This window comes from Poecilia formosa, unplaced genomic scaffold, assembly GCF_000485575.1.
Source record: "Poecilia formosa unplaced genomic scaffold, Poecilia_formosa-5.1.2 Scaffold87, whole genome shotgun sequence".
NCBI classification, from domain to species: domain Eukaryota; kingdom Metazoa; phylum Chordata; class Actinopteri; order Cyprinodontiformes; family Poeciliidae; genus Poecilia; species Poecilia formosa.
Window position 1 is genome coordinate 60,522 of NW_006800026.1, and position 67,591 is coordinate 128,112.

At 38.6% G+C, this 67,591-nt stretch overlaps 6 protein-coding genes across 7 annotated transcripts; 1 reads left to right on the forward strand and 5 right to left on the reverse strand.

Moving 5' to 3' along the window:
• Positions 1-9,315: 9,315 nt before the first annotated feature.
• LOC103141583 (trypsinogen-like protein 3) lies at positions 9,316-12,679 on the reverse strand. The gene is made up of 5 exons (XM_007557284.2): positions 12,079-12,679; positions 11,851-11,992; positions 11,357-11,610; positions 9,672-9,805; positions 9,316-9,540 (listed from the first exon to the last, which is right to left on the reverse strand). Exons 1-5 carry the CDS (start codon positions 12,116-12,118, stop codon positions 9,355-9,357), a joined length of 756 nt encoding a protein of 251 aa, XP_007557346.1. The 5' UTR covers positions 12,119-12,679; the 3' UTR covers positions 9,316-9,354.
• A 2,515-nt stretch (positions 12,680-15,194) lies between these two features.
• Positions 15,195-17,049, reverse strand: apoc2 (apolipoprotein C-II). The gene is made up of 4 exons (XM_007557286.2): positions 16,942-17,049; positions 16,606-16,666; positions 15,780-15,939; positions 15,195-15,686 (listed from the first exon to the last, which is right to left on the reverse strand). The coding sequence occupies exons 2-4, from the start codon at positions 16,652-16,654 to the stop codon at positions 15,602-15,604; spliced, it is 294 nt and encodes a 97-aa protein (XP_007557348.1). The 5' UTR covers positions 16,655-16,666; positions 16,942-17,049; the 3' UTR covers positions 15,195-15,601.
• A 17,882-nt stretch (positions 17,050-34,931) lies between these two features.
• On the reverse strand, positions 34,932-36,063 carry apoc1 (apolipoprotein C-I). The gene is made up of 4 exons (XM_007557289.2): positions 35,892-36,063; positions 35,553-35,621; positions 35,315-35,450; positions 34,932-35,235 (listed from the first exon to the last, which is right to left on the reverse strand). Exons 1-4 carry the CDS (start codon positions 36,046-36,048, stop codon positions 35,172-35,174), a joined length of 426 nt encoding a protein of 141 aa, XP_007557351.2. The 5' UTR covers positions 36,049-36,063; the 3' UTR covers positions 34,932-35,171.
• A 5,671-nt stretch (positions 36,064-41,734) lies between these two features.
• Positions 41,735-43,655, reverse strand: apoeb (apolipoprotein Eb). Its single transcript, XM_007557290.2, has 5 exons — positions 43,566-43,655; positions 43,347-43,412; positions 43,105-43,258; positions 42,738-43,025; positions 41,735-42,651 (listed from the first exon to the last, which is right to left on the reverse strand). The coding sequence occupies exons 2-5, from the start codon at positions 43,387-43,389 to the stop codon at positions 42,339-42,341; spliced, it is 798 nt and encodes a 265-aa protein (XP_007557352.1). The 5' UTR covers positions 43,390-43,412; positions 43,566-43,655; the 3' UTR covers positions 41,735-42,338.
• Positions 43,656-48,672: 5,017 nt separating this feature from the next.
• LOC103141588 (apolipoprotein A-I-like) lies at positions 48,673-50,073 on the reverse strand. The gene is made up of 4 exons (XM_007557292.2): positions 49,974-50,073; positions 49,831-49,882; positions 49,570-49,720; positions 48,673-49,484 (listed from the first exon to the last, which is right to left on the reverse strand). The coding sequence occupies exons 2-4, from the start codon at positions 49,868-49,870 to the stop codon at positions 48,908-48,910; spliced, it is 768 nt and encodes a 255-aa protein (XP_007557354.1). The 5' UTR covers positions 49,871-49,882; positions 49,974-50,073; the 3' UTR covers positions 48,673-48,907.
• A 2,240-nt stretch (positions 50,074-52,313) lies between these two features.
• Positions 52,314-53,689, forward strand: LOC103141589 (apolipoprotein A-I-like). 2 transcript variants are annotated; one of them, XM_007557293.2, is made up of 4 exons: positions 52,314-52,406; positions 52,512-52,563; positions 52,689-52,839; positions 52,945-53,689. In XM_007557293.2, the coding sequence occupies exons 2-4, from the start codon at positions 52,524-52,526 to the stop codon at positions 53,519-53,521; spliced, it is 768 nt and encodes a 255-aa protein (XP_007557355.1). In that variant the 5' UTR covers positions 52,314-52,406; positions 52,512-52,523; the 3' UTR covers positions 53,522-53,689. The 2 variants fall into 2 exon arrangements, with proteins under 2 accessions (XP_007557355.1, XP_007557356.1); XM_007557294.2 differs by having other exon boundaries at positions 52,340-52,406; positions 52,515-52,563.
• The last annotated feature ends 13,902 nt before the right edge of the window (positions 53,690-67,591 follow it).

Below are 67,591 nucleotides of genomic sequence, written 5' to 3' on the forward strand. Positions count from 1 at the left end.
AAACTTGACTGATTGAATATTTGTTTTAACAATATTTATGTCTGAATACAGACGTTCATGGTCGAAAGCTGTAGCGGATATATTCCCTGAATGTGGGCAAAAATGTCTCGCATTTAATCAGGACAGATGAGGTCGATTTAGGACTCACACACACTACGATGCATATCTAATAGTGGCTGCTGATTTGGTGTTCTTCCAAAAGTGATTTGGATTTCAGGAGAAAGAGACTTTTTCACATCTGTGTGTCACTCCAACAAGAAGGCGCCGTCTGTGGGATTTCCTGACCAACGACTCTCAGTTCATGGTTTGGGGAAACACTATATGTGTTAATTAGTTCTGTCTACTCTTCATTCCCTGCCCTCCTGAAGAAAGGGCCTTTCTGTTTTTGCCAAAAAATCCTCTCCTGTTGTTGATAGCCACAACTCACCAAGTGTGGCCTACAGCTAAAAACACTTGTGCTGAGAGAGCATTATTAACCAGACTCTAGACATGGTGGTGAGATTAGGAAGAAGAGAGACTGAAGCCTCCTGCCACTGACCACAGTTCGATTCAAAGTCACAGAAACTACTGGGATGGACTGTAGTTTCTCTTTTTGATATCAGAAAAGCCAAGGATATCTCTCAGATAGGGTTGAAGAAAAGTCTGAAAGGTCTCATAGAGTTTTAATTGGTTAGCTGATAAGTTATCAAAGGTCTTCTCATTGTTTTCGCCAAAGCCCTTCAAATTCTGGTCAGCAGAATTAGATTGTGCTTTTCGTTTTTCATTGTTTGCCTTTGTTTTTATTTCTGTTTGTTAAGTTTCTTGTCAGAAAATATTTCTCTATATAGACACATCATAAAGTTACATTTTGATTCAAGCCATAACTCCAAAGGTTTTTTTTTTCCCGTCCTCTGGCTGACACGGCCTTATCTCTGATCGAAACAAGCTGTAGTGGAAGAAACAGATTAAGTCCTGGTCATTTTAAATGGGTAATAATCGATCATTTAATGAGAACAGAAAGAAGTAAGATCATTAAAATGAATCAACAATTTAAGTAATTATATTGTATAGTCGTGTAATTTAATCTACACTGCATTTCAGTGTTCATTTCTATTTTAATTTGCAGATAATTTCTAAAACCCTGTTTCTTTTTCCCTCCACCTTACCTATGCGATGCTTTGTGACTTCAGACAGAAGCTCCACTCAATTTATTAAAGTTTCTGTTGTAATGTAACGTATTCAGCTCTGAACTGTAAAATGAAATGTCATTTTTAAAACTGAGAGAATTGAGAAGTCGGAGAGGGGAGCAAACATTCCTGACTAATTGTATGTGCCCTACATCCCACTCTTCTCCCAGCGTGTGCTTGTATGTATGCGTCATTGTGTTGAATAGTTTGGAAAACTGCCACCAAGACATGCATATGGGAAGTTGACCTTTGCCATGCAGGGGTCAGAGCCGGGGTCATGCATTATGTTACAAAGTTTAGCTGTTAAGCTGCATCTGCAGTCTCTCTGGATTTATATACAGCCAATACTGCAAATAATGAAGCTCAATATTGATTTAATCAATTTTCACATTATGACAGATTTTGATTTTGTTTCCAAGCCTGCGGGAAATGAAGTCTCGAAGAGAAGACGTCTTGCACAGAAAACGATCCATACCATGATTGGAGCAGCAGCACCAGACGCTAAACTGATATGACTTAGTTCAGAAACACAAGAGATGTCAGAGAAAAAGTAATCCATGAATGCAAATATGATAAATATGCTTCGTGTGAATAGCATAATAACATACATCAGAATAGTTTACAGCTGAGTGTGAGATAGCCAGGCATGATTAAGCTCCTCCAACTCTGAAACCATAGCTCTCGACCTCTGAAAGGTATATTTCTCCCTCCAGGTCAGAGGTGTGTCTTTGCTTCAAGCCAAGGAGTTCAAGTATAAGTTTCTTGTTCAGAAGTGATGGCTTAATGGAGCAGGAGACCAATTGGGTCTCATCTGCAGTAATGGTGGTGCTGCTAAAAGTCATATGGCTGAAGAGAGAGTGTAGGATGAGGAGCTACATAAGAGACTTTTAAGGTTTTTCCACCTTGTTTCAGATTCTAGAGTCAGTTCTCCAGTTCTGTCTTCTGAGTTTGTGAGGAGAGTTGCAGTGAAATCAGAGTATTTATTGCACATTCCCTACAATAAAATGTCCTACTATGTCTGGGTAAAGGTTTATTTATTAAGTGTGTTTCAAACAAGTGTTTGTGAATGCCTCACAACCCTGGCATGATCAGCAGTACTGCAACTGCAACGTCTACAGCAGGATTTACCACAACCTGGCAACGTCTTTATGAACTGCGGTGGATTTTTTTTTTTTTTATGGATTCAGTTTAAAATATAATCTGTAAAAGTAGTTTATGCAGCCCATAGAACAAATCAAACTCCGTGACGGGTGATATTGAAATAAAGAGCGAGGAGAAGCAGAGAGCCTAGATTATTCCACTGCTTATTGATTTTTTTTTATTTTTATTTTTAGTGCCGCTGAGGTGTGATGTTTTTAGATGTTTTTCTCACCTTAAATTTGGAAGATGAAAGACTAAAATAACTCAACTTTAATCATGACCGTCAAAATATTTTGATGGGTCGTTGGCCTCCTTTCACCAAGAGCCTTCAGCAGCTCTTTCCTCTGGCCCATTTCCAGTTGGAGCCAGGGTAGCACCAGTTCATCTGAGGAACAGCCTGCGATTGCAGGAAAAGAACCAGAATAAACTGGTAATAAATAAGCACTTGCACCAGTTTAATACTGGGACCAGTTTGAGGGAAAGCCAAGAAACACCTTGAGATCTTTCAGAAAGCGTAGGATAGAAGGATAACAATAATTTACAGAAAAACAATTATTTTTTAAAGATTTGTTCCCCCATTCAGACTGGATGGTTTTTCTGATGTTACAGTGGAAATGGTGGCGCCTGCTGTTCAACATTCTTAGATGTTTCATAGCTGCTCACTTTGTTATCGTGGTTGTAATTCATTTGCCTCCTAACTGTCAGATTACAGTCGTATCCCACAGGTTTCCGTTTATCCTCCCTGCTTTCCCATCCAAATTTTTTAGGATTAAGCTAAAAATGCTATAAAATGAAGGCGGCAGCATCACCATAAAGGTGGACATGATTTTGGAGGCTTTTTCAGTAAATCAGCTGCTCCCTGCACAAACTGGATCAATTATTTTTAAGCCTTTTATTTTATTTATTTATTTTTTTTGTTATTTTCTGAGGAATACGATCCAAAGTAATTCAATATTTATGCATCTGTGTCAAATCCTTTTTTTTTTTTTTTTTTACAGCAGAACCGCTGAGATTAAATAAGCATTGACTGACTAAACATTCAACCAGAGCTGCTTTGGTTAGCTCTCAGATAAGTAAAACTGTTTGTGGTGTCATTTTCAATCTTTTGTGGACGACTTTTCCCTGCAGGTGGGGACTTTTCAGGTTTGCTGTGATATACGAGTCGACTGCTGTGTGACAGACCTATCAGTGAGTCGCAGCTTAGCTTGGGGGGCAGTTTGTCAGGCTCGCCTGGTGTTAGCTGTGGGACATCTCACTCTGAAACGAGCCGGAGACGTTTTTTGTGAAAGACGTGCATCCGACTCTGTCTGATCACCGCGGTTAGCAACAGCGCTCCAGTGTGTTTAGACAGCATCATTGACTGTTGTCTTCTCTGTCTCTGTGGTGCGAAGAATCCCCTCAAGGTAATGTTTTTACATCGCATTCTTCTTTGCTCAAACTCATACATTTCAAAGTTGCACAACACATTCTTTTGTACAAGAAACAACCTGTTGCAGCGTGCAGAATGTTTGCTATCAAACTTTCCAGAGCAACATATCTGAACGGAAAGAATTTAAGCATAAAGCTGGTGAGTTCATTCTCAAGCAGGCACAGCAGTGGCATCTGTCAATAAAAGCTGTGGTAGAGACTGTAAAGGAAACCAAACTGAATCCTGCTGGGGTCACAACTTTGATGCCGTTTCTGCGTAGCAGCATTGCAATGAATAGTACTTCTCAGGGTACATTGTCATTTCACTTGATTCGCCTGAAATAGTCAGATGGATCTATTCCAATTATTGCCCATACGTTTCAACTTGCAAGTTTCAAACTGCCTGCTTTGGGATTTATTGGAAAAACATTCTGTTTAGAAACAGTTTCTTATTGATTGAAAAGATAAGTAACAGGTTATGAAACTAAAGTCCCACGTGTGCGGTCATCCTTGGAAAACAGATCCCACAGATTGCCTTCACAATGATTCTCAATGGAAACAAATGGCTTCCAATTATACACCTTTATCATTTGAAATCAGTTTGTGATCTTGACTGCAGATTATAGGTTGGTTTTGTAACCATTTTATTCTTCTTCTCAGTTTATTTGCACATCTTTGCATCTCTCTGGGATCCTTTTTATCCATTTAGATGATGATTCTTTGTTGCCTCTGGCTCTCATAGTTTTGGGGCCTTTATCATTATTTCCATTTTCTGAAACTCTTTTTATTGCTATTTTTCCTCTCTTGTTGATACAGAAATGAAGATTGTTAAAGACTCTGCTAGACTAAGAAAACAAAATATGCTCGCTCATTGATCTTCGGCTACCTATCAGGCAGAAGGTTGACTGTTTTTGTCTCTTTTCTGTGTGTTTTTTTATATTCTCTCCTGCCTTAGTACAATCTGGGAACTTGCTAGTTCATTATTAAGAGAAAATTTCTCTCTTCTGTAAATGCTCAGAAATAAATAAGAATATTTTATTTGGATATTTTGCAACAGACCAACACAATGTAATAGTTGTGTACTGAACTCCTCCATCTGTGTGTAGACATTTGTTAGAGAATACTGAACAGAAAGTATAATGAAGAACAATAAAACCAACGTTATAAAACATTATTGCAAGCTGGAAATGGTGAGAGCATGGAACAACAGCGAATGCGGTGAGAAAGAGGAAAGCCAAGTGGCTCTTTGGAGGAGCTGCAGAGATCATTTCTCTAAGTTCATTTTACCTAATTTTTCATAGGAAGGTCTGTCTTACTGTTGCAGTCTTTGAGGGGATTATTTTTGTTCAGAATGAAGGTTATGGAGCTTTCTGTTTCTTCAAGCTACAGTCTTGATGCGAGATGAATGTTTATTGTAAATCCAGCCTGAATCCCTACTTAACAGGATACATTAGAGGAGATATTTAGTGACTCTACACTGATATTAGACTTGTTTGAAACATCTCCAAAATCACTCTGCTTATTTATTTATAAATAGCATTTTTAATTCAGAACATTCGATTTTATTTGGAAGGTTTCACTAGAATATGAGATAATTATAAATTTACAGTCTGAACGATTTTGTTTTTCTTTTTTCATTATTTTTGTTGAATAAATTATAGTACCAAATGGGAAACATTTTACCATTCATTGGATTCCACTTTGTTAAATTTGAATTTTGGGAAAACATCTTAAAAATGATGAGAGAATACATTAATGCCACTATTTTTTTGTTTCCAGACTCAGAAACCAAAATATGAGCCAAGGCACTGCAGTGTGCTTTGTAACACTATTTACTAAACTGCTTGTCTCTAGCAAAGTGCACATGCTCATTTATATTTGCAACAATTTACAATATGCATAGATCATCCAATCCCCTGAACCTCAATATTTCTCTGTCTCTCCCACTTGCTATGTTTCTTCGGTTTGTGTCAAGGTTGCTCTGTGCAGGAGGCATCAACAAACGAAGAGCTCCCCGCTAACAAGGAGCCAGGGAGCAGCGAGGCTCTTCTGAGTGTTTCTGCAAATGTGTGGGTTGGAGCTTGATAGCCCCAGCGTTCATTATCTCATCAGTTTGAATATTATCGCCCTCTGAATGCATGCACACAAACACACATAAACGCATGTATTTACAAGCCGGGATTTTAATCACTTATTCGCTTACTCACCACCTTTCAGAGACGCGTCCCACATCTGCGCTCTCTGTGCATCTCACATGGCGGTGCGCACAAACACACACACACACACACACACACACACACACACACCGCTGCCTCTCAGTGTACTCTCGTAGCTATTAGGCAAGTATCATTAAAGCTCTTCAGACTAATTATCTCCCCTGATGAGCCGCAGGTCTCAATGGGACAACAGGGAGAGATCCAGCATGATTGACTTGGCCTGTGCTATCCTCAGTGAGCCTAATGCAGTGAAACACACACTTACACAAATGCATCAGCTTGAGCTAATGCACTGGAAGCCAGCTCAGCCTATTAATTTTCATCTGTGTGAGAAAGACCTGTCAGTTTTTTGGGGAAGTGAAAACACTTGGTGGAGGGATGTTGGTGAAAAAGTCTATCTGCTTTTGTGCACTTTTGCCTGGTTTGTGCACTTGTGTGCCACTTGTGAGCCAGGTGCCATGGGAATGCTGGGAATGTAAGCCGTCAGTGAGTGATGGTGACAGTTTGCCAAAGAAATGGAGCGATGAAGGGAAATGGAAGAATGGAGGAAGACGCCCTGCGTTTGCTTTGCAGAAATTGTACCCATGCACCACTGATAAGCTCTGTCACAACCTAAGAAAAATATTTCCTCCTTTGGGTCATCATTCACTTTAATTCTCTCATTCATCAGTTTTTTTTTTCTCTCTACCAAGGAGGTTTGGACAAATGAGGGTGATATTTGTTTTCGCTGTAAGCCAGGCTTTTACGCCTGAGTTATGGCTGCCAAAGGACAGAGGAGGAGGTTGGGAAGACCTTTAGAAACTTAGCTACAATTTATAATTTGTTTCTTTAAAGGGAGTGTAAAGGGAACGAAAAGAGCAAAAGTTAACCATTAGTAGAGGTCAACATGTTAAGTCTAACAAGACTGAGAGATATTAGTGGAAGATTTGTCACCCAGAAACACCATTATGTGTGCAGACCTTGATTGTATTGAAGGGACTTTTAAATTAAAGTTTTAAAATGCAGAAGAATCATCCATGTGTTGTTTACATGACATCAGTATTGATGCTTTTGGTTAGGGGCCACCAACTGAAAACAGGAATCTCATTTTGGAAGTCAGTGACATTTTGACACCAGTAAGGCATTTGAACCACACTGAGCAAGGTTCATGAAGATGATAAGTGTTGGCCCACATTTAGACTCGCTACAGAGGTCAATGTCGACTCCTGAATGGATTAATTGAATGAATGAATGAATGAATGAATGAATGAATGGGACTTTCATGATTCCTGCAGGCTCCATTTCAATGTTTAACTTTTAGTGACTTTTTATCTAGCATCTCCATGAGTAAATTTTTAGTTGAGCAGAATGTTCTCTTCTCAGCAAAGAATGTACAGCCTGTCAGGCACTGCAGCCCTCACTAGCCTGAGCTAGTCACAACCCTGTTCTGGAAACGCAACCGAAAGGTCAGAGATAAAGTTTATCAAGGATTATTACAGTTATTAGTTAAAAAGTCCTTTCAGATTTCCGACCAGCTCTTTTTGGTTTATTGTATAAAGCTATCAATTAATAATATATTAGCAATAGCATTCAGTTGTGTATTTTAATTATGAAATGTGATGTTTCAAATTGATGGAAAAAAGAGAGAAACACACCAATTAATACCACACTGATTTCTGAAGTGACATCCTGCCTGCTCCTCAGTTTGCTTTCTTTCTCCCACTGAGGTGCAGAAACAGGAAGAGAGGGGGTGCGGATCAGGAGAGAAATGCTGGAAGCAGATGGCAGAGTTGTCCCTCTGTTTTGGGTGATTATGGACACAGCTGTCATTCACTTTGCATCTATGTGTCTATTGGTGTGTTTGCATGTGAAACTCTGACTTACCCCATGTGTTCCTCCGGTTCCCTTGTTTCTCGGTAATCTTATATCACAACCATGTGTTTATGGCTGTTACATTCTTTTGCAAATGGCTGGGCGTGTTTGCAGAGTTCACAGAAAAACCTTACAAATGTAGAATTTCCATCACCTGTTCACTCTTTCTCTCAGCTCGCCGTGCCTGAATCTTTAGGCGCTACCGCCCTCTAGTTGTACCTTTTATTATTGCAAGATTTCCAAGCCTTGGCAGAAAGATTTGCAGACGCAATCCATTGAGAAAGACAAAAATGACATTTGAGACACCTTATCAGATACAACAACATCCAGCAATCTATTACAAAGCCCTGTAATATCTCCTGCATAGTCGTCTTTTATTTTATCCCTTTCAGTCACTGGAAGGATAGGCTTTAAACAACTGGAGCGACTGTGGCTCAATGTGCAGAGTGGTTTTCTTGAAATTGGAATGTTGCAGGTTTTATTCCAGCTTCTTCTTATCACATGTGTTTGTGCCCATGGCCAAGGCATCTCACCCCAAGTTGCCTTTTCATCTTTGTGTTACTATTTAAATGCATGCTTTGTTTGTGAGTGCAAATGGATGAATGTGGCTCTAGTGTGAAATGATTTGAATGGTCAGTATGATTTGGCAAGAGCTAAATTAGTCCAGTTAAATTTTTTGTTGCACTTTCTCTCAAGAATTTTTTTTTTTTTTTGGCCTCTTATGATAAAAATAACAACATAACAACCTACCTATTGCTACAATTTCCCTGCTTTTGCTGCCAATCCCTGGAAATAACATACACATGGATGGCAGGACTCAAGCTTTCTTAGTGGAACATTGTCCAAAATAAGAGAGCTTTACAAGGGCCAGAGTGTGATAACTAGACCACTGGGTCAGAGCAGCTGCAGCACTTTAAAAGTGGTCCAAGGAAGAAGCAGTAGTGAACTACCAAATTAGCAGATCCATCACTATTACTCAAACTGCAGAGAAAGTTAGTTCTTCTTCTGATATGAAGTGTCAAAATGCAGCCATATCTGTATCAGATAGAACAGCCAGATTTCCCATTCTGACCCTGTCCAGTTCTGGAACCACCAACAATTAAAGCTTGAGTATCAGAGCTAGACCACAGTGAACAGGTAGCCTGGTCAGATGAATCTTGTTTTCCATCACTTAAACAGGCAGATTTGACTGGGAGCATTTCTTACCTGGAGAACATGCAACACTGGAATACACTATGCAAAGAAAACAAGGCAGAGGCAGCATCATGCTTTGGGCATTGTGGTCAATTGGTTGTCATTTGCCATATTAAGCTCGGAGTTACCTAACTTGTTGGTTTTCAGTTTGTGAGGCAAAACAAATAAAAGTCTTTGAAGCAGCCAAAAGTGGCAAAACGCAAATGAATAAAATCAAAACAACAGGAAACATTTAAGTGTCTTTTATTTACAGAGAATCTCATTAAACTTCAACAAACCACATATAGAAAGGAAATATCTGCAGTTGGGAGGAGCGATCTTTAAAACAAAAAAAACATAGTCTCCTCATGTTGAATGCAGATGTGCGTGCCAATGCTGCCTTATGTCGTCCAGGGGAAAGCAGTTGTGGTCTTTGGAGAATACGTGCTCATCACGGCTTTAATCCAGCGGGTGTATTCACACATCTTGGTGTAAACTGTGGGGTGAGCTGGATCCTCGCAGCCGTGATTGAACCACGTCAGACCCTGCAGTTCACCGGCGCACACCATCACGTTGCTGCGGCCAGTCTGAAAAAGGACACGGCATAACACTTTGTTAAAACTGAAGGTTATGTGATGGAAGACGGCTCTGGAGAGCATGAGGTGGACGGCATCGGAATCAGTCAGAATCAGCATCTCTGCTTCGTGTCGATGCTCACCAGGCAGTTATCTGTGTTTGCTTGACCGGCGCAGACCATGACACCCCAGAACAAATAGGAAGGGAAGGTATTCAAACAAGTCATATCATCCACCACAGGCACAGTAAGACACTTCAGGTGCTGGGAGGGGTCATCTGATTTAAGGAGAGGGAAGGAAAGTTGTTACTTATTTTAAACCGTTCACTTCATTTCACACAGGTATCTTATCTTTGTTTTAAATAGTTTACAATCTGTGTTCCGTTGCTTGTCAAATTGCTACCCAATGCAGTTATTTAACAAAAAGCAATCTTTCATTCTACACAGGATTTAACAGATTATATGAAGCATGAAGATCTAATCCTTCAGCAAATCCTGTTTTCGGAGTCTACCTCTTTTAATTAGTTCTGATCACTGACTGGGTGCTCTGGCAGGTAATTAGAAACTGATTAAAAATGGAAATGATTAAAAATAAAAAACATTCTTTCCTCTTCGGAGACTCAAGTGACCAGAATAAAAATGAGCTTCCCATTAAAAACTTCTGTGTATCCTCAGTTTGACTTTTAGTCAAGCTCTGCCCATTCAAAATTAGATACCAGCAAATTGAACCAAAGCCTGCAGTCTTTCAGGCCCCAAGAAAACCTCTGGAGAACGGATGCTCCCCTCAACTGAGAGAAGAACAGAGATGATAATGCCTGAGCAGAAACTGAAGCAGGTTCTGAAAATGGAAACTTATTGTTGGGCAACAAAGTAGGTACTGTGTTTTTCTGTTTCATCATGATAGGTCTGGTGTAAGAAACTAAACACCCAATTTATGGTGTTTCCGAAACTTTGATTCTACCTTTGCTTTTTTCTCTTCTACATAAATCTTCCGCTTAAAATACTCTTATCAAGTACCAGCTGTGAAATTAATGCCTTTACATCCCAGAAAACCTAAAGTTAGGTCTTTAATCAGCAAACACACATTTGAACGTTATTTTTTTATTCAGAAAACAATTTCTTTGCTTGTATCAACACAGTAAAATTAACGATACTTTTTGTTGTCCATTCAGTTTCCTTTGTGTATCTTTTGAACTAATTGAATCATTAGGAAACAAACATTTGTGTGATGAGCTATAAAATTAATTCTTTATTACATTAATTATTAGTTTCCTGGTGCGTTTTTCTTATAACACATAATTGCAGTTTAATAATTTTTGAGTAATTTAATAAAAAAAATAAACTGCAATCTGAGAAATAGGCAAAACATTTTTCTGCTCAGATAAATCACGTAAAAAAACGATAGTAGGTACTATGTTTTATGTCATTATAGTTTAACATATATATAATCATTATAGTTATGTTAAACTATAATGATTTGGTTTTTATTCACAAGTTGGAAATTTATTATCAATTTCCAACCTTTTTATTGTTTTTCTATTTGTTTGTTTGACGATTTTGTAACAAAACTTTGTAACGACTTTTTCAATTTGTTCTACACAAGCATATTGTATAGCACAATATACCATATTGCTATACGTTTATAAAACGTACAAACTTCACGTCTTATGTGTTTTACCTCATGGCCTTCAGGAGTAACCCTGATTCAGGACTGAGCTTTGGTCTGCTGATGAAGTTAGTTTCTCAATGCTACACTTGATGCTGTTCTCCTTAAATGCTAAGAAAATCAGGTCAAAACCAACATGATTTTGATCTATAAATCCACTTACACTGGTTTGGATCTGTGGAGCCGCAGCCGCTGATGGAGCAGATCTCCCCGGTCTTTGGGCAGCGGGTTGGCAGTGGGATTGGTTTGACATACTGGTTAAACCTGGCAGGCGCAGACAGACGCACCATGGTGAGGCTGTGGAGAGGCGAGCGGTAGGGACTGTGTTGGATCACGTCAGAAACCAGGATGTGCTGCTCTGTGCCTTCCTCCACACTTGAGTCATGCTCCCCAAGAAAGGCAACGGTCTGATAGGGTCTGCAAAGAACCAAGAAGAGTATAAATTGATCAAACTCAGACAGAAAAAAGGACAATAAGAGAAGAAACAGTATGTTTTAGTCAGACATGAGCAAGAGGTTGAAACCCAAATGAGATTTCCAGTTAGTTTGAGCTTTTCTGTGACTGAAACTATATTTCCCTATTTTTCACAACAAAAGCCATGCAATATTTGTTTCTAAACAGCTTTTTGTTTTGTTGCTATCATTTGCTGACACTTACGTAGGTGCACACTCAAAAGAAGTCACTATCCACCACTCGTCAATGAGCGCTCCGCTGCATGACACTCCTCCACCGTGCAGCCTCACATGCCAGGGCCTTGAATGAGGTTGGCACTCCCTCACGTGTTCCAGGGGGTAAGCTCCTACAAACCACCAATGACAGCAAGAGGAAGCTATAAATGTTGGTTAAAATCTTAGCATTTTTCTAAAGCACCCTGTAAAGGTTTACCTGCGAGCACAAAGGTAGCAGCCAGGAGGAGAAGATGCATTGTGTTTCTTTGGGTTTCTTCCAATGGAGAGACAAAGCCTGCAACACAACCTGTTGTTTATGTATGAGAACTTCAGAGCGCAGAGGGAGGAGCCGGCTACTTATTAATATTCAGCGTCATTTCCCAGTCAGTCTTGGAACTCTTGTATCTAATCAGAGTAATATCCGACACCTTTATTAAGCAACTTATTAAACAACACATCTCGTTTCCTGTAAAGAGATTTGACAATCCTCTTTATCTAAAGGGACGACTTTGTTCTCCCCCGATAAGTGACCCAGGCCGCCTGAAACTGTTCACACCTGAACCGGCAACCTGGACAGATATTAGCACCAGGTGTGGTTTTGCAGGTGTCCATGATAGCACTGTTTAAAATCCATATGATAGCAAAAAGATACAGTGTGTCTTGTGAGAGGATTGGTGAGAGGATGATAACACAAAATGCAAAAATATAAAAAATAAAATAGCTGACCTTGTTTCACCACCATTCAGTGTTAAACAAACCACTGCAGACATACAGAGATTATGGAGAAAGAAGCAGGGAACGTAAATGTGAATTAATCTGGCACAATGTGTCAAATTTTGTTTTCTATATTTATTAAATGTTGTTCCTTTCTTCAATAAAGTTAAAGATAAGCTTGTTTGTATTTTGGTACATTTTTAATAGTATGTGTTTATGGGATAAAGAAACTACATCCTGTGTTTGTCTTAGAAATTACTTAGTTTTGACTTAGAAACAATGTGGTTCCCATCAGTTTGTAAAATTACTTCAATATAACTTTGAGAGTAAAAATTACAATTTCACCTACTCGTTTATATTAATCATTATGCCAAACTGAGAAAAAAATAGTGAAAGTCTGTACCCCATAGTGCTGAAAACATACAAACGAGACAAATATAAAGAATTTAAAGGGACAGTACCTACTTTTATCGTTTATTCTTTTGAATAATTAAAAAATGGAGATGCACCTGCCCCATTGTATAATTGCATTTGAATTTAAAGTGGGACTTTAACAGACATATTTTATTGTGAAATAATGTTACATGGGAAGATGCATCTATTGTCCAAACCAATGTGAAGGATGCTGTGCAGATCAGATCCGTTAGCCAGTCACCTCTGATCAGTTTGTGAGCTAATGTCTTTTTGGATTGCATAAAGATGAGTTAGTGGGTTAGTAATAAGAAAGAAGATAAGAGCTGTGTCAAGATTGATGTCTCTTTTCTAAAGTTAATATTTCACCATGTTGATAGTCTTAATATGCTGCCCGTGTCTGAATGATATTCTGAGATGCAAAAATATTATTTATGAATGACTTAAAGCGATAAAGAGAGTGACAGATTGTTCTAAAGACTGGTGGCTGCTAATCCAAGGGCTAAAACAAATCACAATAGATTACAAAACCCTGTTTCCAGAAGTCAATGTATCGTTCCTACTCTCTCTTTCTTAAAGCAATTAAACCAGTCAATGATAGGAAGCATCACTGTGTAGGAGGTTATCTGTGTGTGTGCCTTCTGTTAAAGTCGGGTCAGTGTTTATTACCTCAACAGCTCTGGGTCAAGGTTGTGTCTTCAAAATAATGCAGAAAGTAAGAGACTCAAAGTTTACGTGAACCTTCTTGATGAACTTCTGATTGTGCATAAATGTTTTTTGAATTTTTTTATCATTTATTTGACAGTTGCAACACAAATAGGATTAAAAAGAGAAACATTTTTAATGAACTGTTAAATATGTGTTTCAAACGCCTTTCAGACCTGTGTGTTCCATAATAATAATAATAATAATAATAATAATAATAATAATAATAATGATAAAGTATGTTATATTCTTCTGTACCACAATGGGGCACAACACAACCAGGGCAAAGCAACAAGGGCAAAAATAGCTATCTGCTTTTGCCCTTGCCCCATTGAATAACTGGAGGTTTTAGCATTGTTGCCTTGCAGAAAGATGGCCCTGAGTTTAAATCCTTTCTGCAAGAGTTTGTATATTTTCAGTGCACGAGTGGGTTCTCACTGGGTGCTTCGTCTTCCTCCCAATGTCCAAAAACTAGTGTGCTTGGTTAAGTGGTCGCTTTAAGTGGCCTTAAGTGTATCTATGCAAGGTTGTCTGTTCTGGGAGATTCTGTTTTGCCCTGTGCAGCCTCTGCTCTTTTAGCCAAATGATGACCTGAAGAGAGAAACCCAGATCCCCATCCTCACTGCCTGCAATGGTGCATGGAAGGATAAATTAATATGAAGTACAATATATTCAATTAAAGGTAACACAGTACAAAAAAAAGTCTAAAAGAGGTCAGGGTCTGAATGCAAGAAATTTAAGCGAAAAATATATTAAAATGCCAAAGAGTAATAAAATGAATAAAAGTAATACGTGTAGATAAATCAGATTTAAAAGGTCTAGGATGCACAGACAAGCAAACAAACCTGAAACCTTTGGAACTGTAAAAAAATGAACTATTTTCTATTCTGTCCCAAAAGACAGAATCCAAGGAAGATGATATTTTCATAGACAAATGGAAATATTGACATCATACTGAACTGAACCAGTCTATTGTGTTTACTAAAGTGTGAAAAATAAAATATTGATTTTTATTCAAAATACAGGAAGGCCTACAAACAAAAAAAACAAAACAAAAAAAACACCATACACATCTAAAACTCAATCAGTAAAGCTATTTGGTGTTTAAAAATTGCATCAATAAACTTTCTGTTCTCCTATTTGCTTTTTTTTGTTGTTGTGCTGTAGCTTCAGAGGCGGTTGTGTCTTGCAGATTTAGGCATTCATTAAAAATCAAAACCATCTTGCGTCAGTGGTCTTCTGCACAGATGAAACAGCCTTCGCAGTCTGTTGTTGAGTCATCTGTGTTAGTTGCACTGCCTTCGTATTTGACTTATCTTTTCATTCATTATTAATTGGAGCAGAAACTTGTGCTCTGAATCTGCCTGAGCCCAGAAAAAGACATGTTTGTGACTGCAAATTAATCAACACAGAGACGTGGGACGTTGTGAGAGAAATGGAGAGAAGGAGGCGTACAGAGTGTAAAAACATGACAGTCTGTTCCTGTAAATAAACTGCAAATGTCTTTTTTGTATAAATACTTTATTTCAAGATATGACACAAACATTTCACTCATCGAGGGGTGGGATGGCCGATTTAAGTAAATTATGAGGGAATTCAATACATCTAAGTGGACGTGAGATTATCTGCAGGACACTGAGTGCCCCATGTGCTCACCACATTTGGCCATCCATTTCCTCTAGGCAGGTTGTGTAGTCAGGATGTCTCCAATATGTATTGTCATCACTTCAGTGGTTTAAAAAAGCACTATAAAAAGCACATTGTCCACTATTTCAGTTGTGAGGCTCCGTTTGGTGATGAGTACCAAACGTTAAGGTGTCAAATGGTATGGAGACACTTTCATGTGCAGGATGAGCAGTGCTATGCTCTTGAAAGAGTTTATTTATTTATTTGTTTTGTACTTTCTTCTCCTAGTGGTGGAAAAAATGGTAAAGCTGGTCTTGGAATATGCCGGCGTAGGTGCTCACAACTGTACTGGTTTCGGTGTAAAGATTCCTAAAGACAAAACAAACGGAAAAGGAGCAGTTTGGTTTTTGAATTCTGACCTCTGCTCAGGCTTTATCGATGAAGCTACCGACACCCTCTTACTTTGCTTTCTCCTCGAGTTTCAGGCCTTTGATGCTGTCCACGTATCCGTTGACGGTGTCCACGGCGCTGTTGTAGTAGGACTTGACAGCGTCTGAGATCTTGGTCAGCGTTCCCTCTTCCTCCTCCGCCACTTGCCTTCTCAAACGAAAGCTATCCGTGTCTGCAAGGCAAGTGGTCCACAGTGGTTTTGACTTGCAAAACAATTTCATTAGCTTTGCTGAAGTATTCCTAGTCCTAGTCACATTGTATTGTCACATTACAATTACATACGTTTGTGTATTTTGTCGGAATTGTATGGGATAGACCAACACAAGCTAGAACACAATTGCTGAAAATATACATTTGCATTCAACCCTTTTCAGTCGATGATTGTTACATGACAAAATGTGGAAAAAGTTACATTAATTTTCAAAGCCACATTATGCTTTTTAACCAGGTTTATTTTGGCTGAGTGACACTGCAAAAAATGCAATGAGAATGGAAAATAGTACAAGAAAATATGCTAAAAAAACATAAACACAATATTCCTTTTTCTTTTTGCCAAACTAAAATTTGTAGCTCAACTATTTTTTTTAATATATATTTTTTAACTTACATTTACTTTAATTCCAATAAAAATGGGAATATTTTAATGTAAATGATCAACCTTGTAGTTTCTTACTTGTCCTTTGTTACATTTACACAAACAAAGTTCAAAGCAAAACACGGAAACACAGAAACTCGACTTAGTTTTCCAACTTTATCAGTGGATTAATATACTCTGTCTTCTTTGGCCTACTGAAATCATTTTCAGAAAGTGTTTTAATATGGGTAAAAATACACTTACTGACAGCAAGAAGTGCAACCAGCACAGTAACGACCAGCAGTTTATTCATGATGCTTTGGATCTGTGGACAGAGACAGCAAAGACAAGCTGAAACCGTACACCTCTTTATCCACTAGAGTGAGACATTATCAAAGATTTCCCCACTCATGCTTCTGATGCTTCAATAAAACAGAAACAGTACATGTTGGTTGTTTTCCATCTCTTAACTAAGAAATAAAATAGGTTCCTATTTGAATATTCTGAAAAACAAGCTGAACTCAAATAAATGCATGCTAACTGGTCTACCACAATGTCATTTTCTTTTTTCAGAAATGTGGCAAAATGTTCAGTACTCACTGTTTTCCTGTGCAGAAATGAGAAAAAGAAAACAAAGTCGGAGGCAGCGCTGGCCTGAGCTGTTTATATAGGAGTGTAAATGTGTTGACTTGTTGCTCTCAGAGCCAAAGTGCACTCCACCGGGGAGATAACCCAGAACTGTTTTCTGATATGTGTTGTCCTGGTGAAGTGTGTCATTGCGTCTTCATGTAAGAGGAGATTGCGATTACATGCATGTAAAAGATTGACTGTAAACGCCTCGACTAGACAATTTCAGTCAGGTGGACATAATGAGTAGCTGCGAGGATGTTTTTTTTTCTCCTGAATCTGTTCGTGTAAACTCAAATTGAAATCAGCCTCAGTCAATAATCCTTCTTATTGATTAGGTCAGGAACTTCTGCCGCTCACACGTCCACAGGAAGGTTCATTGTTACTTGCATAACAGGAATGATGTGTTCAGTCCTATGTACTATTAAACTGGTCCTAAGTCGACAGTGTGTTTAACACGTCATCAGTCCTGAGTCAGGTTGTTAGTCCCCACAACTCACACTAGAAAAAGACCTTTTGACGAGGCCACCTTAATGTGTTTCTGATCATTTTCCTGCAGGGGACAAAAGTGTGCATGAACTAGTGCAGAGAAAAGATCCTTGAGAGGATTCATGTTTCCATCAGTTATAGCAGAGACAAAGCAGAACCTGTTCCCCTGCTGCCATCATGATTGACTGATATTAAGATGTAGTTAGTTTTTTTTTTCTAAAATGCTCTGTTAGTTTTAATGCCTGATTTAATATGATGCTCATCTTCAAAACGTTACAGGTTTGTATCAGCAGTGTAGAAAATACTCTCCCAAAAGTCTCGGGGAGAAAAAAGAGCGAATAAACCCGCTTATTGAACAAATGTTTGGTGTTTATCACAAAAAAGTTCAAGACTCTGTATAGTACTTTTTTTATGTTGACATTTGACTTTTCTTTTTTATATACATAAATCTGACATTTGAGTGCCATTCAAAGGACCTTAAACTATCTTGTCAGTCTTTACTCAAAAATCAAAATGTCAGAGAAGTAAATACATTATATTCCCAGTTTATTATTTTTATTCACATTTTACAAATTCCTTGTATTTTAAATAAACAGTGATTTTAAATAAATGTGAGAACATTTTATTACGGAAAACACATTCATTGTCATTGTTTACTTTTGATTGTTTTTTTCCTCTGCCGACCTTTAACATGTGTTCATATATTGACCATAAATATTTTGAATCTGGTTAATATGTACTAATACTAGCTATTGCTAAATTCTTAGCACAATCTTTTTTTAATCTCAGTTCATGGAATTTGCAGAACAACAACCATGTCTGGAAAAAATAAATATCAGAAATACCATCAAACTACCCAGCAACGTGTGTGATAAGACAACAAATGTAAATAAATCTATTTTTACTTTTTAGTACAAGACCTTAATAACCGTTTTTTAAGGATTTGTAAGAAGAGGAATAAAGGATTCAACATTCTTACAAAATACGATTTTAGTAGTTTAGAAGCTGAGTCAGAATTGATGGAAAAAATGATCAGGCTGGGTCAATACTGCAAACCAAACAGGTTGTTTTGCAGGCAAACACGTTGAAAATTATGGCAAAGCTCCACACCACACATACAGTTTTTGACTGTTTTGCAAAGAAGAATTTATAAAAATTAGAATTTGTGGATGTGTACAGCTGGTATGGACAAGCCACAAATGAATGAAATTTTAACTTAGGGAGCCTGCATGCAAAGCCATGTGATACCTACATTTTTTATTATTATTTTTTTTTTTGCTAAAGAAAATAACAATTGAAACCTATTTCTAGTTCCTTTCATTTCAAAATTATGTGCTACTTTGAGCTGGCTTATCAAATAAAATCCTAACATTGAAGTTTGCAATATTATACCATCGGTGGCTCAGGTATTAAAACATTTCAGTTTTTGCTGCATGGTCATAAAAATTCTGTCATATTTAATAAATAAGAATATTCATTCGCATGAGGCCCGTTTGTCAGATAAAAAAATTGTATTTTGGAAATAAAAAGCAGTTTGTTATTTGGAGATTATTCATACAGTCTGATGCTGATGTCAATACTATAATCAGGATGTGGATGAGCTAAACGTTGCCAGGGATACGCATAGGAGGAGATGTTGTGCTGGAAGCTCCCCTCATCGAGAGTCACTGCCGTCGCTAAGCAACATGTCAAACACTTTACTTTCGTACAAATCAATTGCATACTGTGTGTTCAACTGTTGGAGGATGTTGGAGGTATTTCATGCTTTCATTGTGTTTAAAACTGCACATGCTGCAGCCAGCCCCAGTATCCTCTTTTTGTAAAACGTAATTATACTTTGGAGCGCTTCTTCTGCGCCGCAATTTTCAATATGTTCTATATCAAAATGTACAATAAGTAATCACAGAAATATGTGACGTTACTGCAACCAACATCAGAATCATCCTTCTCTCGACTGATACCTGGTTTTCGATTCTCATCCCTTCTCGCATCAAGTTAATGTAAAACATTAATGTATAATTTGTTTCTCAGTAAAACACTTTGAAATGTTTTTTCTATTGAAATGTATTATATCATAGAAATATCTAACTAAAATGTTTCAAAACATAAAATACTAAGGTTTGTCTGCCACGGCCACAGCTGCACGCATAGAAGTAACATTTGCTTAATTAAGGGAGATATGAGTCAGCTGAGTTCTTCTCCACTCAGTTAATTTCAAGAGATAAAGGCAGCGAACACAAGCTCAAAACAAGGACCAGTCCCAGGCAGGAAAAGGCAATGCAATGAAACTCAAACTCAGTTTTATACAGTACAATGACGTGTCAACAAGATTACAGTGGTGGGTCAGATACAGTTGTTTTCCTGTCCCTAATACATACGTCACTGCTGCGTTGGACACAATCTAGTTAATATGACATAATTGGTCCTTGTCTCGAAGAGATACTCCATTGACGCACTTCATTATCAATAAAAAAAACAATGTTCTGAAGAGAATCATGCTCTGTATATGCCTGTCTGTGAATGCCTTATCTGCTGAATGATATTCCTGTCAGGTCTGGCTGTATCTAAAACATTGGGTCACAGCTGATATTTTATACATTTCTGTCTCCTTAAACTGGCACTTTGAAAAGTACTCATATCCCTCTCACAGGCGTCTCAGCCTCCACTGTGACTGATTGATTTTCCACCTCAAGAGCCGAAATCTGGTGTATTTTCTTGGAATTTAGATAGATCACAACAACTTTTTATATTTTAATTTTGAAAGTGCCACTCATACAGTCATCACGTATATATTCAGACCCCTGGTTTAACACTTCCCCACAGTATAATACGGTGACAACCATGGTTTAATAATAAACATGGTGTGTTCACGGTATGTTACATTACTCACCCAAACACCTTCTACCACAGGCAATGTCCCCTACATGGCAGAAAATTATGTTGGAAGTTCTTCTAGCTTTCCTTCAATAATCTAGCCAGTCTGTCACCACTGTGGTTGTATCATGTTACCTTTATACTAATTATGTGACTTCTGATGGCAGTTGCTTGTGCAGGATATCATTTAGGGGGTTAAAAAGTAAAAGATGTGCTTAAAATAATTTTTTGAATTAAAAAAAAAGAAAATGAAAACATGTATAATCTTCTTTCCACAATCATGGATGTTTTAATCCATCAAAAATATATAAACGCAATACTTTAGAAGTGGGTTGAGCTTAAGATAAAGAGCATTTTCAACAAAGAAATGCGTGCTTTCACTATGAATACAGTTTTACTAAGTTTAAGGTGAAATTGTGACTAATTGTTAAGAAGCTCATAATGATTTTGTAAAGTTTTCTACAAGCTGAAGTTAACAGTTGAGTCCTTCTCTCTGTAACATCTACATGTTGGTCGAAGTCTGAGCAAACAACGCAGCCTGATCATGTGATTCAGACTCACATGTCGTGTCGCTCAGGGCAGTTTGTGTCCAGCTGCAGGGTTCAAAATGTCAGCGAAGCTCTGGGTACGATCCAGTCCTGCTGAGGAGAAACACTAAAGCTGCATACTTGTGCTGTCACTATAAGCCTGCATCGTGTTCGGTCCTGTCTGCTGTTAGCGTTTTTTGCGTGAAGTGTGTTGTGTAATTGGAAAATAGGAACTTTTTGTTTGTTTGTTTCTTTCATTTCAGTGCAAAAGCTGTGCTCATCTGCTGTTTGTCCTAAATTAGGTAAAAAGCCACAAACCCTCCCCAGGCTGTTGCACAATATGCTATCATAAAACTAGCACCATGTTGTAATGATGCATCACTAGATGCAAAAAGATATTTGAAGTGCTGGATCAGCACATGCAGCTTTTAAGCAGCCATTTGTAATATTTATGTGATCTTATAAATTGGAGGCTCAGAAGTTTTTGTTTTGTTTTGAGAGAAAAACACAAAATGTTCTGTGTGCAAAATAAACATGCGCATTTACTTCCTGGAGTGTCGTCCAGCTAACAATTAGTGCATCATGTTTACATTTAAAATGCAGGAAAAGATACTCATTTTTGTGAAATATTAATTAATTGGCTAAACTCAAGTGAGGACTGATAAATGTTCCCATAATGCAACATGAATGACCTTTAGGTGGTAACCAAATGAATGTAACAAAATAAATCTGCATCATTGTTTCTGTGGAAGTGATTTTTTAATGAAGGGATTTCTGGACACCTTTCGTAGTTTTCAGCATGTTTTATTGAACACGCACACGCATACGTACACAGTCACACAGACACTGTTAGTGTATCAAACATATAACACTGCACATGCAGAACTTGCTCACATGGTGACATGTTTGCCATGCTTGTAACTCTGCATGATCTGGCAAAGACATTGATTTAGAAACAGGCAAAAGAATCGTGTTTGCATTGAGTATTGCTCCTCTCAGGCTAAACCGGTGTAATTCTATCAGCTATCATCTATTACAGGCATCTGACATGCACTTCCGCTTTAGCTGGTTCTTTTTGAATTATTGTTATTGTTATTGTATTACTCAGCGGGCATGTATTGATCCAGGTAGACCTTGATCTGGTCGATGGCTTCGCTCAAGCCGTTTCCGACATGGGGGCGCAGGTATTGTTCGTACAAACCGAGCAGAGATGCACGAGCTCTGTCCACCACTGGAGCTGCTTCTGCGCCCAGACCACTGCAGGAATAATAATAATTTAAAAAAAGTGTACTTGTTGAAACGTGTCGCCTAGAAAAACCTCTGTGTGCTGTTGTCAGCAAAAAATTAACAGATGCTTCTGATGTTTATCAAGAAATAATGGTTGAACTAAGCACAAACAAACAAACAAAAAAAAAAACTAGACATCAAGACGTGCTTCAAATTGAAACTCTTAGAGACCACTGACCTTGCAACTTTGGCAACTGCTTGCAGTTCAGGTTTGTCTCTCAGAGACTCGATGAACTCCCTGGTGGTCTGTGCTTGCTCGGTCTGTCCAACGGTACCCTGCAGCTTGCCATAAGCATTGACCAGTCTCCTGTAGAAAGTAGCTTTCAGGCTCTCATACTTGTCGACAAGTTCCTGGCTTGGTGCAGGAACCTGACTCAGGCTCATGGAGACTAAAATAAAGCAAAAAGAGTTGAACTATTATTTGACAATGAATAAAAGAAGTAAATCCCAAATTGTTCAAAGAAACGTTTCAATGTTTCTGTGTATAAATCTTGCAAAGCAACGTTTTCAGTATGCTACGGCAATATCAGGGAACGTCTGTAGTTTTACTTTTCATCTACTTCATGCATAATTATTCAGATGGAGTTTGCATGTTGCCTTACCCTGAAGAGCGAAGACAAGTGCGAGGACCAATTTTGTGTTCATCTCTGAAACAAGAAAGAGACAAAAAAAAAAATAAATAAATACATGCAAACCTTTAAACAAATAAAATGATACAAATATATATTTTTTTCTGAAAAGTTTTGCTCACTTCTTTTGGGCAAAAGTGAAATATGCTTCAAAGAAGTGAGAGTTATGCTCGTTAACAAGAGCTGAGCACCTACTGTGGTTGCTGGATGTACAGATCCAAGACGTGACAGTCTTCTCTGGAGGCGAGTTGCCTGTAAACCACAGCTCACATCTGGACGAGATGATATAGGGGGGACTGCAAACAAACGTCATCTGGTGATATTACACACACGCTTGTATCCGCTCATGCAAACACACACACACACACACACACACACACACACACACCCCCACACACACACACACACTCAAAGGCATCCACCTACAAAGTCCAGTGTACATGGCCGTCCGGGGCGCATGTGGAATTGTGGTTGTGCAATGTTTCTGAGATGTACGTTTATCTGCATTCAGATGGTAAAATGCAAAGGGGGCGCTCCTGATACTGAAGAAATTGTTTCTTTAGAAAAAAAAAAGATGGTGCTTGGTGGGAAAAAAACAAGAAGAAATCTTTAAATTGGCCCATTACCTTCGGTGAAAGAAGATAATGCTGATTAGATCAGCATTTTCCAGTCAGCAAGTCTGTCAGTTCGGTAGTAAAAGTGGTCTGTCATTCCTGACCTGTCTGGACAAATTGTGTTAAACCCCAAGACTTCACCTTTGAGCCTGTTAATTTAAAACAAACACCTTGGAAGGTGATGTGTCTGTAATTACTTTTATTTATTTATTTTTTTTTACCTTTTACCTCTTTGTGCATTCTTTCTAGCATTTGCATGACTGTCTGAGTAAGACTCCGTCACTCACCATCTATTAGCAAATAAATGGATTCCTTAAACCGTTTTGATGTTTTGATATCAAAACAGTTTAATAGAGCAGCTGTGTGCAGTCAGTATCTTGCAGTAGGTACGTTTTTTTTTTTTATTTCAGTGGAATCGTGAAGCAACCAAAACTAGGGGTTTTGTCCCTTTCTGTGTTACAGGAACTCTCTAAGTTACTTCCCTGGCTGAGATTCAGTAACTCAAAGTTTCACTTCTCTCCATCAGTTATGCTTTTGAAGTCTGTGACTCTTCTTTAGACATCATCATGTTGTTGCATTGACATATTTTGAGTCCAAGTCATTTATGCTGAAATGAAATTACACAGAAGTGGACTTCTTTTTGCAGTCTGCACTTGCTTTTATTTTGGAGTAGAAGAAAAATTAATGAAATTGTACTGCTTGATTTTTTTATTTTTTATTTTGTTAAACTTGTGTATCATTTCCTTCTGCTTCACAATTATGTATCATTTAGGTCAAATAAAATCCCATGAAGTTGTTTAAATTCACCACTTTCTCCAATCTCCCACAATAGAGTTCACTTAAGAGGCAAAGTTGCTTTAATTAAGTTTTATTTGATTATGCCATCAGTCTTTACAGTCATCAAAAGTTGGGAAAACAGCAGGAAATTGAAAGTAAAGAAGTGAAAGTAAAAACTGATAATAAGGCAATTTGTTTTTCTAATTTTCAGGTGCTTGATGAGTAGGTGGTATGTCGTTATCAGCGGCTTTCTGAAACTTCTCCCACAACAAACTTCTTATTTTAGAGGCCCACTCAACATAGCCTCCAGCCACTGGTTGGATGTGGTCTTCATAATAAGCGCTAGCGAAGCCAAGCACGGTCTCTCCAATGGACTGGATTTTAGCTTTGGCTTGCCTGTACACAGATCAAAATTTAAATTTTTAAATGCACACAGAAATATAACAATAACGATTATTTAATTCTTTGTCAAAATTTAGCAAGAACCCCAAAGTATTAGTTTTTTTTTTTTTTTTCTCAAACACTTCTTCCATTTTTTTTTTCTATTTTAATCACACTCAGATAAAGAAATTGATACTGGACAAAGATGAATGAGTGAATATTAAAGACTACTCAAGTAAAAATGGAATTTATGCAAAGACAAAATCATTGCAAGCAACTTGGTTCTATGTAACACCCGCCACCCATTCTTAAATATAAGTCAGCTGTGATTAACTGGAGTTTTTGAGATCCTAGTTCAACTTCACCAGGCGCTTTTAGGCCTGATTACTATCAAACTTGAAGAATCAGAAAACCTCTTAACTACAACCTTTTATTTTTTACATCTTGATAAGTAGTCAGCAAGATCTAAAAAAACTCACTTCAAAAACAAACAAACAGGAGAAAATAAAGCCACTGATTCTATCAATCCAGAAAGGGCATCAAAGGGAGGGTCTTTATCCAGAAATAAAGGGGAAAAATCTTCTGAGGAGTGGGCAGCCCACCAAGATCACTCGAAGAGCACAAATAAGATTGATAAATGACTAAGGACACCACTATATCTGCCTCTATATGGCAACAGCAACAAAACAAAATTAACCCTTGGGATTGGCCTAGTCAAAGTCCAGAATTAAAGCCACCCATTTTTCAAAACTCTCCTCAATTAAAACACATTTTCAAAGATCGATAAGCCAAATATTCTTCCACTGTAACCTAAAAGGCTCGTGCTAGTGATCAGAAATTCTTGAAGGCAGTTTTTCAGGTCAAGGGTTATATAACCAGTTATTAGGTTTTAGATTTACTTTTCCACAATTGGACCATTTTTGATTTGATTATTTTTACTTAATAAATTAATTTGTCATTTAAAATCTTTTTTTTNCATTCGCATGAGGCCCGTTTGTCAGATAAAAAAATTGTATTTTGTAAATAAAAAGCAGTTTGTTATTTGGAGATTATTCATACAGTCTGATGCTGATGTCAATACTATAATCAGGATGTGGATGAGCTAAACGTTGCCAGGGATACGCATAGGAGGAGATGTTGTGCTGGAAGCTCCCCTCATCGAGAGTCACTGCCGTCGCTAAGCAACATGTCAAACACTTTACTTTCGTACAAATCAATTGCATACTGTGTGTTCAACTGTTGGAGGATGTTGGAAGTATTTCATGCTTTCATTGTGTTTAAAACTGCACATGCTGCAGCCGGCCCCGGTATCCTCTTTTTGTAAAACGTAATTATACTTTGGAGCGCTTCTTCTGCGCCGCAATTTTCAATATGTTCTATATCAAAATGTACAATAAGTAATCACAGAAATATGTGACGTTACTGCAACCAACATCAGAATCATCCTTCTCTCGACTGATACCTGGTTTTCGATTCTCATCCCTTCTCACGTCAAGTTAATGTAAAACATTAATGTATAATTTGTTTCTCAGTAAAACACTTTGAAATGTTTTTTTTTTTCTATTGAAATGTATTATATCATAGAAATATCTAACTAAAATGTTTCAAAACATAAAATACTAAGGTTTGTCTGCCACGGCCACAGCTGCATGCATAGAAGTAACATTTGCTTAATTAAGGGAGATATGAGTCAGCTGAGTTCTTCTCCACTCAGTTAATTTCAAGAGATAAAGGCAGCGAACACAAGCTCAAAACAAGGACCAGTCCCAGGCAGGAAAAGGCAATGCAATGAAACTCAAACTCAGTTTTATACAGTACAATGACGTGTCAACAAGATTACAGTGGTGGGTCAGATACAGTTGTTTTCCTGTCCCTAATACATACGTCACTGCTGCGTTGGACACAATCTATTTAATATGACATAATTGGTCCTTGTCTCGAAGAGATACTCCATTGACGCACTTCATTATCAATAAAAAAAACAATGTTCTGAAGAGAATCATGCTCTGTATATGCCTGTCTGTGAATGCCTTATCTGCTGAATGATATTCCTGTCAGGTCTGGCTGTATCTAAAACATTGGGTCACAGCTGATATTTTATACATTTCTGTCTCCTTAAACTGGCACTTTGAAAAGTACTCATATCCCTCTCACAGGCGTCTCAGACTCCACTGCGATTGATTGATTTTCCACCTCAAGAGCCGAAATCTGGTGTATTTTCTTGGAATTTAGATAGATCACAACAACTTTTTATATTTTAATTTTGAAAGTGCCCCCCATACAGTCATCACGTATATATTCAGACCCCTGGTTTAACACTTCCCCACAGTATAATACGGTGACAACCATGGTTTAATAATAAACATGGTGTGTTCACGGTATGTTACATTACTCACCCAAACACCTTCTACCACAGGCAATGTCCCCTACATGGCAGAAAATTATGTTGGAAGTTCTTTTAGCTTTCCTTCAATAATCTAGCCAGTCTGTCACCACTGCGGTTGTATCATGTTACCTTTATACTAATTATGTGACCTCTGATGGCAGTTGCTTGTGCAGGATATCATTTAGGGGGTTAAAAAGTAAAAAATGTGCTTAATATAATTTTTTGAATTTAAAAAAAAAAATCCATCATAAAAATATATAAACACAATACTTTAAAAGTGGATTGAGCTTAAGATAAAGAGCATTTTCAACAAAGAAATGCGTGCTTTCACTATGAATACAGTTTTACTAAGTTTAAGGTGAAATTGTGACTAATTGTTAAGAAGCTCATAATGATTTTGTAAAGTTTTCTACAAGCTGAAGTTAACAGTTGAGTCCTTCTCTCTGTAACATCTACATGTTGGTCGAAGTCTGAGCAAACAACGCAGCCTGATCATGTGATTCAGACTCACATGTCGTGTCGCTCAGGGCAGTTTGTGTCCAGCTGCAGGGTTCAAAATGTCAGCGAAGCTCTGGGTACGATCCAGTCCTGCTGAGGAGAAACACTAAAGCTGCATACTTGTGCTGTCACTATAAGCCTGCATCGTGTTCGGTCCTGTCTGCTGTTAGCGTTTTTTGCGTGAAGTGTGTTGTGTAATTGGAAAATAGGAACTTTTTGTTTGTTTGTTTCTTTCATTTCAGTGCAAAAGCTGTGCTCATCTGCTGTTTGTCCTAAATTAGGTAAAAAGCCACAAACCCTCCCCAGGCTGTTGCACAATATGCTATCATAAAACTAGCACCATGTTGTAATGATGCATCACTAGATGCAAAAAGATATTTGAAGTGCTGGATCAGCACATGCAGCTTTTAAGCAGCCATTTGTAATATTTATGTGATCTTATAAATTGGAGGCTCAGAAGTTTTTGTTTTGTTTTGAGAGAAAAACACAAAATGTTCTGTGTGCAAAATAAACATGCGCATTTACTTCCTGGAGTGTCGTCCAGCTAACAATTAGTGCATCATGTTTACATTTAAAATGCAGGAAAAGATACTCATTTTTGTGAAATATTAATTAATTGGCTAAACTCAAGTGAGGACTGATAAATGTTCCCATAATGCAACATGAATGACCTTTAGGTGGTAACCAAATGAATGTAACAAAATAAATCTGCATCATTGTTTCTGTGGAAGTGATTTTTTAATGAAGGGATTTCTGGACACCTTTCGTAGTTTTCAGCATGTTTTATTGAACACGCACACGCATACGTACACAGTCACACAGACACTGTTAGTGTATCAAACATATAACACTGCACATGCAGAACTTGCTCACATGGTGACATGTTTGCCATGCTTGTAACTCTGCATGATCTGGCAAAGACATTGATTTAGAAACAGGCAAAAGAATCGTGTTTGCATTGAGTATTGCTCCTCTCAGGCTAAACCGGTGTAATTCTATCAGCTATCATCTATTACAGGCATCTGACATGCACTTCCGCTTTAGCTGGTTCTTTTTGAATTATTGTTATTGTTATTGTATTACTCAGCGGGCATGTATTGATCCAGGTAGACCTTGATCTGGTCGATGGCTTCGCTCAAGCCGTTTCCGACATGGGGGCGCAGGTATTGTTCGTACAAACCGAGCAGAGATGCACGAGCTCTGTCCACCACTGGAGCTGCTTCTGCGCCCAGACCACTGCAGGAATAATAATAATTTAAAAAAAGTGTACTTGTTGAAACGTGTCGCCTAGAAAAACCTCTGTGTGCTGTTGTCAGCAAAAAATTAACAGATGCTTCTGATGTTTATCAAGAAATAATGGTTGAACTAAGCACAAACAAACAAACAAAAAAAAAAACTAGACATCAAGACGTGCTTCAAATTGAAACTCTTAGAGACCACTGACCTTGCAACTTTGGCAACTGCTTGCAGTTCAGGTTTGTCTCTCAGAGACTCGATGAACTCCCTGGTGGTCTGTGCTTGCTCGGTCTGTCCAACGGTACCCTGCAGCTTGCCATAAGCATTGACCAGTCTCCTGTAGAAAGTAGCTTTCAGGCTCTCATACTTGTCGACAAGTTCCTGGCTTGGTGCAGGAACCTGACTCAGGCTCATGGAGACTAAAATAAAGCAAAAAGAGTTGAACTATTATTTGACAATGAATAAAAGAAGTAAATCCCAAATTGTTCAAAGAAACGTTTCAATGTTTCTGTGTATAAATCTTGCAAAGCAACGTTTTCAGTATGCTACGGCAATATCAGGGAACGTCTGTAGTTTTACTTTTCATCTACTTCATGCATAATTATTCAGATGGAGTTTGCATGTTGCCTTACCCTGAAGAGCGAAGACAAGTGCGAGGACCAATTTTGTGTTCATCTCTGAAACAAGAAAGAGACAAAAAAAAAAATAAATAAATACATGCAAACCTTTAAACAAATAAAATGATACAAATATATATTTTTTTCTGAAAAGTTTTGCTCACTTCTTTTGGGCAAAAGTGAAATATGCTTCAAAGAAGTGAGAGTTATGCTCGTTAACAAGAGCTGAGCACCTACTGTGGTTGCTGGATGTACAGATCCAAGACGTGACAGTCTTCTCTGGAGGCGAGTTGCCTGTAAACCACAGCTCACATCTGGACGAGATGATATAGGGGGGACTGCAAACAAACGTCATCTGGTGATATTACACACACGCTTGTATCCGCTCATGCAAACACACACACACACACACACACACACACACACGCACACACACACACACACACACTCAAAGGCATCCACCTACAAAGTCCAGTGTACATGGCTGTCCGGGGCGCATGTGGAATTGTGGTTGTGCAATGTTTCTGAGATGTACGTTTATCTGCATTCAGATGGTAAAATGCAAAGGGGGCGCTCCTGATACTGAAGAAATTGTTTCTTTAGAAAAAAAAAAGATGGTGCTTGGTGGGAAAAAAACAAGAAGAAATCTTTAAATTGGCCCATTACCTTCGGTGAAAGAAGATAATGCTGATTAGATCAGCATTTTCCAGTCAGCAAGTCTGTCAGTTCGGTAGTAAAAGTGGTCTGTCATTCCTGACCTGTCTGGACAAATTGTGTTAAACCCCAAGACTTCACCTTTGAGCCTGTTAATTTAAAACAAACACCTTGGAAGGTGATGTGTCTGTAATTACTTTTATTTATTTATTTTTTTTTACCTTTTACCTCTTTGTGCATTCTTTCTAGCATTTGCATGACTGTCTGAGTAAGACTCCGTCACTCACCATCTATTAGCAAATAAATGGATTCCTTAAACCGTTTTGATGTTTTGATATCAAAACAGTTTAATAGAGCAGCTGTGTGCAGTCAGTATCTTGCAGTAGGTACGTTTTTTTTTTTTTATTTCAGTGGAATCGTGAAGCAACCAAAACTAGGGGTTTTGTCCCTTTCTGTGTTACAGGAACTCTCTAAGTTACTTCCCTGGCTGAGATTCAGTAACTCAAAGTTTCACTTCTCTCCATCAGTTATGCTTTTGAAGTCTGTGACTCTTCTTTAGACATCATCATGTTGTTGCATTGACATATTTTGAGTCCAAGTCATTTGTGCTGAAATGAAATTACACAGAAGTGGACTTCTTTTTGCAGTCTGCACTTGCTTTTATTTTGGAGTAGAAGAAAAATTAATGAAATTGTACTGCTTGATTTTTTTATTTTTTATTTTGTTAAACTTGTGTATCATTTCCTTCTGCTTCACAATTATGTATCATTTAGGTCAAATAAAATCCCATTAAGTCGTTTAAATTCACCACTTTCTCCAATCTCCCACAATAGAGTTCACTTAAGAGGCAAAGTTGTTTTAATTAAGTTTTATTTGATTATGCCATCAGTCTTTACAGTCATCAAAAGTTGGGAAAACAGCAGGAAATTGAAAGTAAAGAAGTGAAAGTAAAAACTGATAGTAAAGCAATTTGTTTTTCTAATTTTCAGGTGCTTGATGAGTAGGTGGTATGTCGTTATCAGCGGCTTTCTGAAACTTCTCCCACAACAAACTTCTTATTTTAGAGGCCCACTCAACATAGCCTCCAGCCACTGGTTGGATGTGGTCTTCATAATAAGCGCTAGCGAAGCCAAGCACGGTCTCTCCAATGGACTGGATTTTAGCTTTGGCTTGCCTGTACACAGATCAAAATTTAAATTTTTAAATGCACACAGAAATATAACAATAACGATTATTTAATTCTTTGTCAAAATTTAGCAAGAACCCCAAAGTATTAGTTTTTTTTTTTTTTTTCTCAAACACTTCTTCCATTTTTTTTTTCTATTTTAATCACACTCAGATAAAGAAATTGATACTGGACAAAGATGAATGAGTGAATATTAAAGACTACTCAAGTAAAAATGGAATTTATGCAAAGACAAAATCATTGCAAGCAACTTGGTTCTATGTAACACCCGCCACCCATTCTTAAATATAAGTCAGCTGTGATTAACTGGAGTTTTTGAGATCCTAGTTCAACTTCACCAGGCGCTTTTAGGCCTGATTACTATCAAACTTGAAGAATCAGAAAACCTCTTAACTACAACCTTGTATTTTTTACATCTTGATAAGTAGTCAGCAAGATCTAAAAAAACTCACTTCAAAAACAAACAAACAGGAGAAAATAAAGCCACTGATTCTATCAATCCAGAAAGGGTGTCAAAGGGAGGGTCTTTATCCAGAAATAAAGGGGAAAAATCTTCTGAGGAGTGGGCAGCCCACCAAGATCACTCGAAGAGCACAAATAAGATTGATAAATGACTAAGGACACCACTATATCTGCCTCTATATGGCAACAGCAACAAAACAAAATTAACCCTTGGGATTGGCCTAGTCAAAGTCCAGAATTAAAGCCACCCATTTTTCAAAACTCTCCTCAATTATTAAAACAAATTTTCAAAGAACGATAAGGCAAATATTCTTCCACTGTAACCTAAAAGGCTCGTGCTAGTGATCAGAAATTCTTGAAGGCAGTTTTTCAGGTCAAGGGTTATATGACCAGTTATTAGGTTTTAGATTTACTTTTCCACAATTGGACCATTTTTGATTTGATTATTTTTACTTAATAAATTAATTTGTCATTTAAAATCTTTTTTTTTTGTTTCTGTGTGTGTGTGTGTGTGTGTGTGTGGGTGTGTGTGTGTGTGTGTACTTAGGTTATTCTGGTGTGATTTGTAAAATTAGTATATGGATCTGAAACATTTAAGAGTCACAAAAGAAGAAGAAATCTGTAACGAAATATATGATCTTTTCAAGCTACTGTGATTTCAACTGAACCACTCAAAAATAGGATTTATATTCTTCTGTGAGTTAAGTGCTCCAGGTTTCCTCCACAAATTAAAACAAGCAAAAACATCAATAAATCACCCAGCTCTGTCTGCCAGCCTCTCCAGTATTCCTCTGGAGTCTGGTTGCTCAGGGGCAGCTGTCTGTGCCGAAGTCGGGTTCCATGCTGCAGGTAAACAAAGTCAAGTGAAGTAAATCAACTCAAACTCAATGCCATAAATGAAAAACATTGATAATGAGAATTTTGTGTGATTTATTTTTTAAGTTGTACCTTGCAGGAGAAACAAGAGAAGGAAGATTGCCTGAAGTCGCAAGTGCTGAAAAAAAAAGGAGAAACACGTCCAGCTGTCAGTTTGTCTTCTGCTAAAACCATCAGAACGTCACAGTAACTTTTACTGACTGATTCAACAACAAAAGGCGTTTTTACGTCTCAAGTTTTTACATTACTACTAACACAATTACAAAAAAAGAAGCCGTTTTTTACCATTTTTCCTGTCTTTCATCAACAGAAATTAAGCGAGTCAAATCTTATCAGGCTGCTGTATTTGATTTAGGTTGGTGCAAGAGTGCGAACATTGGTCCTTACCGCAAGATCATTGATCCTGCGCTTGTTTTCCTTTTTTTCTCTGCTTCAATATTTTATTGCCAAATCGGAGAGTGACAACAAGTAAAACCCACTCGCTGAACCTGTTCCAGTGAGTGGGTTTATTTTTCCAATCTGACTCCTACTGTTTGTTCCCTCATAAAAGCAAAGACTACAAACACGTGCAATGCAAAGACATTTGAAGTAGCTGCCAATTCTGGGCATTTAAAAAGCTTAAAACTCAAAATACTTTTGGAGCCGTCTAGTTTAATCTTTCAAGTATCACATTTTGTGTTAATTTAGTGTAGTTATATTACATTGCAGATTGTTGTGTCAGCAAAGATTTGCAAAATGCTTCTTTTGTAAAATCACGGGTTCTGAACTGCTGCCATCTTCTTTAGGGCCTGCGTTAGCTGTCGATGCGCCCTTTGGCTTGCATATCTCACCCCATTTGGCGAGTGCTGAAATGTGTACAAACCAGGCAAAGTCTCCAAAGAAGAGATACGTGTTTTAGTTAAGACGAGTACAAAAAGATCATTCAGGGGTCAGAGTCCACCTCATATTGATTTGAGTTTTTGGTAGATACATGGGCTTTTCACCTCACTTGTTCTAAATGGAAGCAACTCTGCCTGAAATGTTATTTTCTAGTAGACCAGAATACTTAAAAACCTAGTTTCTCAGCCATGTAGCACAATTAAGAATTTTAAACCCTTTCACCTGGGACTCCATCATTAGGCCCAGCATCCCTTCAGATCAGGGAAGAGAGATGCTGGATAGAACTGGAAATTTTCAAACAAAAACCTTCAACGACGCAACAATAAAATCCCAAACATGTCACTTAAAAGCTTTTTCACCAAGCTGACTTAGCGATCTTAAAGAAACCGCAGTTGTGGAGGTCGGCGCCATGTGACAGAAACCTGTGGCCTTTGTGTAGAAGCGGCTGACCTCTGCCACTGTTCTCTTCAGCGAAAAAGATTTCATTGAACCTGGATAACTGGTGAATTATTAACACATCATAAACAGTGACTTTATACCAGGGGCATTATGAAATGCCCAAAAAGCTACCATGTTGGCGTTTGCCCTTTGGTCCTGACAACCGACAGAAATAAACCGTTATCTATTAGATATGTTTGATATGAGAGGTGTTGGATATGGCAGTATGTTGTGCATTATTTATTGCTAGATTTGAAGCACAGAGGGGACCATCTTGGTGGTACATATTTTCAATTAAATTTAGACTTACACTTATAGCTGCAGCACACAGCTAGGCCTTAGTCTGAACCAGTGGCTTTCAGTCTTAAGGATCCAGTGGGTTTTGAGTGTCTTTGTTCTCCAGCACACATGATTAAAATAACCTTCTCAGCATGCCATTAAGTACTGCATTAGTTTGCAGCAAGGAAACACCTGAAACATGCAGGACAGTGAATCCTGAGAGCCACAATTTTTGGTCTAAACTATTCAGTTGTAGCTTTGGCTGTATGATGAGGGTAGTTGCTGGAAGGCGACTCCTCCACCCAACCTGCTCCCCGATCCATCTGCCCATGATCTTTGAGTATGTTGCTGTCCTGCTGAAAAAATGCATTTCGTGGTGGGGATGATATACTCTGTATCGTTTTGCATGTAGTTGAAAAAAATGTAATTTGAATTTGCTTATTTTCCAGTGGCCAATGGCAAAATGCAAATGGACATCAGAATGTCAGAATTAGAATATGGCTTTCTTTCACAAATTCAGAAACGCTGTCGTTCCTCCGGAGAATTCACACTGAGTGATTATCAACAAAATCTTCAGCTCTGAGAGAAAATATTTGGTCACTGTCTCTTATCATCCTATTAAGTGTTTTTTTATATATATATTTGTGTCCTTCTCTTCTTAAAACTACGTTTTTTAAAAACTAAATTCTTTAAATGTCTCCTTTCTTATTTATATTTCATTGCAGCAGTGCAGAAGCAACCAATCTGCTTATTTTAGTTCAAAGTGTCATTTGTCTGCTGACATTATCTGAACTTTTGTTATCAGCTCAGTTTGTTCTGTTTGCACTTGATCATTCAGTTAAATCTGAAGAAACAAAATCCACAAGGGGCCTTGTTGTTTGTTTAGAAGTTCTCACTTTATTTGTACAGAAATATAATGATATAACAGAACATTTTATTCCATTCCATGTGTTTTATTGCACTTTTACACAGTTTTCCCAAAAAAAAGATCACAGGCTAAAAATTGGCAGAAATAGGTTAGTTTCATCCATTTTGTTGAGCATCGTGACTTCAGCCTTGAGATGGTGTAGAAGCAAGTCATCTGTCAGCGTGGGCGTCGGGAACAGAGGGCAGGTCATTGACCGGCCATTTCATTTACCTTGTTCTGAAGCGCACGGAACTTCTCTGAGAACCAATTCCTGTGAAGGTTCAAAATGAAATTTGAGTCGTCCACTTAAAAAGAAAGAACTTACACGCATTTTATGTGTATCGGTCTACCTGGTGTTCTCTGCAAATTCACTGGTCGCAATGGTGTCAAAATGCGTCTTGGCTTTTTCAGCTACATTCTTGCCGAACTCTGTGATCTGATCCCCAAAGTTTGAGAACTTTTCTGCAAGTGAGTCATCCTGAGCCTCTGAAAGGCAGTGAAAACAACAATGACAATGAGAATCTTCATACAAGATGATAGCAGAAAGAAACATGCAAGACTTTTCTGAATGAAAACATTTAGAAGCACCTGTGTATGCGACAAGAGCCAGCAACAGCACGGCAGCTGCAAGATACAGTCTCATCTTGACTTCTTTTCCTAAGGATAGAAAGCAGAGAAATGCTATGAATTTGCATTAAATTGCAAGCACAGATGTTCTTTGAAAAACATTGAAATAGATTGTTTTTCTCCAGCAATCACATTATTTAATACACAATTAAAGTTTAGCTTTCAAAGAAGTGCAGAACTTTCCAAAAAATAAAAGGTTCATTATTTATTTTTTTTTCCTTACCTTCTTATTTACTTATTGTTTTTTCAGCACAAAGTTACAAAAACATAATTTTTTAAGTGATAAAGTGTAAAGCATACCTCTTTTCTGTCTCTGCGCAGAAAAAAAAAATGGTGTGTCTTGGATGGTCAGAGTGTCCCTGCTTTTTATAAGCCTTCCCCGTTTCAGGAGTGTTATGCAAAACACCAGATTTAGGTCAACACGTAGACGCGATGGCCTTGAAGAATCCCTGCCCATTTCATTGATCTGCACTCATATAACTGCATTAAAAAAGCTCACAGGCGAAACAGGCCTACTGTAAATAAAATGTTGCACAACTGGCGCATTTTGTTGAAATGGTGAGCTTAATTCACAAATAATGTCTTGTGATTACAGGGAAAACTAGAAGAAAAGGGAGTGAAATTTTCATCTGATCCATCAGCAAAAACATGGTTTGAACAGATAAGCAGGGAGGTGATGTAGACGGACAGAGTTCACTGCTGACAGAAAAACAGACATGAGCTATGTGTAAGCTACTTTGGACCTGGATAGTTGCCCACAGTTAACTCTGTGTCAAAAAAAAACTCCACGTAATAACTTGACAAGAGTGTGTTGAAAGGCAACTGGACTTTAATAGTTTTTTTGTCTTATATTACAAGATGTCACTGTTTGTGCCTTTTATGCGCCCATCCTGACTCTAAGAGTGATTCTTTTTAATATGAGAGATTGTTTAAATACGCAGCTCAATTTAAGAGGACATGGGTCCCTGTGATAGAGCTAACCTTGGTGCTCTACACAGAAACGTTAGTTTTACACATGCAGATTGCAATCAACTCAAAGTTAAGTATAAACTCAAAGGTTCTAAGGCGATGTCCAAGTAAAAATAGTTATTTTGAAACTAACCTAGTATTTGTCCTTTTATTACAAACCTCCAAACATCTAGAAAGGCTGGTAGTCATGCAAAAAGCGTTGCAGTTGCTGTGGTAGACCTGTGTGTGGTGACATCAGGCAGTAAAAACTGAACTGCACCATAAACAAAGGAGACCAGAATTCATTTAGTGCTTGCTTTTGGCGCATCTGGCAATTTTGTGATCAATCGTTAGGCTTCTGTTGGTGAAATTATTCTTTCCAAGTTGCATCTATACAAAAATCCAGCAAATTAAACTGTATCAAATGTACAGATCGCATGGAATAATAATAGTATACAGCTAAATAAAATTACTTGTGATGTTTGGGTATTTTCTGTGGCCATTTATCTCCATAATTTATGAAAATGCTTAATTTAGTATATGAAACAAATTTTGTCTCATAGATATGAAGTTGGAAGTGTCTAAATTGTTACGTATATCTATGAAATGGGCTTATAAATTTGTGAAGGGGCATGATGACCCAGAACCCATTTTTTGTTGCTTTATTAGTTTTTCATTTGCCTCTCGAATTAGAAATGTCATTGCAACAGTCTGGTTCGTGCACACCTTCCGTTTTTAAGAAAAAGGAAATGACCAAGACAGAACCACATGCAGCTTAGTCTTCCTGTCAGCTTGTGACGGCAAAGAGACGCACAGTCGACGCACTGCAGTAACCCACAATTAAAGCTTTTTATTATACATGGCGAATCAAATGCACAATCTTGACTTCAGCGACAATGGTCATTCTATTGCTAATCACTGCAACCAGCCAGTCCTTTTGTTATGATGAAAAGCCCACAATTTAGGCTTTGACATTACGATTAGGGTCCTGAAACCCCAAATTCTCGTCTTTTGTTCAGAAGAGGCCAATTAGGTGGAAGTATGAATCCTGAGCTTGCGTGCATTCGAGCACCTCTTGAATAATTGTAGGAGGCATCGGGTGTTAAGGAGGATGTCTACTGTGCTTCTAATTTGCAATAATGAGCTTAAGAAAGGCCTGTTTTTGTGTTTTGCCCAGGCCCCCGTGGAGGCCATTGTTGTGTGCCAGCCCTAAAGAGCACTGAAAAACGAAGTGAAGAAAGAGATTTCAAAAGGAGGCAAAAGCACCACGGGGATGTTTTAGGAGAGGTTACTAGCAGTCATGGGCTAGTTACCACCTGCTTTTTTTTTTTTTTTGCTGTTTTCTTTTCCAGATTGTTGCTGGGCAGTTCTCAAAGTGCAGACACCCTGTAGGAACAGACTGAGCAGAAGTGCTGAACAAGCAGACTAATTGTGGTTTTCCTGTTTTTTACCTTTCATGAGTAATCCTCAAAACAACTGGCAGCTTACTCTAGGAGTTTCACTCTATCTGCCAGAAAATGAACACAGCTTCCCTAAAGAGAGTGATTTCATGAGTGGTAAACAGCTGCTCATTGTGTTAGTCATTCTTTCACTTTGAACAAAGTGCCCCTTCACACAGAAAGAAACTGTAAACATGTTTTTCATGATCTTGTGAAATGATTTTTCTTAGAAAAAAATCCACTTTTTCTAAATCTGCCCACAGTTTGTAGTGTTATATCAGCAGTTCCCCTTATTAATTTTGATACAGTACAAATACAAATTGCTCATGTGTAACAGCACACAGAACCTTTTGGAGTTCTGAACTTCAAAAGTTCTGTGTCCTATTCACAAAAGCATCCTGCAAAAGTATTCTGAACCTTGAAACTTTTCACACTTTGTCAATGTCAATAATATTTTCGGGGAGTATTTTTATCTGATACACAAAAAACAGTGCATTATTGCAAAGCAGAAGATAACTGGTTTCAAAACTTTTGATAAAAATATGAAAAATGATAAATCAATTTATATTTTTTAAGAACAACCTTTTATTGTAAATAAAAGCAATCTTGCAATCTATGCAGACTGATCCCAGTCATATTGGATACGCCATCAAATTTTTAGGTCACAGAATCTCAATTGAAATTGGGTCTGACACATTCTAATATCTGGATATGATTTGATCTGAACCATTCCACTTGTCGCTGTCGCTGCCTGTCCCGGGTCACTGTCCATCTGGACAGTGACCCTGTGCCCTGTTTCACGTCTTTCACAACCTCTAACACATATTTTAGTTGCCCTGCATTTAACTCCCTCCATGTCCCCATTATTTCTGACCAGTTTCGATGTCCCTCATAAAGAAAGGAGCCTCTGTCACACTGCCACTAAGATGGTTCACTTTGGAGTGTTTAAGATGATGGTTTTAGTTTTCCTCCACACATCAGATGTTGTGTTTGGACCTAAAGGTTTAAATGTGCCCCTTTTGACCAAAGTACCTCCTTCCCCATGTTTGTTTTAGCTTTTTGCAACATTTCAACAGTCTCACCACTCTTGCACAATAAGCTGGAAATCATGTTGAGAGAGCCTCCAACCTAAACCAGAGACCTCTGGCCCTGCTGCAGAGTTATCAATGCTCTGATTTATGATATTCTTGCCTACCTTCTCATTTTAGGTTGAAGGCCAAGTCTTGGTAGGAATGAGGTTGTGCAATTCACTTTCCGTTTCGCAATAATGGATTGACTAATTCTATATGAAAGGTTCAAAGTTGATATTTGATATTGCAGAAAGGAATCTGCAATATCCCAAACTATTGGGATATTGTCCAGATTTTTAAAGTGTGTGTAATAGCTGACCTGCAAATAGATTCTTCCACCAGATCTTGTCTTGTGTTGCAGTGGTACCATACTTTTTTGGGTGATAGATGCTCTGTGAGATGTCCAGTGCTTAGGATTATTACTGTTTTACAAATTCCTCAACAACTTTATCCTTGACTTATTTGATATGTTCTTTGGTCTCTGGGGCCTTCACAGAACAGATTTAGGGTGCATTCACACCAGCCGTGTTTAGTCTGCTTTAATTTAACTCCAGTTTGTTTGCCTTGAATTTGTCGTTCATTTGGCGAGGTGTGATTGAGCTATCAAACTCAGATGCAGATCAAAAAAGCTGACTGTGGTATGCCTACCTCTTGGTTGAAGTGATTTGAATGCATGTGAATGCTAAGGGGACCAGAGACCACTTCAAAAGCACTAAGTGGATGAAAGTGGACAGAGTTCTGGGTAAATACAACCAAAACAAGTCTAGCGCACAGGTGTCAAACTCCAGTCCTCAAGGGCCACTGTCCTGCAGTTTTTAGATGTGCCACTGGTACAAAACACTGGAATGATATTCTTCCATTTAATTACCTCCTTCTTGTGTAGATAAGTTCTCCAACGCCTTGCTAATAACCTAATTATTCTATTCCGGTGTGGTGAAGCAGAAGCACATCTAAAAATTGCAGGACAGCGGCTCTTGAGGACTGGAGTTTGAGACCTCTGGTCTAGAGCTGGCAGAAGAAATGGACCATGGTCTTTTACCAACTACAAAAGAGAAATGTTATAATCGCTATTTTCTGACGCTATTTCATATTTTATTTTGCATTTCGTGAAGAAGAAAGTTTAGCTCATTGTCTTCTTCAGAGGTTTTCGTCTCACTACCTTCAGTGGTTCTCGGTACAACGCCGCCACAAGCAAAGGCAGAGGGTTCGGTTCGTTCGACAGTGCAGTGTAAAGGTGAACGGCACCAGCTGAAAATGAAACAAATGTTTTTGGCTCTCAATCTTGTCATAATAGTTTTCACACTTAATAGTGTACCTGACTATCTGGTGTGAAAACATCCTGGTTATATTACACACAGACAAACTGTTTAGTATTTGAACAACTTTGAAAACAGCTTTGAAAAGGAACTCGGTTTTTTTTTATTTTTTATTATTATTATTTTCTAAGGAGTGTCATAATAAAAGAGTCCAAATATATGCAAAAAATGAAAACTGTCTGCCAGACAATGTAAATTCCCACTCTGGATATTTTAAGGCAATTTGTTGGAACCATGTTTGGAAATTTATGCAAAAGTCAGACACAATGCATTCATTTCGGTCTTGTAAATCAAGTATTTCCCTTTCATGAAGTCTCATTTTCACATTTTGTTTTCATGAGGCATATAGTTTATCTAACTCTCCAACTAAGAAAACACAGCTGCAAGTTTGTGCAGCACGGATCCGTACACAGGGGGGTCAGAGGACGGATGTTGGTCAGTGAAGGGGGTGAATGGTGTCCCCTACTGGCCTCTGCTCTGAACTTCAAAGGAAAAGCCCTGCTGAGTTTGACAGACATAAAGAAGTTCTCAAACTCAGCAGGTGCAAATGCTTATTTTGATGTTATATGCATTCAGCACAGCAGAAACCAATGAAAAGGCTTGAATATGTGCCAAGACTTTCTCAACACATCCTCTTATGTAACAAATGATCATGTTCAGGCACAGAAACTTAACGGAAATGTGAAATGGTATGACATGCAGCCATCGATCTCATCCCAAAAATGAATGAGAGCATGCATGAGGTCTGTGTGTTTGTTGATCTGAGTGGCACATCTGTTCAAACCTGCATAAGTGCAGATAAAGCTGGAACTGGTATAATGTCACTGTAAATGGCACAGCTTGTTCCCAAACAACTGCTGGGATCGAGAGAAAGGAATCTGAAAGCAAATATGAACAAGTCTGAACTGGACACCAAAAAGGTGGGCTTGAGGATGCAGGGGTGGCACTTAGTGCAAATACAGTTGATTTGTGATTAGAAACAGCGGAGAAGAAAAGCCTTCATTTTGGTCTTTATTCTTGTATTTTATGTGAAGATGGCAATAGATATCTTGTATCATTTTCTCATGCTGCAAATGTTGAGCAAGAGGTTGGCTAAGATATGGTAGTTCATTTTATGGAAGGTCCTTATTAAACTGTGAAATGAAACACTCACCCAGAAAAAAGTCTTTGTTTGATTGCGTTAAAGTTAAGTCAGTCATCACAAACTGAGAAAACACTTGAGGTTGCTTCGTTTTATAGTCAAAATACTTTGAAAGTGAAAAGGTCATTTAAGACCCCTCTGAAGTGAGAGTGTAACCGGATCTATGTCATTTTAAATAATGCATCAGTCTTGAATGTTTAATGAGAGAAACAAGCCATGCAAGTGAAAACATCTTTTCTGAATTCTTTATTCACTCAGACTTGGAGGTTACACTGACAGAGAGCAGCATTGTGGGCTTACATCATGAAAAAATAACAAAGAATGCTTTCGTAGAAAGTTGTTGCAAAAAGACTGTCAGCTATGCATGAAGTCAGTTTATTGTCCACTCTTCTATGAAGTACAGCAATAACTAACAGACAATACAGAGTTAGATTTTAGCAGTTCTGCCCATGTGCAAAGGAATTAGCAGATGCCTTGCTGTATATGAATCCATCATTTATTCAGTGCATTTATTGAAATGAAAGACAGTTGTGTGTAAAAAAAAAAAAAAAAAAACTTTGAATGCAAAACTAATGAGGATAAACACTAGTAAAGTAGAAAAAGTAACACATAAAAAAAATTGCTCTTTTCTGGAAGATATACTCTTGGTGACTGAGATACTTGCATAAAGGGAGTGTAAAGAAAATAAAGAAAGGAGATGGTCTACCTTCCCTCTGTTTAAACCCCTCTATCCTGAACATAAGAGCAAAAGAAATATACATCATCAGTAACTTCCATCTTCATTCCTTCCTCTGATACCACCAATCATTTACAACCTCAATAACCACTTTTCTTTATTCAGTGGCGGTCTCCTTGACCTTCTGCATGACATTCTCAAGGTGCTCGCGGACCTGAGTGGCGTACGGGGAGAGCAGCTCCGTTAGCTCCTCCAGCTTGCTGTCCATGGAGGTGCTCAGCTCCTTCATGCTGCTTTCCAGCTGGGTCTTGATGGTCTGAGCCTGGGTCTCCAGGATGGTGGAGATGTCCCTCAGCTTCTGAGCGGCGCTCTCTCTGGCCTGCTCCACGTAGGGCTCAACGCTCTCCTTCACGGTGTCTAGGTTCTGGTTGGTGCGGGACTGGATCTCACTCATGTAGGTGGTCACAGTGCTTAGGGAGAGAAAGAAAAGAGGGGAACGTTTAGGTTACGTGCGAGTGAAAGCTTTATTCAGACAGATTCTCGAAACCCAACTTACTCTTTGATGTCTTCAGTGTCTTTGGTCAGGCGCTTCCTCAGCTTTGTTGTGTAGGCGGTGATGCGGTCGCGGATGTCACCTGTGTTCTCCTCAACCATGGTCTGGAGCTCGTTCAGGTACTCAGTGCTGCGCTCCTTGGCATCTGTCATGTCTTTCTGCAGTCTGTTAGCCAGAAGCTGGAGATCCTCAGGGATCTGGCCTGGGGAACCTGCGGTGTAGGTGGCCAGCCTGCTATGGATGCCGTCTCTGTATGTTGTAAGCTCACTCATGGTCTCGGTGATGAGAGTTCTGGAGAAATCAGACCAAACATCAGAATACTGTGGTCCCAATGGCAGAAAGGAACATGCAATCAGAAGACATCACTCACTCCAAGTTCTTGCTGAGCTCAGGGACTTTGAGGTTCGCCAGGACTCCATCGGCTTGTTGGTTCAGGTCTATGATGTACTGCAGGAATCGTTCCACACTGTTCTCCACGCGGGTCATGGAGGTCTCAGCCTGTCGCACAACACGGCCATTGCAGCCTACAGTGGATATAAACACAAAGCATTAATAATTAGAAGGAAAAAAAATTGCATCGTGTGCTATCTGGCAAAGCAACACAAAACCTACCAGTGATGACTGCCAGAGCGAGGATCAGAGCTACAGCCTTCATGGTTGCTGAACAGAAAGATACACCTGGAATATAAACAAAAAAAGCAACAAAAAAAGTTCGGAATTTGCAAAAATGCAGCAGCTAAATTCAACAATTCAGAATCAGATCAAGGCGAACAGCCTTTTAAGTTTTTTTGTTTTAGTTAGTTTAATTTATTTCTTCCTTGCATCACTCACCTGAGAGGTTGAGCTTCCTTCGTGCTCCCAGGATTGTGGCGGAGGGTTTTTATAGTCCCAGGGTGCCGCTGCTGTTCCGCGTGGAACGGGTGGGGTGAAAGAAGGAGGAGGAGGAGGAGGAGGAGGAGGATGGGGGGGTTGATGGGGTGAGTGATTGCTCACGCTCTCGCTCGCGCGTGCGTTCATGGCGTGATGGTGATTTGTCTGCACAGATCCGCGTGTCCTTGCACGCAACGTGCCACCAGCGACACCGCGTCCGAAGTTCTCAGCAGTTTGCATGGCTGGTTAGAGGCGCTGAGCGCGCTGCGTGGCTCTGACACGAAAGCAACAAGGTGAAAGTTAAAACCTGCAGCGGGGTCATTCATTCATTCTGCAGCGGGATTTTCAACGTCGCATTTTGTCCTCATAAAATTGACAAGACGTTAATTCATCAGATTAGAGTACATCGAGAGACACTGTATTAATCCCAGAAGGTAGATTATTTTGTTACAGTAACTTAAAACACGAACGATTGTAAAGGTTTAGACTTCAGGGGCGCAACCAGAGCTGGATACAGGGGGCAAATCCCCCAGGCTGTGTCCAGAAAGTGCCAGCGCTTTTTGTTGTATTTAGTATTTTTGGGAAAATAGGAATAAACACAAGTTAGAGTAATGAAATAGACATTTGAAATTCATTGTCTAAGAGTAGTAAATCAAACAGCAAACAAACATTTGTGTATAATTACTTACATATTTACAGCTGAAGTGAAATGTGCAGTGAATCATTCAGTCAAATTAATCTAATGTAATTGTTATGTGAAATGTAAAAAACATGAGAAGCTGAAAAAAAGAATTAAGATACACCTTTTTGGCATTCATGAGCTGAAAAAAACAGAGTGATCTATGTCAGAAGAAATATCTGTTGTTTTTTTCTTGTTTTGCACAAACATGATTTATAGTTTTTATATTTGTATGTCTCTACATTTTACACAGAAAGTCAGTCTGAATGCTTTCTTTGCTGCTCTTTTTTGCTGGTTTGTGTTAACTGGGTTTTCTTACTCTGATTGTTGACAAATCAGTTCTCAACCAAAAGCATCATCTAACACCAGGATGTAAAGCAGCTTTTCACATCCACATTTTAATTCAAATGACCTGCATTAGCATTTATCGCCACAAAGAGATTACCCAACCATCTCCATCACAAATAGCTCCCTTTATATGCCAGTCTCATGTTTCCAACAGTAGATATGTGATTCTCAAACAAATAGGACGTCCTGATGGCATGATGTGCATGTGTAGGCTTGTGGGATGGAAATCCCATGGTACAAAAAAAGGATTAGAATCAGGGAACATTAAGTGTGGATGCCATGGAATAAAATAGATGCTACGAAATCGGCTTTACGTCAAAGAGTGTAAAAGAAAAGTATATTGCAAAGTGAATAGAGGTTTATGGTTAAAGAAAGTACTTATTACAACTTGCTAAGCAGTAAATATTTGTGTTGCTGCACAAATGTGTCATGGACTGTGTTGCTACTTTGATTATAGTCATGCTTCATCTTTCAGTCAGACAAGTATATTATTTTACCGCTCTAATTAGAGCCTTACAACATTGTTGTTGCTTTTGCTGCCAGATACAAGTGGAACAAGAAAAGACTCAAAATCCATAAACAAGAATTAAATCTTTAATGCATAGCTGAAGTGATCTGTTGAACATTTTGAAAGAGAAACCAAGTTAATGTGTGGTGCTTTGCAGTCATAACTTCATAATCAGAGAAGCAATGCATGGTTTTGGGTTTGTGGAACCCAGACTGGCTATGTGGCCACCTTTAAACATCTTTGCCCTTTAGAACTTGACCGCTTTGTTGTTAGATTTTTAAGTTTCTGTTTAGTGTTGAAAATGTGCAGGTAATTGGTGCGAGGCCACGATAACAGGACCGTGTGATAACTGAGTGACGTCACTTTAACTATCCAGTGATTGGTAAAGTGTAATAAATTGCCTGGCTGTATTCTAATGAGAAAACTTATTTACTTTCCTTGAAATGTGATAACAGCAAACATACCTAAAGCCCTTTGATCCTAATGTTCCAACACAATAATGATTAATGAGGGTTTGGAATGAGTGTCACACAGAAATCATGACGATAACCAGCCTATTCCAGAAAGGGAACGCATTGAAAAATCTTGTTTTTAATCTCTTTGGAACACATTAAATGTGGTAACAGTAGCACCAGCAAAAGACGTTTTCTGAGAAAAGTTCTTACAGTCAAAACCTGCTTCCACACACAAAAAAAATCAAATAAATTTGGTGCCTGTATTGTGCAGATGGAATGTGTTACCTCTAGCACACAACACACAAAGAAGTCAGAGTTTAGTCAGGCAGATCATTTAGGGTTGAGTGCTCAGTTTTTGTTTTTCAGGGGCATTCGGGACAAAAGGCCGTACAGAAAAGGAAGTGAAAGGGACGGATTCAAGAAGACATATGAGGTAATACAGTGAAAATCTGACAGAGTCATCCAATCTGCAGATGCTTCTTCTTTTGCTCCACGAAAACACCAAACGTCTGATGTCAGGGGTCGGCAGGCAGAGCACTGAACGAACGTAACCCCAATGAATGTGTTTTTTGGCTGATGGAGCTTTAGTTACTGAACAAAAGGCAACTTGTTTGGATGTGTCAGTAAGGTTATCATAGGTTAATTAGAAGAACATGTTCACGTTAATGTAGATAAACATGTTTTGATTTCTGCACAGGAAGCTGCACATTGTCAAAGTCTTCTTTATGCGTTTGCTTTGTTTGATATGGCAAAAATGAACTCAAAAAACTTCTTACCATCGGATTCTGACTCAGAGGTATCAGCTGATGGGAGTAGAAATAAATCAAATGTTAGGAATTGCTGAGTTTGTCATTGTTTTGAGCTCAGCTAATTTCAGGAGGAATATGTAATCAACAAGACTGATGTGGAAAAACACCATATAATGTGTGAACTGTTGCATTTATTTGGATATGCATCTTGGTGCAAGATGAGGAAAGATGTCTCTTTAAGTTAGTGCTAAAGTATTTATAAAAAGTCTTCTGTCCCTTTTCAGATATATATGTACTGCCCTGACAGATGCAGTGATAAAAAGTGGGAATGATTTCCATCCTTTGTTTCCACCTATCAAAAAAGAAGCATTAAAAGTAAGGAAACACAGTTGTATGCTTTAACTCACTTCTTTATTTCTATGATATCTCTTTTTTTTCTTCTCATTTTATGTCATTAAAACCTGCAACTTTATTTTACTTGTTGTCTTACTTGATAGACCAACTCAAAATAGCACATAATGATAAAACAAAAGGAGAATCATGATTTTTAAACATTTTTAGAAATAAAATCTTGAGTTTTTGAGTGCTGTCACAGCGAGTCTTTGTCTGTTTACCAACTTTGCACACAATGTTTTACAAATTCGTTGCAAAATAGGTCAAGTTAAGTCAAATTATAAGATGAACATCTGTAAACAATCTATAAGCCTTGCAGAACATTCTTGATTGAATCTGGTCTGAACTTTGATTGGGACGTTCAAACACATGAATCTCTTCGATCTGCTTCAGCCTAAGAATTTCTTTGCCATCCATTTAGCTACATCCTTCTTCCCATCAACTTTAACCGGCTTCTTGTCCCTGCTGGAGAAAAGCATCCACACAACCTAATGCTCCATGAGGTTGGTGTGTTCAATACAGCTTTGCAGTGAGATTTCCAACAAACATTATTTTAAATATAAGCCAAAACATGGATTTTGGTGTCATTTTAACAAAGCACCTTCTTCCACATGCTTACTGTGACCATGCATTAATGTGTGTGACCCAGAACCCAACTGTGTGTCCCCTGGTTAGGTTTTCTGCCTTAAGGAGCATCTTAAAAAGACTAATGTGGAATATCAGTGCTGCCAAAAATTGGCTGAAACAAAAAACCCCATAACCTGGGTTTCCAAACAAGTGTTATTTGGGTTAAAATGTATTGTCTTGTTTCTTGTTCAGTCTGTGGAGGGTTAACAGTGTTTTTAGGTCCTGTAACAGCTGGGGGCAGAACTGAGGAATGTTGTTTGCCACTGGGTAAGTCAGCGTGGGAGTAATCTTGCTGAAGGTTTGGAGGCACGAAAAGAGAAGTGATTTAGAGCAAAAAAAAACACAAAGAAGGATCAGGATGTGTTTACGAACATCCAGACTTGCAGGTGAAAACAAATTTGAACATGCCCTCCACAAGAGAATGGTACGAGGGCGTGGAGGCGGGTGTTGGGGGGCAGCTTTTGTAAGTAGAACATAAAAACAGCGTGTTACTCAATTCTTTCTCAGTATTCATTAATGCCTTTACTTATCACTGATGTCGAGTGTTAAAGACAAGGTGTGTTGTTATTTTATAAAATTTGACAATTTTTGTTAGGTGTTAAAGCAGGGTTTAATTCAGGATTTGACGTATCATTGACTAGACTGAACACTTTATTTTATGCTAAGGCCTCATTCTCCTTACCCTGCTTTAGTTACAAATTCTTTAATAATTAAAAAGGTTCTGATAAAACAAAATATATTTTGCATGAAATCTATAGCTACTTTACTAAATTCACTCATATGGTCTGTTTCGAATATGCCTGTCTGAAACTCGCAGCTCTTTGCCGCTGCAGCACCCACAGTGCCTGGCAAAAGTATTGGCAAAAGGACCATGGTAACTTTGGAGGAGCAGCACTAATCCACAGCTCATATTGACAGGAAAACTACTAGTAATTAGGAAGAGTTGTATGCAATAAGCCACTTTTCCGTCTAATACACGTCACACATCGATGTTCTTTCAAAACCCTTCCCTATAATGGAACATAAGAATTAATTAAGCATAATTAAGTAAGAATTATGTATAAAGCTTTTCTTTATATTTCTTTTCCCATAAAACCCCAATCATTAGCAGCTGATCTTGAAAAAAGGTTTCAACTTTAAACGTGATTTTTACAGAAAATTTCTTCTTTGCTTGTTTATAAATGTAACAGTTGCTGTTGTTTTCATTTTGTTTATTTTTTAACATCTTTAAACATATTCTGTTTTTTTTGTCCAAAGGCTGGAAAATGAAATATTACAAAGAAATTTCATAAAAAAATACACAAGGATCTCAAGTTTCTTTTGATTTTGTTTTATTTTCATAAATTAGGGAGCGGACACCTTGTGGTCACAGACCAACATGCATTTGTTATGTATCACTTTTCTGACAACGTTACATGAACTAACAACTGTAGCTTTTCCAAACAGGTAAATTAAAGTTGCACTGCCATGTTTCTGGCATCCAGGAGAAAATTCTGTTTTATTTGATGCAGTTTCTTTTGGTTCAGAGTCAGCTGGAGTTTGACTTAGTTGGCCTTGATGTAGGATTCATAGAGGGAGGTCAGACGAGTCTGGAGGTCCTGGGCGTAGGGGTCCAGCCTCTCCCTCAGGTTGTCTACGTATGGGGCAGCCATTTCCTTCACCTGCTGGGCTCTCTGTGTGAGCTGATCCTGGACTCTCTCGGTCATGGGAGCGACTCTCTGCTTGAAGTCTTCCAGTTGCTGGTCAACCTTCTGCTTCAGGTCGTCGGTGTAGGGCCCGAGGTGAGTCTGCAGCTCCTGCACACTCTGCTCCAGCTGAGCCTTCAGCTCCTCGCTTTTCTGGATGACGGTGGTCCTCAGGGTCTCAGTATCCAAACTCTCGGTGTAGGGGGCCAGCTCCTGCTTGAGCTGCTCCACTCTCTCCCTGATCTGGACCTTCAGGTTCTCAGTGTAGGGCTCCAGCTTCTCCCGGGCGTTGTTCAGGTCGGTGTTCAAGCGTTCTCTCAGATCTTCTGCCTCTTGGGTGACTCTGGTGATCAGTTCCTGGGCTCTGGGTGGGAGCTGCTCCTGCAGGGTGACTGCATACTGGCTGGCTGCTTCAGCACCATCAGTGATGCGGGCACTGAACAGAGTGACAGGAGACAGTGAGTTTACGCTCTGCAAAAGCTAAATAAAAGCCATGCTTCATGTGATGGTGTATGTCATACCTGATATCCTGGCCAAACTGGGACTTTCTGATCATCTGAAGGGTGTCATCAGCTGTCTGGGTGGCTTTGCCGACATAGTCCCAGAAAGCATCAGTCATTACTTCCAGCTGAGGCTTGGGAGCGTCAGCGTAGAAGATGTTGGCATTGCAGCCTGTTGGACGGATAGAAGGATAACTTGAAACTACCGCAGCTGTCTGAAGGTACAATGCAGTCATTAACAAGACTTTACGCTTCATTTTGATTTGCCCCCAGCTTACTTACCGGTGAAAACGGCCAGGACGAGCACAGCAAGGACCTTCATGGCTCTTTGAAGCTACAACAAAACAAACAAAAAAAGAAGTCACAAAAGCATTTTCCTTCAGTAAGGTTAGATGAAAAGAGCTTCCTCCGTTTCCTCTTCTTACCTGAGTTTACAAGAGTGTCTGTAAATCCGCTCAGTTGTGCTGGTGCCGAAGTGATGAAGCTCTGCAGCTTATATAGTGAATTCGGACAGTAATGATCCCAAAGTCCAAGAGGTAGTGCTTTGCTGTCACCTTGCCTCACCCTTCTTTCCCTGCTGATATTTTGTAGCAGACAATCTATGCAACAAGCAAGTACAAGCCCCTTCTGCCCCAGAAATATCATTTAAGTACTGGTTTTATCCTGTACAATTACCACTTTAAGAGGAAATGATCAATGTAAAATCAAGATTACATTGTTCTGTTATTGCCTAAAAATGTGTTTGTGCTTCATGACTACAGCAGTGAAACTAAATCCATAGTGTTAACCCTATTTGACCTTATGTTCATCTGAAAGCCTCCAGCTCTTTACTACAGACAGAATCCACAACATTACTGTCACTGAATTCCAACTTTAAGTAGACATACAGAATTTTTCCTGTAATCTTTTTTATTGTGCCAACAACTTTCAGGATAATTAATAGTTGTTGCTTTTGTGTCATGCCAATGTTCAGCAGTCTTGCATATCTGTCTGACCAAAGGTCAGTACATTCAGGCATCGTCAGCCTCTGAGGGACAAAGTAGCTTCTGCTTCAGTTACATGTGTCAGAGGTCAATTCTCATAAACACATTTTAGAGTTTTCTTGATTAATGAATCTTTTTCACTCAAAGAACAATATTACACCATGTGCAGTGTCAAAAGTAGCTAAAGTACACCCATCCCCTGAACTTTCTAATGTGTTGTAAAATTGCGACAAGAAACTTGATTGCATTTTATCTTTCATTGGGGTTTTATGTAAGAAAGTAGCACATTATTTTGAAGCAAAAGGAAGTGGATTGAAGGTTCTTTGAGGAGTTTTTTCTGTACTTTCTTGTAGACAGCATTTTTATTGGTGTTTTCATTACAAATGTTCACAAAACTTTGTCAATAATCTGCTAAGATTGGAAAATCACAATTTGCAATTGTAGTGTTTTCATTAAACGAGGAACACAATTAAAATCACACGTGAATACGTTTGTCCACGAGATAAGTAGTTAAAAAGTATGCAGCGGCATCATCCTCCTGCTGCTTCCTGTCATCTTCTTCATCTCTGCTGCCCATATTAACGAGTTGATATCATGAGTTGATGCAAAAAAAGTGTTTTCATTTAAGTTTTGAAAAATACACTAATTTTGATAGAGTTAAAAAACCACCTCACACATATGCAAAAACATTTTAGCAAAAAATTTGATTTTTTTTTTTTTTTCAAAATTGCCATTAACAAATTTATTTTAGTGATTCCAACTTGCACAATTATGTGATCAATGGAAACGCAGCTACTGTTGAGGCTCTAGTCTTTCGCCCAAGTGAAAAACAAGTTATTTATACTCCACCATCTCCACTTCTTTTCCACAAATGGAAGTACAGTGTCTAGAAAGTTTAATATATCCCATAGCACAGTTCAAAATGTCATTCAATGTCATTGTTGAAATAAAGGCAAAAAAGTCCAGTTTGCAGTTTTTCAATAAGCTACGTAGGATGCACAGCTAACATGTGGAAGAAATACTCTCGTCAGGTGAGACCAAAGATTAGCTTTTTGTCTAACATGGACAGAGAAGCTGTTTAAAGCTGACAAGTAAGTAAGTAAAAATGTACTTACAACACCTTTTAAGATCACAAAGTGTTGTCAAGAAAGCTAAAGGAAAAAATAGAATGAGAGGAAATCTGCTAGAGGCTACAGAAGACATGAGACTGGGGCGAAGCATTACGTTCCAGCAGGACACTGACCTAAATATTTTTGGGACAAAGCTGTCCTAGGCTGCTTTCTATTTCCCTCACATTCATTTAAAAATATCTCCTTTAGTAGTCAACTCATAAAACTATTCCAAATAGAAATGTCCAACAGGTATCTCCTGAATAAATAAAAGAAAACCCTTAAATGAGATAAAATTCTGTCCACAATGAATTCAAGGGGCTAAAATTAAGAAATAAAGAATTTAAGTGGATCCATCTTGATAGCGCTTAATTCGTGGAGCTTGACCTGAAGACAAAGTCCACAAGTCTAACAGGGTTATCTTAAGTTATCTAGTGACTGCTAGTGCTGGACCATGTTGACACCTTAAAAGCTGCACACTTTTAAAGCTTTCTGCAAACAATTTAGGGGAGGAAGTGACACTATTGAAAACCAAAGTGGATTTTTCTGTATGTATTTTCCATCATTCAGCTGTTCAGTGAAAACATATTTTTAAAAAAACAGCAGATATAAAAAATAGAGCAGTTGTGACAGCATGGCAGGGACTCCTGGACTTTGGGCTCTTCACTACAACGGTCATCTGACTCCTGTATATATACACGGAAGCAACACTGAGACACAGTCACTAACACGCTAAGCCCTGAAAGATACACACGCCCCAAAGCAGGTGAGACAAGCACTGCGCTTCAGACTACATGTTTACAGCAAAATCTAAAAGTGTTGATGTAGCCTTACTAGTAGGAATTGATTATTAAGTATTAATGTCTTTCAGCAGGTTGCAGTCATGAAGGTGTTTGTGTTGCTAATCGCCGCAGTGCTCTCTGGTAAGATGCTCTCACTTAAATAAAATAAACAAGGACTGATAATAATAATAGCAACAAATAAATAAATAGTAATAAAATAAATTAGGTCTGAAAATAACCTTTGTTGACATCTTTATTTTTGCAAGGCTGCAATGCCAACCTCTTCTACGCTGATGCACCAAAGCCAAAGTTAGAAGTGTTGACTGATGCTTTCTGGGACTACATTGCCAAGGCCACACAAACAGCGGATGATACTCTGGAGATGATTAGGAGCTCACCAATTGGACAGGAAGTTAAGTACGTTGCGTGAGGGAGAGTTGGAGGGGGGAGGCTTGTATTCTGCAGCATGTTACACAGTCGTAGATGTCCTGACAGTCATTTTGTCTTGTTTTGGTTGTCTAGTGCCCGCTTGACAGAGAGCGCTGACTTAGCCAGCAAGTATGCTGTGACCCTGCAGGAGCAGCTTTCCCCCGCAGCCGAGGACCTGATGAACAAGATAACCACAGAGGCTGACATGCTGAAAAGTGTGCTGACCCAAGAGCTCAGCTCCGTCAGAGACAAACTGGAGCCCTACACCGAGAACATGAAGGCCCAGATCCAGCAGAGGGTCGAGCAGCTCAAGCAGGAGCTGGCCCCCTACGCGGACTCGCTGGACTCCGAGGCGCTGAGGTCCACCTTGATTCAAAAGAGCGAAGAGCTGAAGACCAACCTGGAGCAGAGCGTGAAGGACCTGCAGGCTCAGCTGGGGCCCTACACAGATGACCTGAAGCAGAAGGTGGACCGGCACCTGGAAGCGTTCCAGAAGAGCGTAGCCCCCGTGACCGAGAAGGTCCAGGTAGAGCTGACCCAGAGAGCCAGTCTGGTGAAGCAAATTGTGGCTCCCTATGCTGAGGACCTGAGGGACAAACTGGACCCCTACGCCCAAGACCTCCAGTCCCAGCTCATGTCTCTCTACCAGTCGTTCATCGAAGCCAACTAAGTCGTCTTCAACCTCTGCAGACATAAACACAATCCTGAAAAAGCGTTCCACCACCAGCCATATGGAGGATGAACAATGAAATGCCAATGTTGCACTGTAAATGAGACCAAACAGTTTGAATATCCATGTTATATTTATTGCTGAGTCCTGAAAAAAACAAGACAGATCCTGCACTTGTCCACATGTATATATGTATTTGCTGTTTATTCCGTTTTGTGGAAAAAAAAAACTGTGAGCATTTTTGTAATTTCTTTAAGTTATCTAAAATAAAAAAAATACTGCATAAAAATGTCTGAACTTTGTTTATCTGTGTATAAATGCAATTCCATAAATCACACACCTCTGATTAGCTACCACAAAGACATGTGCTTGTTTTTCCCAAGAAGCAATAAGTATTTTGCCTCAACATGTTTCAGCTTGTACCACAGTTTCGCCTTGTAGTTTCTCCTCAGGCTCCCTATTGTTCTTGCCATGAAAGCTTTAGTGTGTTATCACTACAAGTCAAACTCAAAAAGCCATGATGGACCAACACTATTAAAGGAGAAAGTAATATAACCACATGTCTTTACATATAAAATATTTTGGTAAAAATACATGCCTAACTTTTTTTCATATGACACATTTTAGATTGTGCAATCTAGCCTTTCCTCCTTTTAGTCCACCCCTTCACCTCCATGCTGACAGTGCCAGCATCCAACGTGGAGGGTTAGAGTCCAGCAATGATAGAGCAAACATGCGTGCATACACAACACATTTGCTCTCCAATCGCATCTTATGAGAAAATAATGTTGAGATTTATGTCTCACAGAAAGTTTTCTACATTTTTTTTTCACATATTTTCCTATTACACAAAAAGCTGTAATTTTTGATTCCAGGCTGAGACCACAAACAGTTTAAGAAAATGCACTAATTTGTATGAGGTAAAGATAAAGTTTGTGTTTTTGTTATCTCTGTAAACTGTGTAATTATCCAAAAATGTTAGCTCCAGGGAAATTCTAAGAAGAAAGACGTTAACTGAAACTCTGTGAGGCTCTGCAATGGCAAATCTTATCTTCCATTTTCATGTTCCAGCCTGTTTTATTGCTGATTAGAGCTGTTGGTGCTGCCTTATCAGTCATTGTGAGGCATTGAGAACTTGGTCCAAATGGCCACGGTAAAGGCAGCTGTTGGTACAATGAGAAGCTAAAAATCTCAGTTTTCTTGAACATGATAGGACTCGCATAAAAAGGCAATAAGACATTTGGTTGTGTTGTGATGGAGGTAAGAAGTCATTACTTGTGAATTTGAGGCAGTTTTAAAGCAACCCAGTGCCATTAAAGACCAGAAGGGCTTGTAGATCAGTGGTTTGTAACAAACCCTCAAACATTTCCCATTTGTCTGCTTTTACAAGACGTATATGCAAACATAAAAACCTGAAAAACTGAGAGGAGTGAACACAGAAACTCAACTGTGCACCCTAGTGGCAGGAAGTATGTTACTGTTTCACATTAATGAAGCCAAAATAACGAACAAGAGATTCCACAAACAAAGGAGAACAAGAGTAGGTATGAAATGATAATTTGTGAGAAATGTTAAAATTAGACATACTTTTATTAACACAAAATGTGCCAACAAACCAGTGAAAAGGGATGCCAAAACAAAGGGAATTCAGTCTTACATGCCACATCACCTTCACTGTGGATTTCATTAAAAAGAGAAAGCCAATTTATAGAAAAACATTTGAAAAAATGCACATTAAAAAAAGTTATTAGTATTTTAGGTTTAAATAATATATATAATCAATTCAATAAAGTTATTTTTTTTTTCTGAGTTGTGGTCAGGTTTGTAGCTAAGATTACTTTCTTTACCAAAATCAAGAAATGTGTGTAAAAGCATCAAAGGGAAAAATCAAGCAGAGAATCAACAGAGAATGCAGATGAAGTGATGTATCTGCATAAACCAATGACCAACCAAGGCAAAAGTAACAAAGTTTATATAGTGATGAGGAAGTCTTTAGAAATGCCATCTGAATTCAGTTGCTTGGAGACTTAACAAATTGGCACCACACCAGTGGCGCAAAAAGTGGGTATGCAGCTCATGCAACGCATAGGGGCGCTGCACCAGAGGGGGCGTCAAAACCCTGTCTGGAGGGGGCCGATGATGTCTGTTTTGCATCCACGTCAGCGCACCCTTACGCTCCTTCACCTCGCGCACATAACGAGGTAAATGTAGGGAGTTTTACCTTTCACGTGTCTTTGTCCTGGGGGATGAAGGGGGGTAGAGTGAGCGTCTGTTTTCTACGCTCCTTTACCCTGACGTACCTTCCTTCCTTCTTTCCTATGTTTTCGCATCCTCCTGAATAACATTTAGTTGCGACCCTGCACCACACTCAGGGATTTGAAAGCATTCTCCAGCACACCCAGCCTGCTTGTTATTCACCAGTTTTAAAAGACTGCTTGCAATACAAATAATAAAAATAAATAAAATTCTGGCAACATTTAGATTAAATGTTGCAATTTCTGCTCCAGATCTGATCAGCATTGATACTCTAAAGCCAGTTGATGTTTTACCTTCATTTTTCCAAATAACTGTGTAGCAAGAATACTTTATGTCAAGTAGCTTTGTTGTGATTCTGTAACTCTCACATTTCACATTTCACACACCACCTGAGTACCTGTTTATTGCTAACGTTGCTGTTGTAGATCTATTAACTCAAGATGAGCTTTAATTTGAACAAAATCATTTAAAGTTACATTTTCTCTGTTTATTCATGGATCAGCCCAATGAGTTCTCATTTGGGGAAGTTTTGCTTTTTGAGGCATGTTTTTCCTGTTATATTGTAATATTTTTATTCAACAACTGAGATTGATTCTACAGTTTAACTTAACATTTGATTCCCGTTAAGGAGAGCCTCTCTCAAGCCAATAGAAGGTGTTACACTGCCACCCAGTGTTGAAATTGTAGCAGAACATTTTAACTGAATTATTTCTAACCTTAATCTGAAGTTACAATCCCACAATAGATTAAGTTCCTACACTAAAATTGTTAACATATTGTCAGGACACTACTAATGCACTTTCAAACTGATGTCAATGTCAAATTTATTTATGTAGCACTTTAAAAACAGGTGTAAAACTGCAGCAGAGTGCTGTACAAGAACGATAATAAAATAAATTGATGAAAAGAAAGAGAAATATTACAAGAGAAGAAAAAAAATCCATATATATTTTTAAAATAAAAAATCAAAACAGAAGAGCTACAGTATCAGGCCTCAATTGAATGCCAAAGAATAAAAATGAGTTTTGAGAAGTGATTTAAAATGATCCAGGCTGTGGGCAGATCTAATCTGGGAAGGTAGATTATTCCATAGAATAGGAGCAGCAACAGAGAAAGCCCAATCTCCTTCCCTCTTAAGTCGAGTCCGAGGGACTTTCAGTAGCAGCTGATCATTTGATCATAAAGTTCTGGACACAGAATGACATTTCAAAAGATCCTGAAGATAAGAAGGAGCTAACCCATTTAAAACTTTATAAATTGTTAAAAGAATCTTAAAATCTTTTCGAGAACAAACAGGCAGGCAGTGTAAGGAGGCCAATACGGGCCTTATATGGTCACGCTTCCTGGTTCCTGTAGGAAGCCCAGCTGCTGCATTCTGGATCACGTGAAGATGTTGCATCTGGGATTTATCCATGCCTTTATATAATGAATTCCAATAATCCAATAGAGATGTAATAAAGGAATAGATAATTCCTTCAAAATCCTTAAAACAAAAATAAGATCTCACCTTTGCTAATATCCGTAAGTGATAAAAACTTGATTTAACAACAGAACCAACTTGTTTGTCAAATTTCAAATGACAAATGGCACATTTGTGGGTCCACGGCCTGATTTATAAGACAGTAATCGTTAAACTCATATGGATGTTAATGGATGGCTGTCTAGGACAGTCCTACAATCAAAACCAAACTCACAGGTTAGCGGTTATCATCTCACATAGAGTACTGCAGCTTCCTAAAACCTAAACACAGTTGTGTACTGTAAGTATTCTCCAAGCAAAACAGATAATATATTCAGGTGAAATGTTTTATTCTGTGTGTTTAGTTTAGATTTCAGCATATGTGTATTTTCTGAAAAGATTAAAACGGTCTCACATTTCAAGTGCATTATTTGTAGAAATGAGCAAATCTATTAAAATGGAATATACTGCAATGCTGCCCAGTAATGAAAAACAGCATAGTAAATGTCATGTATTGCATTACAAGAGCTGGAACATTTTAACATGGAAAATTTGCAGAAATACAAGCAAATATGCAAGATCAGAAATGTAGTTTATAGGAAATCAACGGAATTGTGACAATCATTTTGTGGTTAGAGGTAATTTTTTGAGATGGCCACTGTTTGTTTTTTTCATGCTGCAGTATCTCTCTTTGGAAAGTTTTCACATTATTCTTCATACCAGTAAAGGTGAGTTTATCTATCAATTGTGTCTGAGTTTAGCACATGTGCAGTAATAAAAATAAAACAAACAATACAATTCAAAATATAATATCATGTTTATTTGTTGCAGTGAGTGTGATTTCTGCGTGAACCAGTCATTTTTACTAATAAAGTTTCTTGTACTGCCTATTGTTAGGTAAATTGTACTATTATCAACTATTTGTTATACTTTTATAATGTTCTTACTTTATGTACTCTTATTTGTTTAGTCATAACTTTTAAGGAATGTTTCTGTATTGTTAATCATTCTGATTTCCTTTCTCAGAGGGCCTCTCTGAAGAAGAGCAGTGACAGCAGCTCTTCACAGAACGCACTGCTTTTGACCTCTTAAGATAGCTATAAAACCATTGCCATGAAGATCTACAACTTGCTCTGTTTGACCTGTGTCAGGAACTGGGGAATCTAGGTTAAGATAGATTGTGTTGTTAGTTGGTGACAATCATTGGCGCTGTGACTTGTGATGAAGTGTTTTTCCCCCCTCCCTTTAGAGTTGCAGCGCTCTCTGTGATTAGGGATCCGAAAGACAATAAAAAGAGAGGGGCAGGCAAATGTGCTTTCAGAACAGTAGGAGATTTGTAACTGAAAGCACATCTCTGTCTGTTCTCCTCGCGAGTATTCAGAATCGAACTTTCTCTTGTCTTTCCTGTGTTATTTGGTGTGTTAATAGGTGTCAACTTTGACATCTATGTCCTACTGAAACAGGTGGGAGATGGATGAAGACGGAGCTGAACCTCTCCTCGCCTCAGAGGTGAGGTTCTCATTCATGAATCCAATCAGTCATATTTATTTTATTTTCTCAGTCACCTCTTTAATGGTTTATTACACCACTAATGCAGGTGATCAGTTTTCATTATAGATGTGTTTTGTTTTACATGCTTGCATAATATATTGAATCGGTCGTAAAACTGTAGGGAAGCAGCCAGAGCTGAAATGTGCAGTACCTCTACTGGTCTCTTCTGACAAGACTGCAAGCACCAAACACTGGCTAAAAATTAGAATGTCAGATGTTGTGGAGTATCAGTTGATTTATTTGATCAGACAGCATAAAACTGGAAACTCCAAACACGACTTTCCATCTGAAACTGAACAGGACTGAAACTGGAAGTATAAATCAGATTAGAGTATTAGGTTAAAATAAAAGAGGCTTTTTGAGTAAGACATGCTGACAGTTGAGAAGCAGAGTCAAGACGTTAAGTAGAGGCAGTGTTAAACAGGAGAAGTTAAAGTGGGAAAGTCAGGGGTTTGCCAACGGCTAAGAGGCCGTGTAGAAACCACCGATGTGGACGGTTGAGTTGTCACGTGTACCATCCACATACACACACATGTAGACAAAAGATATATCAACTCTAAGAAGGGGAAGCAAAGTGTTCTTTGTTCCTGGTGTCGGAGTAGAGCTAACTTGATGCAGAAGGATTAACAGCAGAGGATGACGCCCTGGAATCCAAGGACCGGCTAAAGGCTCCACACCCCAGTAAGGGACAAGATCCGTGTACCCACTGTTCCAGGATTCCTCATTCGACCGCTGCCCTGCTCTCTGCCCAAAGACTCCAAATCTGCTGCAATGGACTTGGTGAATGGACAAAGTTCACGGATTGATGGGGATCTAAGAGTCTAAAACAGTGGTTCTTAACCTGGGTTCGATCGAACCCCAGGGGTTCGATGAGTCGGCGGAGCCTCTGCCGCGGAGGTAAAGACACACTTGTGTAAAGTCGTGATGACGCCCCGCTTTGCCATCACTTGCTGCAGAGGATCACATTACATTGCTTAGCCAATCAGAGCTGCGGAGGATCACTGATTGAAGGAGCTTCACTCTCAGCATGGATTTGAACTTGTGTCATTAATTACTTCAGCAAAACTCACCGTTTTTACTAAATTCTGTAGCTTTCGGTGTACTTCTAAATCTGCTTCTTAGTCGCATCTTTTCGGGGTTGGTACTGCCTCTAGTGGCGTGGGGGTGGTAACAAACTAATATAATTACATTACTAAATCAGAATGTCGCAAAGTCTTTATTATTTATTATTAATTTTTCATTCTCTTAAGAATGTAGAGCTAATTAAATAATCTAAACAAGACCTTAAAGTGGTTCCAGTTTCTCTCAATGTCCAACCTGTTGAAACTGTGGCACATTTTAAATACCTTGGGTCGTTCCTGGACAGTCAGCTCAACTGTGCTGAAAACACTGACTATGTTTTGAAGAGCTGTTCTCAGAGACTCTACCTTTTAAGAAGACTTGGTGATCAAGGGGTGACCCAACTAGACTCTAGTTGGTCATGATAAATAAAAATCATATTTTATTTATCACTACAGAAGGGTTCAGTGAGTGCGCATATAAAACTGGTGGGTTCAGTATCTCAAAAAAGGTTAAGAACCACTGGTCTAAAGGATATAAAAGACTGGATCTACTTTGTTCCATTTTAAGGGGATTTTTGTCTCAACAAAGACTAGATCCTGACCAAGAACGAAGAAATTACTGTTGCAAAGGGACATTACATCCGCTGGGTATGAGCAGAGGCGCAAAAAATGGGTATGCAGCGTATGCAACGCATAGGGGCGCAGCACCAGAGGGGGCGCCAAAACCCCGTCTGGAGGGGGCGACGCACCGATTATGTTTTCCCATACACTTCAGCGTGCCTGACGCTTCTTCACCTCTCGCACATAACGAGGTAAATGTAGCGATTCTTATACTTTACGTATCGTCGCCTCGGGGGGGGGGGGCGCCGATTTATGTTTTCGCATCCACCTGAATAATGTTTAATAGGAAAGGGATAGATTATGGGGTATTAATCTGGCTTAAAAAGTGTTGATTATAATCGGTAAATTGTTTGAAATAAGCTACTATCCATCCATCTATCCTTGTCCCTCAATGGGGTCAGGAGGGGTGCTGGTGCCTATCTCCAGCTAGCGTTCCGGGTGAGGGGCAGGGTTCACCCTGGACAGGTCGCCAATCTGTTGCAGGGCAACGCAGAGGCACACAGGACAACCAACCATGCACACACACACACACACGCACACGCACACACACACACACACACACACACACACACACTCACCTAGGGGCAATTCAGAGAGGCCAATTAACCTGACAGTCATGTTTTTGGACTGTGGGAGGAAAGTACCTGGAGAAAACCCACGCATGCACAGGGAGAACATGCAAACTCCATACAGCAAGAACCCAGAACCTTCTTGCTGCAAGGCAACAGCTCTACCAACTGCGCCACAGTCTAGCCTCTAAATAAAATATGTATACAATTTTGTTGACAGTTGTGGATATTGAAATTAATTCTGAGTCCGGAATTTACTAATGGTTCTTCTGATCTTTGTACAGTCTATGCACATGGTTCTAGGAAAATGGTGGCTCCATAGGTTACTTTGGCGATGAGTAAATAATCACCCAGGGGTTTGAGCCGAGCTACTAAAAATGATCTAATCTGTAACAAGTGCTTGTTATTATAAGGGAGAGAGCTGCTGTTAACAAGAGTGATTATTAGAATTTAATAACCATGAGCTACTGGGTTAATTGTTCTAATAATTGAAAAGGGGGATAACTTTTGGATTGAAGGCAGTTAGAGATTAGACGAGTCCTCCCGCCACCAGTTTAAACAGAATGTTTTCTAGACTGTCCATGGAGTAAAAGCCCTAGGAACTAGGAACTTTCTGGACCCTTTAAATGGAGAGCTGGTCAATAGTCAGTCGATGAGAAGCGAGGTTTAGGTGGGGCTGGCTATTGCACAATAACATACATACCCCACCCTAAAAAAATAATTAACAGAAGCAAACTACACAAAACCCAATGATGAGATCACTTTTTCCATGACCGTAAATGAGCTCATGTGAGAAACAGCAGAGTTATTTGTTGATATGGGAACAATCCAAACAGTTGTCCAGCTGGTGTAATGAAACCAAACAACAGACTCATAAAGTGTCCCGTCATTTGACAGTTACAGTCAACGTACTTTCTCACAACTATTCCTTCTCTGCTGAGCTTCCAGACAGTGGTTGCAACATTCAGTGTGGTTGAGCTCCTTGGACAAAGGTTACAGAGGATTAACATTGTTTTAGAATGTAATCCCATTGTAACGTAAAGTACACAGTGTCTGTCATCTTTGCATTTATCTTCTTAACATAAATTGTTGTTCTTGTGACTGTAAAGGTTTTACAAGAGAACGGGAGTCTAACTCAGTCAAATGAGAAAACAGTTCAGCCCCAAAAGAGATTGAACAAATGTTCAAGTAGACAAAACAATATGCCACAGGTCATTTTGTCTAATTGAGGTTGTACATTATTTAGTTGGTGGAATTTGTTTTTGTAGTATCTGTCTGGTAATTTACAGTAAAATTCATTAGGTAAACGTGCTATTCCTTTGAAAACTCACATTTGGCTGCCATGTTAGAATCAAAGAGTCCAGTCTTTTTCATTAGGATCTAATGCGTTACACCAAAACCGTAGAGCATAATTGTAAAATGGAAGGAAAACTGTGGATGCAAAAACCACAGCTTTGACCTTTTGAGACGCACCTGAAAGACGAAACTGAAAGGTGATTCTTAAAAGAATTGGCACAGAAAAATGAATAGATCTGGAAAGCATGAAGATATTTACTTGTAAGTGAAACATTTTATTGAAGCATTGACAGAAGGTCTGTTCAACCGTTTGGGTGATCTAAGGTGATTCCACAACATTGTGTAACATTCAGCTCTTATCTCTTCTCATGACTGAGACGTACTTGAAGGAGGCGGTGTGAACTGGATCGTGACAGATTAGATTACAGAAATATTAGGTAGTGAAGCTCCTTGTGGGCCACGGAGAGACATTTTTTACTGTAATTTAGACTAGTGGTTCCAACCCTGGTTCTCAGGCCGCCTTTCCTACATGTTTTAGATGTATTTTTATTCCAGCACACCTGAATCAATTGACTGCATGTCCTCCTCTGCTTGCAGTCTACAGCTGCTAAATCTTGTTTATCACACAGTTATGTAATTCAGGTATGTGGCAAAAAGAAGACACCTAACCCTAGTTTGAGGACCAAGGTTGGGAACCACTGATTTATATAACAGAGGTGTGTTTTTAGGCATGTCACATGCTGTTAATAGATTTTATCCTAAAAAAAAACCCATTATTTTATACTGACGACTCTATCAACCCTGCTGACTTTGATTCCTCCTGTGAGCCCTGATTAAGTATTTATACACCTTGAACTTCTTCACATATTTACCATGGTAGAATTGCAAACGTTGATGCATTTTATTTAGAACTTTTGCGCCACAGAAAATATGGAAACAGGAATGATTGAAATAAAAATCTGAATCTGAATTTACTTTTAGGCCTCCGTAAAGCAACACTGTGAGAGACACATCTTTCCTGTATGAAAGCTGCAAGTCATTTGGAGTACGTCTCAAATGTCTTTGCACATCTAGAGACTGAAATGGTTGCCCACATTATTCTGTACAAAATATCTCAACGTCTATCAGATTCATTAAAGAGCATCAGCAATATTAAATGTTCCCACAGATTCCAAATTGGATTCAGGTCTGGACTTTGGGCCATTTTAGTACAATAATATGTTTTGAGATAAAAACCATTGTGTTGTAGATCTTGTTGTATATTTAGTGGTATTTTGCTGCCGGAAGGTGAACCTCCTCCCAAGACTGGAGACTTTTCCAACCTCTAGGATGGATCTGTGTTTAGCTGAAGACTTCTTCGATTCCGACCTGTTTTCCTTCTTCATTCAAAAGAAAAACATCCCGACAGATCCCAAGGTTTTGCAACAGTGGCATGCCTTAATAGGTGATTTATAAATAGTTAGCGAGGATTTAAAGATGGGCTCTTGTTTAGTTGTGTATGATGGAAATGTGTGAAAGATGCTCCACAAACTCCACTTTCATTAACACAAAGACAAGTTGCACAAATCTGAGAACACAACAAACAGCAAAGATTCTGGGTAGGCACAAGTATTGATTAGTGAAGGTCAAACAATGAAATCTGGAACAGTTTCAGGTTAGGCTGATAGGAAGGGAGACTGACTGACCAGGTTACGACTGATCTTTACCAGCATTTTCACAGCTGTGTGACAATGCGGGCAGAGACGCACAACCATGGAATGAGTAACATGCACTTGTCTTTCCGGTCTATTTAGGTTCATCAAGCATGAAACAACAAACTGTCTGTAGTTCTCTGATTATCTGGGAAAAGGTTCAAATCATTTCATGCAAACAGTGAAAATTTTATGGTCAAAACGAATAATAAAATCATTTAATGATGTGATAAAATAGATGTTTTTCTTCATAAGTAGCTAAAATAATTGGTCTGAAGAAAGTACGGTTAATTCATTTGGTGTGAAACATTCAAAATATCAGGTCAATTTGACAGGTATAATTAAACTTAGACTTTTTACTGAACAATCACCTTTTAATAAATTACATATTTACACTAGCAAAAAATCTGAAATTATTTTATATGTTTTCTAATTCTGGCTAATTAAATCTAGTAAACTTGTGCTGGTTTCAAAGATCCTTTCTCAAAAAGGGAACGTGAATGACTTTTGTTGCTACAAAACAAAACAAAAACTTTTGTTCTATTTAAATCCTGTTTTGTTTCCAGCAAATAACCCGAAACATGGCAAACAAAAGGTGACAAGCAGCTTCTGAATAACGACTAGATCAGACTGACAGATATACTGAGACACAGTCATTACCAAGAATGAGGATATAATGTGAACCTGGAAGGAAAACTGGAAATCATCACTGTGTCTTTGACATCACAGACAGCAGTCAGGAGTTGTTACCTGCATGCATGTGACAGCCGAGTTCACGGGCAAAGAGATACAGTAACTTTATGCCGCACTGTTCTTAGAGTGTGTGTGGAAAATACTAGCAACTTGGAGTTTTTTTTACATTTTGCTATGTTATAGCCTTATCCTAAAATGAATTAAACATATAATCCCCTTACTCTACTTGTGTCAGGAAGTGGTTGTGGGTGGTGGTGAGGATAGACGCAGAGACCCAGGTTACAGTGATGATGATGATGAATTTAATAATAAAGCTCAGAACAGTCCAAAAACAGGCAGCACGGCGGAGAAACTAGCACACAGCTAAACACCGGTAGCAACTGATAGCAGGACTGCAAATAGGCGCAAACGGTATCCAGGACTTCACAGTTCAACTGGAGCGCATCAGCTGACTGGTTGTCAAACGACAACCAACGATAAGGATCCAACAAGAGACAAAGACAACAGGTGGGTTTAAATACACAGGGAACGTAATCAGGGAACTGGATACAGCTGGGAGCAATCAACAGGGAAGACAGACTCACAGGGGAAAATGGACTAAAACACAGAAAAACCTCAAAAATAACTACACAGAAAATACAGATCATAACAACTTGTAGCTGCCGAACAGGAATTCAACGGCAAAGAATCTGAACCCTGGAGGCCTCATCTGAGTTTTCAATGGGGGGTACGATCACTAACCAGGAAGTTCTCATTTTCCAATTTTCCTTTTTATAGAAGAAGTAACACATAAAATAATGCCAAAGCAGAAGCTCAGCTTTAGCTGATCTGAGTTTTCCTGGACGTTCCACAATTGTAACAGGGAAACTAGACCACCGCTCCACTCACGTTGCCAACTGAGCATCTGTCTCAGAAAATAGTGCAGCCACCTCAAAGAGTTATGTTTTTGATGTAATGATAATAATATTTCCCCAACCAATCGTGTTGAAAACATTTAGTAAAAGTCACCACATACAGATTTTTTGTTTTCACACATTTTATTTCTTGTTTTTTTAGGATTCTACTTCCATATCTCACAACATGGACGACAACATCACACTTTTGTGACCAAACCGCACCCATTCCTACATTACTGGGATAAGTATCAAAGTCAAGACTGGAGTAGATAAAATCCTTTAGCTTCTCAAAAGCCTTCTGACAAGCTGGAAACCATTTACACTGCCTTTTCAGTCAGCTGATGCAGAAGTTATCCCATCTCAGTGACAATAACAATAAGTGTACAAAAACTATTAAAAACAAAAAAAAAAGAAAAAAGAAAAGAACAAGCCATCAGGATCAGATTTAGAGGTGATGACAGAATAGTCAGTTTCTTACATAATAAACTGACACTCATCTTTCTGTCTCTGAACATCATAAAGGTGCACACTGTGAGCAGTCTTTGTATACTCCAGCTGATTGTTTACATCATTGTATCAGCCCTCGCCATATTAGTTGGATACAGAGTAATATAATTGAAAGATTTAAATTAAATGTATTGATTAAATTAACTGTGCGCCTTTAAACTTACAATAAAATGAGGAAATGGAAGTGAAGTGTCTGATCACCGATCAAAGCCTTAAAAAGTGACTATAGATCAGACTAGTGGTTGACCAAAAGCTGATTATATATGTGTTTATGTAGTTAATGGAAAGAATCAGTTTAATTACTGATGCTAAATGACTTTAATCAGTATTGATTTTGTATAACTGAAAATGCCCTGTCATGGTGACTAAATGATACAGCATTTACAAAGCAAAGCTGTGCAGTGATCATGGAGCTCTGCCCACTGTTGAAGCAAACCAGATGTTGTTTGTGGTTTTGGTGTGCACTTAGTGACTTACTGCACCAGCTCCAACAAAGATTATTTTAAATGTGTTCTTTTCTCATAATTTTCAGTAATCTGAGTTGTTATACTTGTGTAATACAGGGACAAAGAGAAACCAAGGAAAGCGCAAACAAGACAAAACAATTTTATTTAAGTACTGACATTCATATGAAAAAAAGAAACAAAGCAACCAAATAAAAAACAGTTTCTAAAAGTATGAAATGTATAAAACGCATAGTATGCAACAACTAACAGTTTAAAACAATTGTCTTTACAAAAACTGTTTTAAGTCCTGATTTAAATGAACCAATCGTTTCTGCACATCTCATGTTTTAGGGGGTTTGCAGAGCTAAAGAACACGGAACTAAGTGCTGATGGTAAATGCAGAGCTTTAAAATAGTTGCTTTGTTCCCAAAACACCCTCATTTCCTTGTGTGAAGTAATGCAGTAACCTTAATAGTTACACCTAATCAGTCTGTTCAATTCTAAAATTATTGCACAATTAAAGGTGTGAGACCAGATTTACAGTTTTAACTCAAACTGCCTGAACTGTGTTCTTGCCAGACTATCAATGACACACCTTGATTTGCATCAGAGAAAACAATGGCCTTCACATTGGACATACAACAAACAAGAAAGGCAAGGAATAACTGATTGTGTAAAAATGATCCTACTTGTTTGTCTTGAAAACCTTCATCCATTTCTATATAATCCTGGTCAGAATGAAGACGGAGGTTAGAGTGGTTGACTCCTTCAGGACAGGTCCGAGACGAATCACTTTAAATTCAGATGAACTGAACTAAATCCATAGACTTTGTTGGTTGAAGTATTTTTGACATTTATTTCATTTGATGTTTGTTCAATAAATCTCATATTTAACTTTTATTCCAGGACCAACCATGAGACTGAAAAGCTACTTTTTTCTTTTGGTGAACTTGGCAGTTTCATCAGCGCTCTCCCTCCCTACGGTAAATATTATTATATTTTATATATATAGCTGTTGTGTTAT

Bases quoted from the DNA above. Each gene is read 5' to 3' on its own strand.
- apoc1 (XM_007557289.2), bottom strand. From the start codon at position 36,048: ATGGGCAGGGATTCTTCAAGGCCATCGCGTCTACGTGTTGACCTAAAT. The intron at 35,622-35,891 runs GTATGCTTTACA...TTCTATCCTTAG, and splicing joins TGCGCAGAGACAGAAAAGAG to GAAAAGAAGTCAAGATGAGA. The intron at 35,236-35,314 runs GTAGACCGATAC...GAACCTTCACAG, and splicing joins GAATTTGCAGAGAACACCAG to GAATTGGTTCTCAGAGAAGT.
- LOC103141583 (XM_007557284.2), bottom strand. From the start codon at position 12,118: ATGCATCTTCTCCTCCTGGCTGCTACCTTTGTGCTCGCAG. The intron at 11,993-12,078 runs GTAAACCTTTAC...GGTGGTTTGTAG, and splicing joins TGCTACCTTTGTGCTCGCAG to GAGCTTACCCCCTGGAACAC. The intron at 11,611-11,850 runs GTAAGTGTCAGC...GGTTCTTTGCAG, and splicing joins TCTTTTGAGTGTGCACCTAC to ACCCTATCAGACCGTTGCCT.
- apoeb (XM_007557290.2), bottom strand. From the start codon at position 43,389: ATGAAGGCTGTAGCTCTGATCCTCGCTCTGGCAGTCATCACTG. The intron at 43,259-43,346 runs GTAGGTTTTGTG...TATCCACTGTAG, and splicing joins CGCTCTGGCAGTCATCACTG to GCTGCAATGGCCGTGTTGTG. The intron at 42,652-42,737 runs GTAAGTTGGGTT...TCTCTCCCTAAG, and splicing joins GACACTGAAGACATCAAAGA to CACTGTGACCACCTACATGA.
- apoc2 (XM_007557286.2), bottom strand. From the start codon at position 16,654: ATGAATAAACTGCTGGTCGTTACTGTGCTGGTTGCACTTCTTGCTGTC. The intron at 15,940-16,605 runs GTAAGTGTATTT...CTTGCCTTGCAG, and splicing joins GGTTGCACTTCTTGCTGTCA to ACACGGATAGCTTTCGTTTG. The intron at 15,687-15,779 runs GTAAGAGGGTGT...TTTTGTCTTTAG, and splicing joins AAACTCGAGGAGAAAGCAAA to GAATCTTTACACCGAAACCA.
- LOC103141588 (XM_007557292.2), bottom strand. From the start codon at position 49,870: ATGAAGGTCCTTGCTGTGCTCGTCCTGGCCGTTTTCACCG. The intron at 49,721-49,830 runs GTAAGTAAGCTG...TCCGTCCAACAG, and splicing joins CGTCCTGGCCGTTTTCACCG to GCTGCAATGCCAACATCTTC. The intron at 49,485-49,569 runs GTATGACATACA...CACTCTGTTCAG, and splicing joins CAGTTTGGCCAGGATATCAG to TGCCCGCATCACTGATGGTG.
- LOC103141589 (XM_007557293.2), top strand. From the start codon at position 52,524: ATGAAGGTGTTTGTGTTGCTAATCGCCGCAGTGCTCTCTG. The intron at 52,564-52,688 runs GTAAGATGCTCT...TATTTTTGCAAG, and splicing joins AATCGCCGCAGTGCTCTCTG to GCTGCAATGCCAACCTCTTC. The intron at 52,840-52,944 runs GTACGTTGCGTG...TTGGTTGTCTAG, and splicing joins CCAATTGGACAGGAAGTTAA to TGCCCGCTTGACAGAGAGCG.